This window comes from Haliotis rubra, unplaced genomic scaffold (genome assembly GCF_003918875.1).
Source record: "Haliotis rubra isolate DU_JTF1 unplaced genomic scaffold, ASM391887v1 Scf1369, whole genome shotgun sequence".
NCBI lineage: Eukaryota > Metazoa > Mollusca > Gastropoda > Lepetellida > Haliotidae > Haliotis > Haliotis rubra.
In genome coordinates, this window is record NW_025765302.1 from 133,955 (window position 1) to 203,338 (window position 69,384).

Below are 69,384 nucleotides of genomic sequence, written 5' to 3' on the forward strand. Positions count from 1 at the left end.
GCAAGAGACAAATCCAGAGAAGAATAAGTGCCAGTTGCAGGATGCAGATAGGTGCTTAAATCATCATTAAATATGCATAGGTCATTATTGGAAATGAAATCTTCCAGTATTTTGCCTTTAGTATTAGTGTTAGTACTGCCCCAGAGTGGGTTGTGACCGTTTAGGTCACCCATAATAACACATGGCTTTGGGAGTTGATCATAGAGTGATTGAAGATCAGTCAGCTGAAGGTTCAATGAAGGCGGAATATACAGAGAGCATAACATAAATGCTACACCCAGAGTAAGTCGCACTACAACAGCTTGGAGATTAGTGTTTAGTGTAACAGGGCTGTGAATAACATCCTGTCGTATAAGGATAGTAGACCCCTCAGTGGCTCTATCACCTGGAGGGGAAAAATAATGGTACGTTTCAAACTGACGTAAGTTAAAATTATCTGTCTGTTTCAGATGCGTCTCTTGCAGACAGAACGCTGATGGTGTTAAATCCTGGATTAATAGCTGTATTTCATTAAAATTTGTCCGGAGTCCTCTACAGTTCCACTGCACGATATGGTTAGATAGACCTATCTTTTAGGCGGATTAATTGGGGATCTACCCCGCACCGTTTTCGAGGGCGACAAGCTATGTGCCCTAGAATGGACGTTTTCGGACACGTCCATGTCCTCAAGTGATCCGTATTTGTTAAGTAGTTTGATTTTATCATCTGACCCTTTTGGGGCACTGCCACTTTGATTCTTCAAAGAATCTGGCTTCGGTTTGCCTTTGTTTTTAACAATTTGTTGAACGTTTGACGTTGATTGAGACTTTTGAGTTGACTGGAGAAGATGTGTCACGGTCATAAGATGGTTCAGATTGGATTTGGGGCGTACCAGGAAGTGGTTCTGCAGTTTGTGTAGATATTGCAGGTGACAAAATCTTAGGAGTAGACGTAGCAGGTGACAAAATCTTAGGAGAATCGGTTTTGAGCCAGGTTAAATTCGTCTGACAGATTCGAACGATTTGGCTATTGGAGGAGTTGAATCAGACGATGTTTTGGCTATGGATGCATAGGTTTCCTTAATTTGAGATCGTAAAACAAGCTTTTTGGCATCAGTAAAACTAATGTGTTGGGTGAACTTGATCTTATTGATCTCCATCTGCTGTTTCCAGATCGGACAATCTTTTGAGAATGATGAGTGATTGCCTGCACAGTTGGTACATTTCTTAAAGTCACTGTCACAATCTTCTGTTGTATGTGTCTTCTCACCACAGTGAGCACACACAACAGACAATGTGCAAGTACTAACACCATGACCAAACTTCTGGCATTTAAAACACCTTAAAGGATTTGGTATGTAGGTGTCAACATTAATGTGACAATATCCTGCCTTTACTGATCTGGCAGCATTTGGAGAGGAAAACGAAAACAGGTACGTGTTAGTCTGAATGGTTTCCTGGTTTTTACGTGTTGTAAAACGCTTAACGTATGTGACCCCTTGATCTTTCATTTCTGAAACAATATCAAGTTCAGACATGTCGGCAAACAATCGATCTCTATCTCTGATGATTCCTTTGCTGGTGTTCAGTGTTCTATGAGGAGATACTGATACTGAAATGCCGACGAATGTCCGACTTGCAGCACCAAGGATACCCGGATGATATACTCCAGCAGAACGCTGGAGGTTTTGGTATTGGGACAACAATGGCATTAATGACGCCATGAAGGAGGAAATTTCTCCAGACGTCCATATTTGGTCAAATATATCTAAAAGTGTCATCAGACATGGTTCAGGTAAGTGTTTCAGTAGCTGGTAATGTATATTATCATCACCCGTTGCAGTGTCATGAGCTTGCTCAAAAAGCAGTATGTAGCTCATGTAATGAAAACACTTCGTTATATAATCTTCACCGTTATTTGATTCGAAATTAAGTTTTGTCTTTTCCTGTTGTTTCTGATATCTCTGAAACTCAGGGACATAATTTGCCGATGATGAGTTTTGGAAAGAGTTTCGCCAATTTTATTTGCAATTTTAGACTTGTCAGTAATTAAAAATATCACCATCTTTAAGATGGTGGAACAGCAGATTTTGAACCTTTGCCTTTAATTCTTTTTAACCATGCTCCATACCTTAGACATTGGCGTGCGTGAATTAATTTTTGAGACATAATTTCTCCAAGATCGTCGTTTGTTTTGTATAAAGGTACGACGGGCCTTTTGCATTGAGTATTTTAAATTGATTTTACGTAATGGACAGTTGATGATGGCGGACATAACGCCTGTCTTTTTTCCTCGCTTTTCTGTCTTGTCTACAATCTGTATTAAACCATGGTTTTCGTACATGTGGAGTCGTAGAGGACTTTGGTATGCACTCATCAGCTATTTGCTTTAAAACGTCAGCAAAAGTTTGAATGGGATCAGTTATATCACTGAAACATTCAGGTCGCAGTTTCGATTTACATATAGTTTGATATAATGACCAGTTAACCTTCGAAAAGTTCCATCTTGTATACGTTGGAGAATCAGATGGAGTTATTTCTGAAAGGATAGTTGGGAAGTGGTCACTTCCACAAAGGTCATTATGAACAGACCAATCAAATTCATTCAGGAGGTTAGAATCTGCAAGAGACAAATCCAGAGAAGAATAAGTGCCAGTTGCAGGATGCAGATAGGTGCTTAAATCATCATTAAATATGCATAGGTTATTATTGGAAATGAAATCTTCCAGTATTTTGCCTTTAATATTAGTGTTAGTACTGCCCCAGAGTGGGTTGTGACCGTTTAGGTCACCCATAATAACACATGGCTTTGGGAGTTGATCATAGAGTGATTGAAGATCAGTCAGCTGAAGGTTCAATGAAGGCGGAATATACAGAGAGCATAACATAAATGCTACACCCAGAGTAAGTCGCACTACAACAGCTTGGAGATTAGTGTTTAGTGTAACAGGGCTGTGAATAACATCCTGTCGTATAAGGATAGTAGACCCCTCAGTGGCTCTATCACCTGGAGGGGAAAATAATGGTACGTTTTCAAACTGACGTAAGTTAAAATTATCTGTCTGTTTCAGATGCGTCTCTTGCAGACAGAACGCTGATGGTGTTAAATCCTGGATTAATAGCTGTATTTCATTAAAATTTGTCCGGAGTCCTCTACAGTTCCACTGCACGATATGGTTAGATAGACCTATCTTTTAGGCGGATTAATTGGGGATCTACCCCGCACCGTTTTCGAGGGCGACAAGCTATGTGCCCTAGAATGGACGTTTTCGGACACGTCCATGTCCTCAAGTGATCCGTATTTGTTAAGTAGTTTGATTTTATCATCTGACCCATTTGGGGGCTCCTGCCACTTTGTTTCTTCAAAGAATCTGGCTTCGGTTTGCCTTTTTGTTTTAACAATTTGTTGAACGTTTGACGTTGATTGAGACTTCTTTTGAGTTGACTGGAGAAGATGTGTCACGCGGTCATAAGATGGTTCAGATTGGATTTGAGGCGTACCAGGAAGTGGTTCTGCTGTTTGTGTAGATATTGCAGGTGACAAAATCTTAGGAGTAGACGTAGCAGGTGACAAAATCTTAGGAGAATCGGTTTTGAGCCAGGTTAAATTCGTCTGACAGATTACAGACGATTTGGCTATTGGAGGAGTTGAATCAGACGATGTTTTGGCTATGGATGCATAGGTTTCCTTAATTTGAGATCGTACAACAAGCTTTTGGCATCAGTAAAACTAATGTGTTGGGTGAACTTGATCTTATTGATCTCCATCTGCTGTTTCCAGATCGGACAATCTTTTGAGAATGAAGAGTGATTGCCTGCACAGTTGGTACATTTCTTAAAGTCACTGTCACAGTCTTCTGTTGTATGTGTCTTCTCACCACAGTGAGCACACACAACAGACAATGTGCAAGTACTAACACCATGACCAAACGTCTGGCATTTAAAACACCTTAAAGGATTTGGTATGTAGGTGTCAACATTAATGTGACAATATCCCGCCTTTACTGATCTGGCAGCATTTGGAGAGGAAAACGAAAACAGGTACGTGTTAGTCTGAATGGTTTCCTGGTTTTACGTGTTGTAAAACGCTTAACGTATGTGACCCTTTGATCTTTCATTTCTGGAAACAATATCAAGTTCAGACATGTCGGCAAACAATCGATCTCTATCTCTGATGATTCCTTTGCTGGTGTTCAGTGTTCTATGAGGAGATACTGATACTGGAATGCCGACGAATGTCCGACTTGCAGCACCAAGGATACCCGGATGATATACTCCAGCAGAACGCTGGAGGTTTTGGTATTGGGACAACAATGGCATTAATGACGCCATGAAGGAGGAAATTCTCCAGACGTCCATATTTGGTCAAATATATCTAAAAGTGTCATCAGACATGGTTCAGGTAAGTGTTTCAGTAGCTGGTAATGTATATTATCATCACCCGTTGCAGTGTCATGAGCTTGCTCAAAAGCAGTATGTAGCTCATGTAATGAAAACACTTCGTTATATAATCTTCACCGTTATTTGATTCGAAATTAAGTTTTGTCTTTCCTGTTGTTTCTGATATCTCTGAAACTCAGGGACATAATTTGCCGATGATGAGTTTTTGGCAAGAGTTTCGCCAATTTTATTTGCAATTTTAGACTTGTCAGTAATTAAAATATCACCATCTTTAAGATGGTGGAACAGCAGATTTTGAACCTTTGCCTTTAATTCTTTTAACCATGCTCCATACCTTAGACATTGGCGTGCGTGAATTAATTTTAAGACATAATTTCTCCAAGATCGTCGTTTGTTTTGTATAAAGGTACGACGGGCCTTTGCATTGAGTATTTTAAATTGATTTACGTAATGGACAGTTGGATGATGGCGGACATAACGCTCTGTCTTTTTCCTCGCTTTTCTGTCTTGTCTACAGTCTGTATTAAACCATGGTTTTCGTACATGTGGAGTCGTAGAGGACTTTGGTATGCACTCATCAGCTATTTGCTTTAAAACGTCAGCAAAAGTTTGAATGGGATCAGTTATATCACTGAAACATTCAGGTAGCAGTTTCGATTTACATATCGTTTGATATAATGACCAGTTAACCTTCGAAAAGTTCCATCTTGTATACGTTGGAGAATCAGATGGAGTTATTTCTGAAAGGATAGTTGGGAAGTGGTCACTTCCACAAAGGTCATTATGAACAGACCAATCAAATTCATTCAGGAGGTTAGAATCTGCAAGAGACAAATCCAGAGAAGAATAAGTGCCAGTTGCAGGATGCAGATAGGTGCTTAAATCATCATTAAATATGCATAGGTCATTATTGGAAATGAAATCTTCCAGTATTTTGCCTTTAGTATTAGTGTTAGTACTGCCCCAGAGTGGGTTGTGACCGTTTAGGTCACCCATAATAACACATGGCTTTGGGAGTTGATCATAGAGTGATTGAAGATCAGTCAGCTGAAGGTTCAATGAAGGCGGAATATACAGAGAGCATAACATAAATGCTACACCCAGAGTAAGTCGCACTACAACAGCTTGGAGATTAGTGTTTAGTGTAACAGGGCTGTGAATAACATCCTGTCGTATAAGGATAGTAGACCCTTCAGTGGCTCTATCACCTGGAGGGGAAAAATAATGGTACGTTTCAAACTGACGTAAGTTAAAATTATCTGTCTGTTTCAGATGCGTCTCTTGCAGACAGAACGCTGATGGTGTTAAATCCTGGATTAATAGCTGTATTTCATTAAAATTTGTCCGGAGTCCTCTACAGTTCCACTGCACGATATGGTTAGATAGACCTATCTTTTAGGCGGATTAATTGGGGATCTACCCCGCACCGTTTTCGAGGGCGACAAGCTATGTGCCCTAGAATAGACGTTTTCGGACACGTCCATGTCCTCCGTGATCCGTATTTGTTAAATAGTTTGATTTTATCATCTGACCCATTTGGGGCTCTGCCACTTTGTTTCTTCAAAGAATCTGGCTTCGGTTTGCCTTTGTTTTTAACAATTTGTTGAACGTTTGACGTTGATTGAGACTTTTGAGTTGACTGAGAAGATGTGTCACGGTCATAAGATGGTTCAGATTGGATTTGGGGCGTACCAGGAAGTGGTTCTGCAGTTTGTGTAGATATTGCAGGTGACAAAATCTTAGGAGTAGACGTAGCAGGTGACAAAATCTTAGGAGAATCGGTTTTGAGCCAGGTTAAATTCGTCTGACAGATTCGAACGATTTGGCTATTGGAGGAGTTGAATCAGACGATGTTTTGGCTATGATGCATAGGTTTCCTTAATTTGAGATCGTAAAACAAGCTTTTTGGCATCAGTAAAACTAATGTGTTGGGTGAACTTGATCTTATTGATCTCCATCTGCTGTTTCCAGATCGGACAATCTTTTGAGAATGATGAGTGATTGCCTGCACAGTTGGTACATTTCTTAAAGTCACTGTCACAATCTTCTGTTGTATGTGTCTTCTCACCACAGTGAGCACACACAACAGACAATGTGCAAGTACTAACACCATGACCAAACTTCTGGCATTTAAAACACCTTAAAGGATTTGGTATGTAGGTGTCAACATTAATGTGACAATATCCTGCCTTTACTGATCTGGCAGCATTTGGAGAGGAAAACGAAAACAGGTACGTGTTAGTCTGAATGGTTTCCTGGTTTTTACGTGTTGTAAAACGCTTAACGTATGTGACCCCTTGATCTTTCATTTCTGAAACAATATCAAGTTCAGACATGTCGGCAAACAATCGATCTCTATCTCTGATGATTCCTTTGCTGGTGTTCAGTGTTCTATGAGGAGATACTGATACTGAAATGCCGACGAATGTCCGACTTGCAGCACCAAGGATACCCGGATGATATACTCCAGCAGAAAAATTAAAAGATTAATGATTCCACCAGATTGGCCCATGAGCCACCGCCTTCTGGGCATACGACTCTAGGCAAAAACATACATGAAATTGTGCAGTTGAAATTCAAAAATTCAAAAATAACAAATTTGCCAAGACTTCAAAATATCACCTAATAATTCTCAAATTTTGTGCAACATTTTACAGTTGTAGCACATTTTACAGTTTTTGAAAATATCAATAAAATTCGTTTTAAAACTCGTTCCATCCGCATCCTCCACGATTTCCATTTTCGTTAGGACGTCACTCATGTTGAATGTATGTTATAGTGTTTTGTATATGTGTAAAATGTACATTGCGGAAATCACGAGCGGGGAGCCCGTTCAACTGCTACACGCGGAGCGATAATATGTCGGGACTTCTCGAAGTCACTCTCTGCGATCTCACCTACTCACCGCGTATCAGTAAAGACATAGGGAACAACAGGCTATTCATTGATAGCAAACGCCACAATTTGTCCGACGGTTATTACGGCGTTTGTATGCTGAACGGTGAAATTTTCAAATCCATTGGAGTCCATCTCAAACTCAACGAATCGAATGGCACGCTGACGTTAACGGGGGTGGGGGGTAGGGGGGACCCATTTGACTCGGTAGGCCCTTGGCGAGAACTCTTGGTTGTCATCGAACGACATACGACCTCCAGATACCATCACGGGTTCGAAATTACCAAGCCTCATTGTCTAACGGTGTTCGTTCATCTCGATCAGGTAAGCATGACCGATAATATTCAAGCCGAACGCCCTTCCACACTGCTAAGAGTCGTGCCGGTGAACACGGGAAAGTGCAACGATGGTCGAAACGATTCATTTTCGACATCGCAGTACAAAAAGTTAATGCAGGGCATGATCACAGAATTGAAACTATCCATTTTAGATATAAAACATAAACCGATGAAAGCCCAGAGTCGTGGGTCACTGTGATACAAGATTCTACCCTCATTATTGAGGTCTTTCTTGGAGATGCCCCCGGAGAAGATGTGAGTATTCTGGTGGGGTTAAAAATACGCTGGCATGATCGTCATCAAAATCAACGTTGTCGTATTTATATACAACCAGGAACAGTCCCCTCCTCTAATCTTGAGGGGGTCATGATTTTTCAGGAGCCTAACATTATATCCCATGCCATTAATGTATCCGAGCATATGTACTTCATCAGCTTAAAGTATATTCATCAACGATTGACAGAGGACCAATTAAAGCTTATTTCCTAACTTATATTATACCCGAGGTGGGATTGTATTCGGCAATGGACGAAGTGGCCCAAACACTCGAAAGCATGGATGGTTATCGTTTGAGCCAAATCAGCGAGATCAGATGTCAACTGGAACAAGAACGCGACGTGTGGATTGTATTATGCAAAAAATACCTGGACGGTGTGGACACTGCCCTGATGGCAACCAGCATGGGACTTGGCACGGCTGGCGTCGACTTATTATCGACCATTATAGCTGCCCCGTCGTCCTGGGGTTAAAAATATAGCAGCCAGGGTATCGGGAGTGGTGGGAGTAGCCCTTAAATTCATTTCACGTCAATCAACAGATCATTCAAACCTTCCTTACCAAGAACAAAGATCTCATAAGAGATTAACGTTAAACTGTTTTCTAGATATTAACATGTTTTAGCTCTCTGTGAAGCGTGTAATATTCATAGGTTAACCCGACCCTAAGCAGCCAGGCGACAATTGTGCACAGCTGTTACAATTAACAAGTCCCCGGTGACGTGATATGTGTGTTCCTGATGTCACATGGTCTCGAAACATTCCAGAAAGCCAGACAGTCACCATTTTGCAGTTCTCCTCTCCAGCGTGTAGACCGGGAGGTAGGTGTTTGATTGTTTCCATAAATATGTCCGATATTAGTGAAACAGGTTATATTTGGAATGAAGAACAACAAAAGCTTATGAGATCGTATAGACAATATTACCAAGAAATGATATTATTTAATGACGAGCTTGAACAAGAGGGCCCTGAGGGAAAAACTATGCCGAAAACACAGAAGGGAGATATGCAATCACTCATTGAGAGTCATAAAAAGAAGTAAAAAATCCTAACAGGTCAAGAACTTCATGCGTATTTAGCCGAAGTAACTAAGCTGGCGACCATGTTGTTTGGCTTAGTAAGAGCGCGCTTGCCATGCTCGCCATTGCTAGGTTGGGCAGCCATGTTGTTTAGCTTAGTAACGGCGTGCTTGCCAGGCTCGCCGCTGCATGGTTCGGCGGCCATCTTGTTTAACTTAGCAACACATTCATGTTCAAGTCCCCATCAAAACCAATCCCCTACCTACATGCATACATATATCAAGTATACTCTTCAAATAAAGGACGCAAGCTACGATACTCACACAACCCATCCGCCATTTTTTTTATCCTACCATAGAACCACATTCAGACATCAATCAACCTCTAAGCTGCATGTGCGGCAGAATCCCCCTTTTACAACTACTCGGGATAATGCTTAGAATAGGTGTTCTGCAACCCATGGATTGGGTGATCTAGTGACTTGGTCGAGACATGTCACCATATCTCATATGTGTAGATAGATGTTCATGAAGTCGATCACTGGATTATATGGTACACTCTGCATTAGTCTCAGACGGCTTTCACTCAGCAGTAATATGCGGGGTTAAGGGACAAACACACAAACCATATTGAGGAACCTTCACAAATCAATCCATTTCATGCTTTTCCTATGACATTTGAATTTGTTTACATGGTACAAAATCCGGTCTATGAGTATCTCTATGCTGGACATATTTCGGTCTGTACATGGTTTGACTCGTTAAAAAGACTTCTCTGTATTCACGGATATGTTCATCATCAGCTCTGAGTAATTATTGATTAATTCCATGCTTGCATTTTAATCATATGGGTCGAAACGACATACAGACGAAGCGTAACACAACGCAGATATTTTAGTATGCGTTTGCCTGTTTCAGTCTTGTAATTTACATACCTGCTCATGCTATGACTTCATAATGTGCTGGCAATCTGCCTTGTTTACACTTATGAAGGCTGCATGTGAATATTGACTGTTCAGATTCACTAACCTTGGGGTATTTGTGATACAAAATAATCGAAGAAACAAAGATCAGGTAAATATGATTCTTATAATTTCGTTGTGATGCTGAATGTTATGGAATACGTGTTAAAAGTAACCAGATTTATTTGTTTTATTGTCCGGACCAGACACGATTAATTACAGACCGCTGCCAAATAGCTGGAATATTGCTGAGTGCGGCGTTAATAATAAACTCACTCACTCACTATCTGTTAATTTTACAACAGTCGAATAAGTCGTTAAGGGCGGAAGGTGACATGTGACGTGCACAAATACTGATCTACTGTGTCGAATGCATTCTCAACTTGTGTTATACGTGACTTGAACATAATTTTAGGTCCTTGCATATATTCTTAATCATATTGATAGTTAACTTGTGTAAATCAAATTAGGTCATTCTATTAGGTCTCCAATCCTTCTAAGATCATTTGAAGCAATTTTCATCTCTATATTAGACTTACGGACTGTCGGCTGTGGTACATTGTTTGATGCCAGCCACCAACCCAACGGACATGTTTTATAAGAAACTTTTTTTATGATAATGGCTGAAAGGTATGGTCTGCTCGACAACCGTCTGTTACGTTGACGTAACTGCATTGTGGATAAAGTAAGACCCTTTAACCTTACTGTTGTATTGCCCTTTGTGTTAAAGCATTCACTGGAATATATTCAAACGAACACAGAACAATGTACAAGCCGAAATCAGAATGCATGACATCGTGCATGAACGGCTTGCACGCTAAAACCATTAGCAATTATCTATTTCTCCCTATCAGTGACAAATAGTAATAGATTGAAAAATACGTGTTCATTTCAGCCGCATTCTAAAATCATTTTACGCCATAAATAGTCTGTTCATACATGTTCAACCACACCATTACGTTTCTGTGCTTCTATAGATATAACTATTACTCTGAGGAACCTTTCATTTTCAGCAGAAATGGAGCACGAGAAATGGGGTTCTCCAGTGGATTACATGATGACAATTCTTGGCTACTCAACTGGAGTGGGAAGCATGTGGAGATTCCCGTACATGTGTATGAGAAACGGCGGAGGTAGGTGTGAATGTTACTAATCTAGTTTGCAAGGTAGAAAGGGAATTTTGTCAGGTGTATATGCCATTTAACTGCTTAATAGTACTTGAATCTGTTCCATGATGAGCTATATGAACACCTTTTCATTATGTACAGACAGCGCAAACAGACAAAGCTATGTAGACTGAAGACAACCGTAGATAGCGACGCACAAGGGAGGCCTGTTACGACACGCGCAACTCTTATGCTTGTGATGGGTTCTCCTGAACCCCTTAGCTTACTAAGCACAACGTGTCCCTGGTATTCCTGAGCGATGTGGTGTTCGACCGCAACCTTCGTACAAGCTAAGGGCCATAGGATGCCACTAAGCAACTAGGCCTCGCCTCTCCACGATTTACAAGGTACCCCCGTAATTAAAGTCTTTCGACTAATAACAGGGCCAGTCCACGCTTCGAAACAGCCCTGACAGACACCATCACGTAGATGGTGAGAGGAAAACTGAATTGGAAAGCTCGTAATTTTAACGTTCAGTTCCAGGACATCAAACCGACCCTCTCTCCTTCACACAAGCTTAGTCAAAGAATGCGCCCATTCACTTGAATGTCAAGGCCATCTATGGCCGACAAGTGAGTAGATTGCTGATGGGTTTGGAGAAAATGCCTGCTTACTGTCGAGAAAATGATTTGTAGATGTTTAGACCCGTGGAATGCCACTGCCGATTGAATCTAGCCCTACATAGGTGCTGTCAACGTGGCTGGAATTAATGAACGAATTTAAAAGGTGAGTTTTCGCTGTCTTGGCTGATCCATGATTATGGCTTGGAATTGCGGAGGTAGCTGTTTTCGGTGAGTCGTGGCGTATAACTGTTGAAATGATGATCCGATTGTGACCATTTATAGCTCATGTTGTAGGTAAATCATCGAGCTTTCGATCCGTAGGCATCGACGGGGCCTTAAAAACAGTTTATGTGGTGAAATCTAACTTTGATTGAGGAGGGGGTGCTTCCGTCGTTACATCCCTTTCCTTTTATATGGTACTACGGTAGGGTCTATATACCTATATATCTTTCAGACGCTGTTTCTAAGCGAGACACGACCCTATGGTCCTGGCAACTTTTTTTTCGCTACGAAATCCCAGTGGACTTCCCCAGTAGGAAAGCGGTATTAGGTCACGATCCAACACCTCGCTGGCCACAAGGGGGCGACAAAAAGCAGTAGAATCTAACTGGTTAACAGGTGGATTCTGGATTAACAGAGCTGTAGGGGAAAACATGAATGTTGTGAACCTCCCAAGATATTGCCATCGCGTCGATGTCCCAAGCCGGGGGTCTTGGATTGGTGATACGAACTTCGGAAGTTGGTGGTTGAACCTTGAGGCGAACAGGCCGATTTGGGCCCCGTGGCAATGGGTAAATCATCAAAAAAACCCATCTTCCTCTCTGATGGAGACGGGCGGGTGAAAGGGACAAGGATTTGGCGATCACATTCTTTACTCCGGGAATGTGTCTGACTCTGGCGGCAAAGTCAAGTGAGTTGATGAGATGGAAAAGTAGATTCGCCCCAAAGGCCGTAGGCTAATCTAGAGAAAACAAGTCAGAGTGTCGTGTTTAGATCATGCCACTCCGTGGTGAGGAATTCAGCGTACCACTCACTCCCTGAATACTATCCTTTATGTTGAATGTAGTTAGTAGATCATCTAGGAGGTCGGCAAACCAAGCAGTCATGTGTGTTGAATCAACCAAAACTTTTCCTGCATCTTAAAGGCGGCTGACATGGACCATGATGTGGGTTGAGCGTCTTGGGAGGCAACTGACGAACCAGTAGGCTCGGAAGTAAGCTGTTGTCAGAACGTCTGCGAAAGGTACAGATTCGGCGAACCTCAAGGAGCGTTCTGAAGATGCGCTGTGTTTGAAGTAGCAGGAGATGACAGAGGGGATTCGTTGAGTTCATAGGCAAGGTCTGAGGAACGGATGGTTCGGCAAATGAATGCTGATGGTTCAGTGATCTGGCACGGCCAGGTGAACCGATTCAGTGAGGTGATCCGGTTTGGTCAGGTGAACTGGTTCAGCGATATGATCTGATCGAGATGGTGATCTGATTTAGTGGTGTGATCCGAGTGGTGAAGCAGTTCGGCCTGATGAATCCGTTCAGCGTGGTGAAGCGGTTGAGCCTGGTGGATTGGTTTGGCGTCATGAATCGATTCAGCCTGAACAGGATCGGTGAAGTGATTCAGTTCGTCCTGGTGAAATGGATCGGTGAATTGATTCGAAATTGTGGTCCTGTTCGGCATGGTAAACTAGATTGACGTGATGACCTAGATCGGAGGTGTGAATCAGTTCGTTGAGCTGAACTGGATTGCTCTGGTGATCGGGATCTGTGTTGTGATATGGATCGGCTGGGTGAACTAATCCAGGTTGGTGATCTGGATCGGCCTGGTAATCTGGATTGGAGTAGTGATCCGGAACGTTGATGTGATTGCGATTGTGATCTGGATCGGTTCGGTGAATACGTCAGCTTTGTGATCTGGATCGGAGTAGTGAGCCGGATTGTTGATGTGATCTGGATCGGAGTTGTGATCTGAATCGGCGGGGAGAGTCGTAATTGGAATCCCACAATGACGCTAGTTGAGCCAGCTCCCTTTAGTTCAACGAACTGGCAGGGGAAAGTCGGCACACAGGCGTCACACAGACAGTAGACGGTCAACAGGGAGGGATCGATGATCTAGTTGACGATAATGTCGATTGAAGATCTCTTGAAACTGAGCACCGAGGGACTCTCAATCAGTGCTACTCGAGAGCGTACAAACGAGGCAAAGGAAGCAAAGAATGATGCGCCTGTAAAAGGTGATGAACGTTTCCAGATAAATACGAATCCGACAAAACGCATGTAAAATGTTCTTGGTCCCATGAAGCAACCTTTGCTGCGCCACCCGCATGCGCAATTGATCGTATAGGTATAGATTGATCAACAAAAATGAAATCTTTTAACTCGATAATATTTCCATCTTCATTTTAATTATAACAAATGAAAACAGTTTGAAGTTTAATCATCTGCCAGTGGTAAAAAACGTCAGGACTGAAAAATAACGAAGTCAACGTATGTCTTTATATTTTGTCTTATAATCCTAATTATTTTATTGTCATATTTGTATGCATTTTGAAACTTAATAAAAAGCATACGATCTGCTTATACTTATAGCGTATTTATAACATGACTGTAATATATCGAGACATTTTATAGAATGCCAACATGAATCATATTTCACACACGCCCTAGGTATGACCTAGTGTATGTTGTCTGTCTCATTACGCTACACGGCGAAAACAAATGATTCTGTTGAATGCTACCACAAATGAATAAAAACAAAATGCAAATATTAGAAATAAAACAGACTCAAGTCTGCAACAATGTCAGGTTATTACCTTGTTCGAGGAATGTATCCATCAATATCCACATAGGTTTAGTCCCGATTTTGACAGCCTCAAATTTGACAGTGAAATTTCTCACTTCTGTAATTGATCTAGCCAGTTATCCCAATTTTGACAATGAACTTTGGTACACTTGTCAGCTCTTCTCGTGCCCGTTTTTTACATTACTGGTAAGGATATAGGAACCAATAGAGCTTTGGTCTGGATGTGTATGCTGTTTGTCCCCTCTTCTGACAACAGTCCCATCTGCTGTTGTAGTGACTGAGGCTGTTTTCAGGCACTGACATCTCCATATAATGGTACCATTCCTGTTGGCAGTTCGTCTCAGATACCTATATCCATCCAGCAACAATTCTCCACCTGGTCTCCTACCATCTAACTTTGTACCTTTCTCAGCCATGATGAAATATGATAAGAAAATGTGATGTATATGTAGGCATATATACTTTGCAAGTAATTGTTAAAGCTACTTCTCCCATCCTGCTCATGACGTAACCTTTTTTTAAATATTGCATTCATACATCTCAACGGATAATGCTGCTTCTCGCATCCTTTTCTCTCAGTTGATTGTGGTATTAGTGTTCAAGAATGTTACTTGTTCTGTACTTCTCTCAGGTGATTGCATTTACATAACTACCCTTAATTGGTGCAGCTAGTTATCCCAGGTTTGAGAGCGAAACTTTGCGAATCAGTGACCAAGACGCTGTCAAAAATGGGACACTACCTCCACATAAAGGAACAATATATATGATTTACAACAAAACAGAAGCTATACTTTTCAGTCTTAAGAATAATAATACAATTCTAAATTTAGAATTTGAAACTCAGTGTGTACGTTTGGAAAAATCTCATAAACATCTTGGAGTAACATTTTCTTCTGATTGTAAATTGAACACACATATTGATAACATTGTAAAAACAACGTCCTTGATGGTTTCATCAATGAGAAAATTAAAGTTTATGTTAAACAGAGACACTCTTAATAAGATTTAAATTGTATTCATAAGACCACATCTTGAATATGCTTGTGAATTATGGGATGGTTGTTCGGTAGATTTAACCGATAAAATTGAAAAAGTTCAGTTTGAGGCCGCCAGGATAGTTACTGGTTTACCAAAATATGCCACTAGAGATACTCTGATACTATGAAACAGGTTGGCAAATGTTAAAAGAAAGAAGAAGATGTCGTAAATTGTCTTTATTCTATAATATATACAACAAAAATGCTCCATCCTACCTTTGTGATCTTATGCCGCAAACTGTTGAATCTAGGACAAATTATAATCTTAGAATCATTCGTGATCTTTCCCTGTACTATTCCCGCACAAATCTCTACAGTCAATCATTTTTCCCATCATCTGCACAACTTTGGAATAATCTCCTTTATATGTTGGAGAATCAGTTTCCTTAAAAGTTTTAAATCGCATATAAGCTCGCGTAAGTCAAAAGCACCAGGATATTTCTCATTTGGTAATAGAAAACTCAATGTAATTCATACCCAGCTAAGATATTCAAATAGTAGATTAAATGGTGATCTATATAGGATCGGTCTCATAGAGAACCCCGAATGTAATTGTAAATTTACCTGTGAAAATTCTCAACATTATTTTATGGAATGTTCTTTGTATTCTGTTATCAGACAGGAAATGTTTCAAAATATTAGCAGAATTTGTAACATTAAAGCACCAACAAACCTAGACGTACTATTAAATGGCAGTGCAGATCTTCCGTATAGTGACAATATTCACATTTTTAAAGAAGTTCAAAAATATATATCAAATTCCAAAAGGTTCAGTGATCAGATATAATGTGTATGATCTAAATAATTCATGTATTCATTGTATTGTATATATCATTTTGTATATATCTTTCTATCCCTGTACATATAGTTTGTTTCACTTTTGCATGTAAGCACTGTAAATAGGAGAGGGTTTCACTAAGTTGGCATAACTTGTACCCAATCCATTCTCTTGAATAAATATGTTTAAATCAAATAAAAAATGGGACACTACCTCCACATAAAGAAACAATATATGCCATTGATCTGCAGCTGACAAAAAATCCTGTTCCATGTCAAGTGTCTTTAACAGTCTAATATGCGAAAAAGGGATACATCGATTCAGTTTTTTTCACATTGGTGTATAATCTCATTGGTCATCCAAGATCGCACACATGGCAACTAATTGCAAGATGTCCGCCATTCTTTAAAAAGGTAATTTAATTAGCCAATGATGAGCAATCAATCCACTTGTGTTTTTCTTGGCTTGGTCATCTCCTCCCCCACCAACCCGTACCATTGTCTTGCTAATTAACATGGTCTGGTGATCCTCTTACGCCTTAAATATACAACTTGCCCGACTGGCAAAAGAGGAACACCCCCATCAACTTACTGGCGGTTAATAAATTGAAGGAAAGATGTTGTTTTTACACAGGTACTTTACGACAGGGTGTAATCAGTATAGATTAGTAAATCTACAAAAGAGAAATACATGTTTTATAATGTCATAAGCATATGTGCCACATAAGCATTCTTTAGATTGTAAAGCGAAAGTGCCGACACGGATAAGGTAGGATATGTCATAGAAATAATCTGAATCATAAAGAGCTATTAACCAAAGTTTGTTACCAGCAGCTGGATTGCGTAGGAGAGCCTATCTGTGGAGATTGACTCTGTAGTTAAGTTCAGAGGTAACGACATTTGCTTCAAATTTTTTAGATTTGATCTATTACTAGATTTGACCATTGATTTTTAATAACAAATACAGATGAGTTACGATTAATGTCAACATATTCAGTAAGATCATATTTACAGGTAAGATATAACATATGGTGTAAAGGAGAGGATTTACACTTCAGCATGTTTTGCATACTATCCTTACAATCATGTTGAGCTAATCAATAGTGAAGAACTCGTTTGAAAATGAAACTAATATCAGTGCTAAGCAGTCTTCCCAGGAACAATCATGCTCTGTGATCAATATTCGCACGGAGTGATACAAGTCCAAGACAGTCTCAGGCAATGACCAAGCACGTGCGTTGAGAGAACCCTTGTACTTTTTTACGGAAGTTTTTTTGCACACATTCAAGCATATCGTTTTCTTTAGTTGATAAGTTACACCACATATTACAGGCAAATAGACCACAGGGTAGTACAATACGTCCCCATATGCGTACAGCATGCATAGGGTGAAGACCACCAAAATACAATCCATGACTGTGGTTAACATTGACTAGCTTTCTAAGCTTTTCACATATTAAGACAGTACGACTAAGGGTAGATTTAGCGTGTTTATGTACAGGCCCGCATATACAACATCAGTTTTGCGGTTAATAACATGATCACCCAAAAATAGCTCTGGGCATTCGTGTTTATGATAATCACCAAACAGAAGGAAGGCACTTTTACCAGCATTAAACCTAAGGTGCCATGTTTTGCATAATGTTTTTAAATGTGATGTAGTTTTGGACTTGGCGTGATTTGTATGCTGTGGAATGGTGTCTTGAGAGGACAGAGATGATTTGTCAGAACATGTAGACATTAGTTGACTGGAGGGACGAGACATGAATTGTCGACCTTGTTGGTGTTTGTGCGATAAGGCTTTGGAGGGTGTAGACCTCATGTTGCCTGGTTTTGAAAGAGCATGTGGATGAGAGGGGGCATTTGAGCGTGTAGAGCTCTTGTTGCCTGAGACAGAATGTGCATATGGGCGAGTGGAGGCAGTCGAGGGTGTAGGCCTCATGTTGCCTGCATTGGAATTGGTAGAATGGCGGGTGGAGGCAGTCGAGGGTGTAGACCTCATGTTGCCTGCATTGGAATTGGTAGAATGGCGGGTGGAGGCAGTCGAGGGTGTAGACCTCATGTTGCCTGCATTGAATTCGGTATAATGGCGAGTGGAGGCGGTCGAGGGTGTAGACCTCATGTTGCCTGCATGGGGATTGGTAGAATTGCGAGTGGAAGCAGTCGAGGGTGTAGGCCTCATGATGCCTGCATTGGAATGAGCGAAATGTTGAGAGGAGGCAGTCGAGGGTGTAGACCTCATGATGCCTGCATTAGAATGAGCGTAATGTTGAGAGGAGGCAGTCGAGGTTGTAGACCTCATGTTGCTCTGGGTGTGTGGAAATGACACTTGCTTGATGGGGTTGCTTTACTGGGATGTGGGATGTGAAGTTGGAGTGGGTAAGAGTGGGGATGAAGCAGTGGCAGCTACCTGTGCATATTTGCATGGTGAAGAGATCGGTTTTGTTGAAATGGGTGGGGAAGGTATGTTTTCAGTGTTGGGTTCATGGACCTGTTGTGCATGTGCAATGCGAGATAGGGCATCTGCATTGGTGTTAGATTTGCCTGGTCTGTGTATAATCTCAAAATCATATTCTTGCAGCATCAGGGACCATCTACTAAGCCGACCAGAGTCATGTTTCGTTTTCTTTAGCCAAGTAAGAGCCTTGTGGTCTGTGTAGACAGAAAATGAACCATTGGCAAGATACACCCTGAAATTTTTGATACCTTCTAGGACGGCTAGGCATTCTAAATGTGTGATTCCCCAATTCCTTTCTGTAGCATGGAGAGAGCGACCGCCATAACAGATTACTCGTTCTCTGCCCTGTGAATAAAGTTGGCCTAAAATATACCCTATTGCAGTTTGTGATGCATCAGTTGTGAGTATGAAGGGCGTTGTTTGGTCAGGGTATGCAAGGATAGGTGCAGTTGTAAGAGCTTGTTTCAGCTTTTCAAATGCCTGCTGACAATGGTCAGACCATTCAAATGCCACATCTTTTTCAGAAGGTTAAACAATAGGGAGGCAATACCAGAAAAGTTGGCCACAAATTTGCGATAATATGATGCCAAGCCCAAGAAATGGCGCGCACATCATGGGATGTGGGATCAGAGTGACTGAATCTATTTTTGAAGGATCAACATGGATGCCATCTTTGCTGAAGATATGACCTAAATAGGTGACTTGTTTTGTGGCGAATTTACACTTGCTGGGCTTTAGAGTGAGGCCTGCTTCTCTGATCTTTTGAAATACTGCCTTGAGGTGACTCAGATGATCCGAAAAGGTTCTGGAAAATATTATGATGTCATCAACATATATCAATATGTAACGCCAATTCATTTCTTTTAGTTCCTCTGAAATTGTTTGCTGAAAAGCCATTGGGGCATTTTTGAAACCAAAGGGGAGGCGATTCCATTCAAGAACACCATCACGTGTAATGAATGCTGATTTGTGTTTTGTTTCGGGGGGTGAAGTGGTATTTGCCCAAAAGCCACTAGCAAAGTCAAGGATACTAAACATTTTGGCACGGCTATCGCCTACAGCATCAACGACATCTTCAAAACGTGGTAGAGGAAAAAATATGGGCTTGGTAACTGCATTGAGGCGTCTATAATCTACGGCAAAACGGTAAGAAGAGTCACGTTTTTTAACCATGACAACAGGAGAGTGCCACTCAGAAGAACTAGGCTGAATGATATTAGTTTGTAACATTTCTTGTACTTGTCTAGAGCATTCTTTCCTAATGCCTGCATTTTGTCTGTAAAAAGGGAGTCTAATGGGTCTGGCATCACCTGTATATATTTTGCGATGATGTAAGTGAGTGTGTCCTAAGTCTCACAGATCTGTGGCAAAACTGACCTTTGTGATTGTAGAAATGCATGCAAATGTTTTCTTTGTTCCTGTGTGAGATCAGCATCGCTGAGATCAAACTCAATGTCTTGTGAATGTGTTGTGTTAGCACTTGTAGAAGGAGAGTGAGAATCAGACGTGTCAGGGAGGTCAAGGACAGATGTAGGGTCAATCTCTGAGGCAACAGCAATGACAGTTTTAGAAAACAGTGTGACATGGCTGTCACTTGCATTAAGTAATCTCATGCAAGCTGATTTGGGATGGTTTGTAATGAAACATTTGGCACCTTGGAGCTCCATGTCATTTAGTGTTGGGACGGGTTCAAAGAGAAAAACTTGACCTTGTTGACAATGAGAAATTTTGATGGGAATGTCAGCTTGAGAGTGTGGAGGAACCTCCATTGATTGATGCCAGAGAGATTGACACAAGACCTTCGTCTATGTGTAAGCACTTTGAGGGCAGGTCTGTGGTGACTTTGTTGGACTCAAGGAAGTCAATGCCTAAGATGAGTGAGTGATGTAGGTTATGGAAGATATGAAAGGTTTGAGAGAGATAGATGTGACCTACGTTGATGTCAAGAGAGATAGAACCTAGCACAGAGTGTTTTTCACCTCCTACACCAATGATTCCAGTGAGGTGAGATGGGCCTAAATGAAAGGGTTTGATACCTATCTTGCGTAAGTAACCCATGCTGACACAGCTAACTTAGGCACCTGTGTCAACAAAAGCTATAGTTCTAACTTGTTTCACCTTGACATGAACATTGTTCTTTGTCAAGGGTGCCACAAAAGATACAAAATCTGACTCTTGCCTGACCCCAGAATGCTGAGAATCAGGTGCGAGTCCCTATTGTGACTGCCTACCTTGAGCATAGTATGCACGTAGGCAAACTTTAGCATGGTGACCTGTTAAACCACAGTAACTGCATATTGTGTTTCTGTGAGGGCAATTGTGAGGGAACCGAAAAAACTCACCACATCCGCGACATCTGCCTCGAAGGTGCTGTGTGTTGACAGTCGTCTGTTGCTGGAGCCAGGCTGGTAAGGGAAGGGTTATGGGTGTTGCTGCGCTGTGCTGTATGGCTGTAGAGGGGGAGCTGAAGCTGGATACTGCTGTGGTGCTGGGTGGTACTGCTGTGGTGGCAGTTGGTACTGCTGCTGCGGTGGTGGTGGTGGTTGGTACTGTTGTGGTGGTGGTGGTTTGTACTGTTGCTGAGGTTGTGGTGGTTTGTACTGTGGCAGTGGTGGTGGTTGTTGGTATGGGTGTTGTTGCTGTTGGTGGTGGTCCCGGGGCTCTTGCTGCTGTGGGCTGGTTGAAGTAATTGCTGACTGTACAGCACAGGCCTTGTTTGTTGTAACCAAGTTTGTTAATTGTTCAACTTGTTGGACCAAGCCGACCACTGCTGTGCTGGGGGCCTGCGACTGTACGGCCAGCTGTGCCTGGTGACGAACCTCATCCAGGGTTGCTGGCTCCTTTGTGTACACCCACTGCTTAATCTGTGGGAGTAGCAAGAAAGGAGAGAGCTGTGAGTTCCTGGGTTTATTCAAGCAAGTGTCTCTTGCATGACATTCAAATTACATCAATTCATACATAATATTGACATACAATAATAGAAATAACAATCAATGATATCCTAATACAGTTTATATCTAAGTATGGTAATTCAAGCAATGTGTGGTACAACAGGGTTTGTACGGTAACTGCTTACAGAAACATAATACAAATAATACATTTCCTTGAGTAACTACGGTACTGATAAATGACATAACCTGACGGATAAATTAATCATCAACCACAATTGCAGAGGACAAGTACTGAGTGGAGCGCCCAACGGTTTAATTACAGCATGTAGTGCCTAGTTCTTTAACTGTTGTACGGATTTATGACTTTTACGTTATGTCGCGCCTAATGCATTAACTATGGGACCCATTTATGACAATTACGGTATGTAGTGCCTATTGCGTTAACTACGGTAGGAACTTATGATTATTACGGTATGTTGCGTGTAATGTATTGACTACGGTAGGAATTTACGACTATTACGGTATGTTGCGTGTAATGCATTAACTACGGTAACGATTTGTGACTAGTGTAAGTAAATTTCCGTTATCAACATACATGCTTTGAGCAAATATGGTAAACGACCCGCAGTGCTCAGATTTGACATATACCAGTTAACTCCAATATTGACTGTACGCGTTTTAACTGTAATGTTAACATATATTTTCTCAATACAATAATTTCAGTAGATACGGTAAGTGATATTAGAGAGACATAAAAGTGTTGTAAATACGGGGACAGAAGGCCTAGTTTTAGTTAGAGTACTACTACTTAAGCGTGTTTTATCATGAATTATTTGGGTGACTACGGTAAGTGTATTTCGACGGTGGCGTTGCTATTGGCAACGTGAAATTTCGACATATACAGAGTTAAGCCATGGCCTAGAATATATGTAATGCTGTAGTGCCACATTTTTTTTTCTTTACAAAACAAGACAGAAACTTAGTTAAATGAATATATAATAATGTACTAGGACGGCGCTGTTGTCATTGGCTATGCGTATTTCTTAAATTACGGAGCTAAATCAATACGGAACGAAGACTGTAATTGCAAACTACACGGATTTGAATGTATATTTTCTGGTAATATGAAGAGTAGACAATACCATTTTCTACTGATTACGGTAATGTCATTCGCGTATAAACCGTTCTGTACGGTATACAACTGCATGCGGAACGGAACGTTTAATATATCATTCTTCAAATACTTATAGTTTTGGTGAAATATCAAAACACAAATGTTGGCTGTTATACCTATCATGTGAGCGCGTATCTGAGGTAAATCTACACGAATATCATTTGATTGGCGGACTATCGTAAAATACATACAACTTCGTCTTTGCTGGAAATGATTGTATAAACTCTCGGAACTGCTTTTGTGACTAGGCTACTAGAATCTAGGCTACTGAACGAGAATCTAACCTGCATATACAGATCTAACATGCAAATGAATAAAACAAGACAAGGACTGGGGATCTTCACATGTGTGTCGAAACATAGAAACGAAATATTTGTTTGTACACGAAAGACATAAAACTTGAGGAGCCCACGACGCAATGTGCATAAAACAATCCCTGGATATATCTAGAACTAGCATTTACAATGGTAGGCAGGTGCTTCAATATCGTAGGAATGTTTCAAACCTGACTCTAACATTTTCTAGACAATAATTACAAAGAAATAACAAGTTAGACATAATCAAGAATAAAGTTTATATGTTTCTTACCTTGAAACAAGAAAGGAGAGAGCTGTGAGTTCCTGGGTTTATTCAAGCAAGTGTGCCTGAGACGGAAGAACCCAGGATTTTATAACCCACAGCTCTACTCGTTTGTCATTATCAAGTTTCCCTAAAGTTGGAGTTTCCATATGCGTTATCTACTCTATGCTGACAAGGTTTACTACACGAGGTAGGTGGTAAGAAGATGATTACCTCACACGGTTTGATTTTCTTTATGGTGTAGCCACGGTCACCTTGCGCCAGCTGCTTAACAAAATATCTGTCAGTGCTTGACCATGGCATTTAGGACAAAGAGGATAGCATGATGGTAATCTCGATCTTGTTCAACAAAAGTTGATTTTCGATTACGACTTGGTTGGTGGTAGACATGCTCCTGCTGGGATGGGACTACTTATCTGCACTTGATCAAGGGGTGTACCCGAGAAGAAAGGCCGGGGCCGAAACAGCTGGCTAGCTTCATCTTTGATTAATTAGTTTAAGGTTGGCGTGGATGCGTTTGCTAATTGCCTACTACTGCGCTTGACAGGCGTGGCTATAAACAAGATACACTATGCACCCGCGACTTGCACGTATACGGATTTTCTTTGTTATGAATTATTTGTGAAAATATAAAAATGTATGAAGAAATATGCACTGTAATACATATATAATCTTAGATTAAAGTAATACTGCTACATTGCACTTAATAAATACGCACCAACTCCAGCAGTATAGCAAACAGAAACTACATTCTGTTTGTGTTAAAATGATACCAATGAATCACAATTTAACTCCAAATCGGTTCATGATGAAACATTCATTTCAACGTAGAATGTAATTGAAACATCAGACCAACTCTGGAAACTCTGAATTCATAACGTTTGTCTCCAAAATAGAAAAGTTACTTAACAAACTCTCATGATTTTGTTTTGATTTTCCGTGGGAGGTTTAAGAGGGTACACCTCTAATGCATGATGTACATGATCGTTGTCTTGTAGGAGCATTCCTGATACCGTTCGTGGTATTCATGATCATCGGCGCAGTTCCCTGTGTGTTCCTTGAAATGGCGATCGGTCAGTTCTCACAGAGTGGAGCAGTTAAAGTCTGGAACCTGTGTCCACCGTTTAAAGGTATGTACATGCCTTTATCTCATCATTAATCTTTCTAATAAAATGCAGTTGCAAATGAAAACTACTCTGTATATTCTATTCTTAAAGGTCATACAAAGTTTGTTCGATCAAAATACGAACGATGGAAGGTTTAACAGTAGGTAAGGTCAGGGTCCACGTCAGGCATTCAAACGCCTCCAAAAACTGAATGAAATGTGCACGCTATGCTGGTATCAGGCATATATGAACTGACATGTTGTTTATACTCTTACACTTCTTAAACGATAATATATGTTACATTATACTATCTTACACAACGATACATATATATGCATACACAGATCGAAAACATATATTATCCATAAACATAGTACACATATACGCGAGGTTACTGTAGTGGTATTGCAGAGTGGTGTTTCAAAATACATGCCATGGTTAATGAGCGCAAATAATAATTTCTTCCAGGTATGGGCATAGGGAACGTCCTTATCAGCATATTCTTCAGCAACTACTATTCTGCTCTGTTTGCCTGGTTAATCTACTACTTCTACCACTCCTTCTCTCCCAACATCCCCTGGAGTAACTGTGACAACCCATGGAACACACCCTCGTGTATATCGTTCGACAACGTCCGCGATGACGCACCTGCCAACTCTACAAATGTTTCTACTGCCGTTTCCAGAACAGTGAATGTCCTTCACAACTCTTCCGCCTTATCTAATTATTCTGCCTTGGCTAATGGGACCAAGCATTTAATTGCAATCACACCGGCAGAAGAGTTCTGGACGTAAGATCGACGGCCAATGTGTTTATATATTTGAAGTATGTTTTATAAAGATTTCATAAAAGTAAATGAAATCGGAATAGTCTCCGTCAATATTGTTTTCACCCATGATGTGCTCTATTGATCTTCTAAAACGGTAACTTCTCGTTTTTATAAAAATGTTTTTCTAGCGGACATATGCCAACACGTTCGTTACATATTTTGTTTGATGTCAGTACATGTGAAATTACAGTTTCTTTCAAAACGCAGCAACTTTCATTGCGCAAAGTCATTGCAAAATTAACGTTATGACATCGCTTCAAGTGTTGAATGGATATGCTTTATTGTTCAGTTCAAATTATAATTTCCATGCCCGGTTATCCTCTGTCCGAGTCACTTCTCGAATATCGCCTTGTATCTCAAACTGTTTTCATTATTTTTTGTACCCTTACTTTACCTCTATTTTGAACAGGCTAAAGGTCTTACAGATTAGCGACGGTCTGGAACATCTCGGTAGTATGAGGTGGCCTCTGGTTGGTTGTCTCGCTATCACCTACATCGTAGTGTTCTTTTGTCTCCTTTGGGGGATCAAGGTGTCAGGAAAGGTAAAGCCAATCATAGAAAGGGCGTTATTTATAGAGCTTTGAGCTGTCAACACCTTTGGGGCAACTGTAGTGACCATGGTCTTGCGGTCTGTATGAGCCTTGCATTGTCTCTACATACATATGCTACTAGTATCAACTTGAGTTTCATTATGTGTTTCCATGGCAACAGGTGGTGTACTTCACAGTTTGTGCTCCTTACATCCTCATCACTATTTTCCTGATCCGGGGCTGTCTACTTCCGGGTTCGGCTGACGGAATATATTACTACATGTACCCGAATTTTGAGAAGCTGGTGGATCCCAAGGTGAAGAAAATCAGAGATGAAAGACTTCATTGATAGCGGAATGACTGTCGTCTATTTTCTATCATTTATATAGCCATATTATCATTGGTTTGAACATGGAAGGGAGTTAACGGTTGACGATTATGCGGCTTCACCCTTTTATATGATCTCAATATCAAATGTTAGGAAGACCTTGTCCTTTAACTGATCGCAGTTCCGTTGAAATGATGCTTTTTATTATCCCATAATGCCCTCACTGAAAAAAATTGTTTCACAAAAAAATGCATGTTTATGATCATGGAGAATTTCCTGGATTTCATCTTCTTTTTATTCTTTGATACAACGTTTTGGGGTTGATGATGTTTTACCTGCTGATGGGGCCGGAACAGGCCCCGAAACGTTGCATCAAAGAATAATGAGAAGACGAAATCCAGGAAATTCTTTATGTTCATCAAATACCATCTTCTAAAATGCAATCAAGGATGTGATGCATGCTTATGTCAGATATTCTTTTCTACTTGATTTTAATTGCTGTTTTCCAGTTTTTCTATACTTAAATGCAGTTGTTATAATTCAGTTTCGAGTCAATTTGCAGATTTGGATTGAAGCTTGTAATTATGCATTGTCCGCACCAGGAATTGCGTTTGGATGTCTTCCAACAATGGCAGGACACAACAAACTTAACAACAATTGCTTAAGGTGAGAAACCCATGTTAGAAAACTGGTATCAAACATGCGTGTGAGATCTATATTCAAGTCAGTGGCTACTCTTTGGTGATGATATAAGGTTTGATTATGGCGGACTTCTTTCCTGATTAGACCGCCTCCATGGTGTAGTGGTTAGAGCGTCCGCCCGGAGAGCGGAAGGTCGCGGGTTCGATCCCCGACAGCGTCATACCAAAAGAAGTTAAAATATGGTACTTGTTGGTCCCTGCCTGGCGCTCGGCATTAATGGGTACAAGGACTGGTCGGCTCGGAGTCAGTTTAATGTGTCTGAGTGGGGTATTCATGCTCAGTGGGCTAGCACTATAAAACCAGCTTCAGTCTTGGCTAGTACAAGCAGCCGCACATACACATACACACGCATGCACGTCGGCATATGAGCGAAATATTCTCGAGCACGACGTAAAACCCAATTTTACCTCACCTCTTTCCTGATTAAGATTGGTTGATACGTCATCCGTTCCAAACACATGTATACCTACCCCATATTTTCGCGGCTGTAACGCAAAGACACCTAGAATAAATGTTGATATCAGCCACTGTGCAGTAACGTTAACTGAATTCAGTTGATAGGATTTCAATTTCCAGCACTATTCCCCGTAATGGGACAAATGTGAAAGATGTTTATTTGTAAGGTAATTAAAATTGTTCAAGTTGAAGAAAAAAAGAAGTCCGTTAAAGCTTTGTTTATAAATGTTAAATGTTGTTAAATGTGAAATTGATATCGCTCCGTGCTTTCTTTACCGGTTAACCCTGCAGAATCTCTGTTCTCACTGAATGACAGGGAAGAATGTGGACACTTTCGTTCATGTAAAGATGGCCAGAACGGGTTGCGTTATTATACGGTTATTGGTTGTGAATATGAGCATTTGAAGAGGATGAACTTATGAAACAACGTCATGAGGTTAAACTGTATCGGGTTGTCAGTATTCTTCAGAAAGTCATACTTTCCTTTTTGAATACATTGTGTCTCATATCGTGACAAGTAAGCCTCGTTAGATTCAAATTCGTTATCAAGTATTAAAACTGTTAGTGACAGATCAAACTCTTGACGTAATGAAGGAAATTAACCCCGCACCTTTGCTCCACTCCTGCCATCGACTGTCAACAATGACAATGTCAGATAGCACCAAGATGCAAAACAAAGAAACAGGGGTGTTTTACTCCAGCAGATATGACATGAATTGCCATCTACAAAGTGACCAAAAATTGAAGGCGTCATTACAATATCTTGAGACAAGGAGATATAAACAAGTTGGCCCATGAGTCAGTGCTTCGTGGGGGATCGTTTGATCCCTGAAGTAAGATTGACAAATCAAAAAGTGCACCCGGCCTGCTGATTGGCCAAAATCGACGCATTTTTGGCGCATGGGTCATTTTTGATTGACAGACTGGATCGGTCTATTGGCCCGTGAGTCACGAACTTCAGTTTAAATAATAATGGCACATTAAGAGGGAAACTTCCTCCTCCGGACCCCCCCAAAACAATAATGTAGTGAGGGTGTTCATGCTTCATCCACTGTATAAGATTTGGTTTGACTAAGAGGGTAAAATGTTGTAATGTAACGTTTTTCTTGTAGGGACGCGTTGGTCCTAGTTACCGCTGTTGCATTGACAACTATGTACATGGGGTTTGCCTTCTTTGCCATCATGGGTCACGTTGCTCACCTGCGTGGTGTGACTGTAGATTCGTTCCAATATTCAGGTATTTCCTTCATTTATGCACGCCAGTCATATTATTCATTAATGTTTGCTAAATATGTTCTGATCAATACCACTGTGTCAACATGTATATACCAGTTACACTTAAAACATTTAAATTTAGATCGCTCCTCCTCCTTGTTTTCTTCCTGATAAACTGTACGATCAGCTACTTAAGTTGTGCCCGAAAATCTCTTCGTTTGTTAAGTTTTTGCTGAAAAATTCACCCCAGAGAGTGAAAGTAGGGAAATTTGTTTTATGTGTAAACACCAGCACTAATTAAACGGATGTAACAGTTTCAAATATTTGGCTTTACAAATCAGTCTTGAGCGGACAATCACACCGAAGATAATTAATAAGCCATCACGCACCTGGTTCGTATATGTCTATCAGTATCAGTACAAGCCACACAGGATTATTGTATGAATATCAACGTTTTCTATTTGATGAATATGTTGTTTTATTTGTCCAGGATACAACCTTGGGTTCATCACATATCCAGAAGCTGTGGCTTCACTCCCCTTGCCTCAGTTGTGGTCTGTCTTGACCTTCTTGAATTTGCTAACACTGGGACTCGACTCTCTGGTAAGGTATAACTTCCGAATTACGATAAAACCGCTTTTTGACCAACAGGCTAAGCTCATAAAATCAGCCAAATGCATCAGAAAAAGAGTTCTCCTGTAATCTCATATTCATTACCCAAGTTGAACCAGCACATGGCGACAACGTGGTAAAAAACGGGCAATCGATAAGACCCTGTCCGATGCAAATTATGTTAAATTGACAAAACAATCCTGTTTCGCTCATTTGTGCCACGTCCATTTTTATTTTCACTAATGCCGATATGACTTCATCAGAAAACACACTGATGTTGGTAATAACTGTTAATTCGGATTGAAAAACACGTTAACAAAACGGTACAATCATAATACAAACACCACATGAACAAAATTTTCATTTAGTTTTGAAAGGTGGCGTTTCTTTTGCGGTTCAGTATATATTGAGTTGACAAAACAATCCTGTTTCGCTCAGTTTTTGCCATTCTTGTATAGTTGGGTATGAAATGGACAGTAGTCCAAACCTGTTCGGATAATAATATAGCGTGATAGTTGTCAGAAATTTCATCAAGGCCGACAATGTTTTATTCCAAACGCGTCCATAACATTCAAAGCACACAAGTGTAGGAGTTTGAAAAGGTTCCCATTTTGATCTTTCTTTAAACAATAAATCTCAAAGGCCTTAGACGGATGTATGTATGATATTTACATTCCTCATAAGACATTGATATAAAGCGACAACTGCATATATCAATACATAAAAGTTGTTGTAGTAAGAATATTATATATGAGAAATATTACATATATGTATCAGACTGAAACGCGGTTTATATATTGCAGTACCGTTTCTTTACAGTTACCATGCTTTGAGATCGCGGTAACGGCATTGTCAGATCAGTTTCCAAGCCTGTCTCGCCGACGTTGGGTGATCATCCTCATGGTCCTGGTACCATGCTTTCTCCTTGGTCTACTCTACATGGCACAGGTGAATGAACTGTACCCAGATACTTACAGCTTTCCCTATCCCCAACATATTCGACATTATGACAAACATTGGAAGTTTAATAATATGACAGAACAAGCATTGTCACTAGGGTGAGATAATCTCCCGCCGCATATTATCAAACCAAACTCAAAAAGTAATGACAGTGAAGGTTGTAGTTTAAGATGAAGTTAAATGTCAACAAAAACATGACCAGTCAACCTATCTTGATATCTTGCTCCGTAGTTGTTCAAACACACAAATATTGTCAAGAATCACTTTGACTTTGACATGAATGTCATGGTGTATGAAAAATGCAAAAATATTAATAAAGAAATTGCTTATCATAAACACTGAAGAGAAGTCTTGAAAGTCTGTGAAGAAAATCCAGTGAACCGTTCTTGAGATATCTTGCTGACAATCCTAACATGCAGGTTAACATGCTGACGTTTTCAAAATGTCACCGTGACCTTGAGAATTAAGTGAAGGACACCACAATCGACTGGGCCTTGCACCTTCCCTAGATGAAGCTTGGTGTCGAATATGAAGAATATGCGGTGACCAGATCTTCAGGTATCTCGCTGACATGCTTAACATGCAGGTGAACATGCTGAAATCTTCAAAGTGTCGCAGTGACCTTGACAGTGACGGGAAGGTCACCAAATCAACTGGGCCCTGTGCCTTCCCGAGATGAGTGAGTGAGTGAGTTAATATTTAACGTCACATCGGCAATATATCAGCCATATCGTGACGAAAACAATTTATACAATAAAAAGTGAACTTCCCAAGATGAAGCTTGGTGATGAATAGGAAGAAAACCCAGTCACCGGTTCTTCAGGTATCTTGCTGACAAATTTAACATTGAGCTGAACATGCTGAAATCTTCAAAGTGTTGCTGTGACCTTGAAAATTATGTGAAGGTCACCTAAATCGACCGGGCCCTGCGTCTGCCCTAGGTAAAGCTTGGTGTCGCATATGAAGGGAATCCAGTGAACGGTGTTTGAGATATCTTGCTGATTAGGGTAAAATGTTAGTCCCCTTGTGACCTTGAAATGAAGGTCAAGGTCACCAAACATAACTGGGACCTTTCTCATACTGTGGTGGATCTAGGTACTTAAATCTGAAAAAGAATCTAGTCTACGCCTCTTAAGATATTCCAATTCGTATGGACGGACGGAGCCTAATATTATATCCCCCTCTTCGCGCGGCATAACTAAGAGGCTAGTGGCTTCCGAGTGACATACATGAAAGTGCAGACACATGCAATAATTCATGATATCTAACTTTCCTAATAATAAAAGCGAAAACCCCATGACCATAAAAATTTCTTATAAAATCAGAATCAATTGTACAACACACTCATCAATGCTACAGTTGTATGATGGTCATATATAAAAAATGGAATCTGGGACACCTACCCTGTCTGTTCCAGTCATAATACTGAGGTCTGAATGCTGTAACTTGTAACTTCTGAGCAAGAGTTGCGAACTGTAAATACAAAAGGCGGCAGCCTGGTTAAATAAGGATAAGGATGAGCGTGGTTCTGGTGACGTATACCTTGCAATAGTCTCGATGAAGGTGCTATGAAACCAGGCTGCAAAGGCTGTAGCTGTTGGAATATTGCTCAACAAAAAGGAGGGCTGATAGTTGATAAGTTGAATTCATGCTTTTGGCCAAACAGCCTTGTGTCGAATAACGATGAAGGTGCTATGAAAAAATTCTAACCACCCGTTCTCGGAGTTTTCTATAGCAGATATGTGGCGTGTCACCTAGCAGTGATGGCCGCCATTCGGTAGTGATTGCTGCAGTCAGAGTCGAAGCGTTAGCGCCGCAGATCCCGGGAACCAGGCTGCAAAGGCTGCAGCTGTTGGAATGTTGCTCAACAGAAAGGAAGGCTGATAGTTGAAATGTTTAAATCATGCTTTTGGCCAAACAGCCTTGTGGAGAGTTTGTTGTCACTCCGAATAACGACCTTTGCAAAGAATAGAGAAGTGCATGTGTTTTTGTCTCTTTCCAATAGCATGTGTTACTGAAGGCCAATTCTAACCCGGACCTTCCCAGGTCGACAAATGCAGAACGGACAGAAGCGACAAGCTGTAAAACGTAAAATCAAGAATGTTGAAACTCTTTTTTGACAGGGTGGAATGTACATGCTTACACTGGTGGACTGGTATGCGTTCTTCCCCTCCATAGCAGTTTTTGCCATGTTGGAATGCTTTGTTGTCAGCTGGATCTATGGTAACTAGAAACGAACATCAATTAAAATGAAAACATACGTAAAAATAACTTTAAACGATAGTATTGTCCAAGGCGCCAAATGAATAAAGAGCGTGGCCCTGACTTTTTGAGCTACCTGTTACAAACGGGATTTGGCTTTGAGCAAATTCTTTTTGACGATTGACAGTATGTGTTGTGGTTCTCTATATATATCGTAAGAAGTCTACTTTATGTACACTGCTGGTATGGTAGTACCGTGAGATAACCACAAGGAGTCGACTATTTGTTTTAGGCACACACAGACTGCAGAGGGTCATTAGATTAATGTGCGGGAAGACTGTCCCGAGGGTCATGACCTTCAGCCTGAAATTCATCTGCCCCGGACTCCTCCTGGTAAGTGGCAGTGGTCCATGTTGGTGCGTCCATGTCCATGTCGGTGGGTTCGTATATTGCATTCATGCAACATGTCCATAAGAAAGAGAGTTTTATGGATGTCAACTTCTTTATTAATAGGAACACAATGTTTCGGAGTATATCCTTACTCCTTCATCAGGTGAATGAATGGTATGGGAGAGTGAATAAGTGAGTTAAAAATTTAAGTCACATCGGCAATATTTCAGCCATATCGTGACTAAATAAAGTTATAGATTTATAATTATTAAAAGTAAATTAGAAACACCTTTCAACGAAGGACAGTAAAACAACTAGACTATCACAGATAAACATTTAAACTAGTAATTAATTCTAAAACAGTTTCACCACAGAAGACGATACAAAAATACAAACAGGCTGTAAGATCGCCAACAACTGAAGGTAGATCACCACACTAGGGAGCATGTGGACTTACATTACCTTTGCTACCTGCATGGACCCTAGTTGCGTTTACACCATCCCTTCAGTTGCCGTACTTTAAAATTTAAAAAGTATAAAAAGTCTGGTAAATATAAATTTACTTGGAAAGTTTTGGGACTTACGTACACCCACAGGAGGGCAATAATTTTACGAGACTTCAACCCTCTGTGAGGGTACAGCCACCAACAATGTAAGTTGATAATAATGCCAATAATGAAATATATATCTATATACAAAACATATCAATCACAATATATTAATTAGTTCAATTTCCTTTAAGAAGTCAATAATTAAAAGGTAATTAACAATATAACAGATCCTTTTTCAACGATTAAATGATAATTTACATTAAAAAGATCCTTCACTGTTTAACATTGAAATATTTGTCCTTTGTGAAGGAAAAATCAATACAGTGAAGCAGGACATGCTTGTCCGTGATCCTCACATCACAAGGGATGCAAAATGGAGGATCCTCACCTTTTAATAAATATTCGTGTGTATATCTAGTACGGCCAATGAGACATCGTCGCATAATGACCTCGTCAAATCTGGACTGACAAACCAAGTAGGTATAAGCAATATAGGGCATTATTTCATGCAATTTACTAATACCTACATGTACCTGGGTGTCCCACTTCTACATCACATAACGAATGTACGATCTAATGCTAGCTTTGTAATCAGAGTATTGTCACAGATGTGTTGAGTACTGCCTTGGCAGCAAGATGGCTCATTGTGTTCCCATCAATGCCAACGTGGCTGGGTAACCAAATCCAATTTATCTGTTGGTTTAAGATATGTCTCTTGGGGACACAGTGCTGATAGTTGAAATTCTTGTACTAATAACTGTATTTCATTTAAATTCCCGCTGATTCCTCTGCAATTCCACTGGATCAGAGTTTTGGAGCCATTCATGGAGGCTCAACTAAGGTTCTAGAATGTGTGGAATAGCCACTCTCATTTACAGGATGTTATGGAGTGACGTCCATATCAAGCGGTTCGAATGGATTGTGAACCGATACAGGGGCTTCCAAAGAATGGAGGGCCTCTAAATGCTTTAGCGTTTTTCCAGTTGAACGGTCTCACTTTCCTGGTCTGATGTAGGCACAGATCGTAGTTCTGATAGATCCTCAGTCTGAGAAGCAAGCTGATGAGGTTTTTTGGACAGTTTGGTATGAGACATACTTATCAAGTGTGACCTGTATATCTGTCACCCAGGATATTGCTGTCAGACATGAAACATATTGCTGTGAAACTTCAGAAGGACAAGATGAAGAAACTGCTGCAGAATAAGAAGCGGTTGTTTGTGTCTGTATTGGAATTATTGTTTTGTCTTCTGCAAAAGAGATATTGTTAGTATACTTTAGTTTGAGTATTTTCGACTGATGTTCAAAATTGGGTCAGGATTTGGATGATGCTAAATGTCTATTCACAGTTGGCACACTTGATTTTATTAGTGCACTCTGAGCTCTCGTGAGCCCCACTGCAACGGACACAGATAGAGACATGATTGCAAGACTTGGGACCATGACCAAATTTTTGGGCAATTAAAACACCGAAGTAGGTTTTAAATAGAAACGTCCATACCGATGTTAAAGTAACCAGCCTTAATTTATTTTGGAAGAATGGAGAGGGCAAAGGTGAAAAGGTAGGTATTTGTTTTGATAATATTGTTCTCCTGATTTCTGATGAAGCGTTTCACAGAGGTAACACCTTGACTTGTTACAGAAGCAGAAATGCCATCTTCTGTCATGTCAGACAGACATTTAGCTACATAAATTCAATGATTTGTGCACCGAGACAACAGCCTTGGTATTAACAAACTGCTTTAGACCCAGCAAGTTAACAGACTGCTGTCTTCGTGCATATTCAACAAGCAATGAACCACATCGAAGATGAGTTACATTCTACACTTCTCCGCAGACACTTTGTATGCCCTTGGAGACAGCAAAAGGATTGCGTTTCAATGGATTACCATCAGCAGAAGATATAACAAAAAACGTTGGCCAAGATTTAGCAACATCTGGAGAAACATCTTCATCAGAAGGTCAAAGCTTCTACATGCGTTTTTTAGTTTTCCAAGAACCAGAGTTTTGGTTTTGAGACATGGCGTCCGAATAGTATTCAACACCCTCGTTCCCCACCCGCCATCGAGTGTCAACATGGACGATGTTGCATAGGTAACCAACTACAACACCAGGTTTACAGAGGTGTTATACTCCGGCAAATACAACATGAATTGCCATAATTGTCTACCAAAAAAGAACTGCCAAGCTGGTTTGCCCATAACAGGTATGTAGAGACATACGGAATTCAGATGTTGGCATTACCAGATTGGGTGGGTGAAGAGCTATTAGCGTTACCCAGCACCCACCACGAGGACTTTGCTCTTCAAGGGTGCCGAATGAATGGTATGCGGCACAGAGCATATATATGTGCATGTAAGAATAACAAAGGTAAAAAAAGAACGAAGATGCCTTCTAAACAATGGACGTGTGGTTTGCAAAGGACAAATGGAAGCCAAAACCTAACAGTTAATTACGGTGAAGTGTTTGTATTTTGGTTACAGCCATACAAAATTTCTGTATCGGTATGACGAAAGTAGCAGTGCAGCATGACCTTGCTGGAATATATGTGTCAGCAGTTTGACGTGTGCATGGAGGTATATGATTGCAATGGTATAGCTATGTATGTATAGATGATTAAGATGCCAATGATATATAATTGACAACAGTGTAACATGCCATTGTCTTGGATGTTTACGATTTTAGGTTTAGTGATAGACAAGGATGTAGTGTTATCAAAATATGAAATAAGATCGGGGCAACACATCATTCAAACCCATCCTAGGTTTCTGGCGTACCCAAGGGAGGCAACTACACAGCCACTGGTGGCATCATCCACGTTATGTATCTCACTTCCAGATCACCTGACTCTCCCCTCCCCCCTCATGACATTCACACATACACAGAAACATGCAATTGTCAACTACATTGGTTGAGTTGCATATAGTCCCTTTAGTCATCATGACAATGTACACAATACACGGTGTGCCCACAATTGTTCTTTCATCCCGGAATCATCATTCTTACAGATCATCTTCTGCTTCTCCCTGTACTCTTACCGACCCCCTAACTATGGTGACTACATCTACCCTACCTGGGCCACGGGACTTGGATGGATGATATCCTTTGGTTCAATCTTTCCTTTGCCTGTTGTCTTCATCTGGACGGTGTACAAAACAGAGGGAAATTCAATCAGAGAGGTAACGTCATTGGGCGCTGTGCATATGCAAGAACGTGTTTCCCACTGTTACATGACTAGCTTATCTTTACTTCATGTGAAAGGGATTCACATCAAACGGGGTCTCTGCCAATTTCCCCATCCTCCTGGCAAATATCTACGGTCAATTCTCCTGGCAAATTGCAATCCCATTTCCGCAATTTGAACATTCGTGTGATAGTATAAAAGAGATAATTATATAATCAGCTATAGGTATGATTCCGTCGTATTTTGTTTTTTACTTATTATCATATGCTGCTTTTGGAAAATCATAGAACAAAATGTTAGTATAATTCTAATCATGTAATCAGTGGGTAGATATAATAGACGAATAATGAAATTCTAATTCGAATCTTGGATATAAATGTACAAAATGTATGTTCTGTTAAATCCAGCTGTATGAATGTTATATTATCTACTGTCGTAATGGAAAAAAATATATTGCCATTCTTTTCTTTTTGTTTGTAGAAATTAAAGAAGTCGCTGGAACCTAACATTCACTGGGGATTATCTTCGTCGCCTGAAAACACCATGCAATTAATGTTCTAGATTCAACACATTTATACTCCTTTCATATTACACGGGGAATATCATAGTTTGGTGGTTTCATGTGAACACTTGCTGAAAACGATGGATTTACGTAGTTGCCACATCATGAAAGGACTCAAACACCATCTCCTCATCTTCACATTTTGTTTATATTTATAAGTCCCCCTCTTTAATCTAACGTATATGTTTAGTAACCAGTAACAACACTCAACAACTCAATTTGCACTGCTAATGGAACCTTTACTTTAAATAGTGATAGCTTATTTAGTGGTCAAACAGCATCATGTAGACTCTGTATATTGTACGACGGCAAGAGCACGGGAGGTACATGTATGAAAGGCCCAGTCGTTCAAGCTGCTGCTACAGAGTTCAGTCCACAGGCGTTGCATGATCTGATTATTGGGTTATCTGCACCATGGGTGTGATGCTTTGTCTCACCAAATGGAGGAACGTCTGTGACATGCATCAATTCTTGTTGCCCCTCGTATGATATTGGATCAGTGCAACCAATATTCCAACATGGACATGTTACATCAGAGCAATCAATCTTCCAACATGGACATGTTACATCAGTGCAACAAATATTCCAACATGGATATGTTGCACCAGAGCAATCAATATACCAACTTGGACATGTTACATCAGAGCAATCAATATTCCAACTTGGACATGTTTCATCAGAGCAACCAATATTCCAACATGGATATGTTACATCAGAGCAATCAATATTCTAACTTGGACATGTTTCATCAGAGGGACCAATATTCCAACTTGGACATGTTACATGAGAGCAACCAATATTCCAACTTGGACATGTTACATCAGAGGGACCAATATTCCAACTTGGACATGTTACATCAGAGCAACAAATATTCCAACATGGACATGTTACATCAGTGCAAGCGATATTCCAACACGGATTTGTTGCATCAGTGCATGGATTATTCCAACATGGACATGTTGCATCAAGGAAACCCCTATTTTTGGTTTTGTGAAGCAGACATGAACAACGACACTCGCGCAAAATACAGACTTGTGTACTGAGGCCTAATGGTACCAACTCGCTACTTTAAATCATTTTAAACTGACATTATAATTATTTGTATATTGCTCCAAATCCCGATGTTTTTTCATTCGCTTCGAGGAGTTTGTTTCTTGTGTGTTACCACCATACACTCTACTAAAGGCACGTCCTTTTAAGATTTTATGTGTTAAATTCTTATTAATTCTTCAGCGTTTAAACATTCACACACTTTAATTGTAAATATGACTACTAAGTCATTATCGGTAAGTTTTAAGGGGATACGAAGGTGATTTTACCTTATTCCTGACCCTGAAAGCAAGACGTCCTGTGTCAAGAAGATCATGTGAACACTCAAAGGATATCTTTAAAGTTTGGAAACACTATGACTCATATTTAAGACACATTTAATATTCGGCTTATCACTAACTCTCGTTTTCTATCAAATACTTCAGAATATTTATAGAATGTTTGTAATATTATATTTTCACGGGTTAGAGTTGATCTTCAGTAACTTAAGTGCTTGTCGGAAGACGCGACTAACGGGATCGATGCTCATGCTGTTAATCGCTGGTTTGACTGGTCCAGATTCGATTAATTTTAGACCGCCGGAATATTGTTGAATGCAGCGTAAAAAAAACCTCTTTCGCTCACTTTATTTCGAACATCCTCGGGTACATCGAAAACTGTGCCCAATGGTGACATGAAGGGCTGTCTTTCTCTCCCTAACAGCAGATGCATAATACTGGTTATGTGATAATACGTTGTCATCAGCACCATAGTCATGTTGCTTTGTTTCACGAAAGGGGTGAGTAAGTGAGTCATGCATATCAATTCTTTATGCGTTATGTCTTTAGTTTCGTTGATCTTCGGGGCAAGCAGTCGTTGGTCAGAAAGACTACGTTTCTATGAAGCTTATACACTGAGCATATACCCGTGGTAGACAAATTTAAAATTCGACTGATCAGACAAAATATATGGTTGCTGTTAAGGGACATGCGACTATTTTATGAATGCTTCTACTGTTCAAATTGGTTGTTATGACCATCGTAAGCTAATGTTTTAATAGTCCATCACTGTATGGACGATTTAACTTCAACTTTGTTTTTCAGATGCAGCATGCTTTAATACTGTGTTATTTTTTAGTATTTTTTTTCACTTGTATTGAATACAGAAGCAAATAACTAAATGTGTAATGGCTATATTTTGCTCTTTCAATAGTTGACATATATCCAGTTCAGCAAGACAGCGGCATCATTAGCTACAGCAGCTGTATAAGAGTCGGAAGGGGCATTGATTTTGTACGTGACATGCAGGGGGTCACTTACTTTGTACATAATCAATGTCCAGTATTAATTTGCTTATTTTTGTAATGTGAGGTAAATAAAATCAGGAATAGGGACCGTCCCTAAGACACATGACACCCCTTACCCCCGATGATTCATGATCCATGATCCGAATCTCTACTAATCATTGCTGTCTGTCTGCGCTACCACAAAGACGGTATGTAAAACCATGTCATTGAAAGTATGTTTATTCGTACCGTGTTTTTAATCGTAGAAATTGTGTTCTTTTAATTCATGTCGGAATTTGTCAAAAATCATCACCATCTGAAGGGATGATGTAAACATAGGTATTGCAACATCTTCATCTCTTCCCAAACACGAAGAAAACACAATCTGGCAGACAATACTGCAGATTTAATGACGACGTCCAATGCGACATGCACAGCCTTCAATGTGTGCATAAGAGGGCACAGATGCTGTGATTGGTCATTGATGCAACGAAGTAAACTGCTGTTCAGAAGGGTGATCACTGCAATTATAGTTCCAGACTCAGTCATGTAAATATTCTCAGACATATAACCAAGAACGGCGTTACACAAATCCGGCTGTATAACGAATAACGAATATGTATGTGCCTGTTTAACGCCGCACACAGCTATGTTACCTCTGTATGACGGTGGTCTGTAGATAAGCCGGACCAGACAATCCTGTGATTGATGTCATGCGATACGATGTTAGTGTACGTGAATCACTATCAATTAAAGATACACGAGAAGGTGCAAATACGCATTATACACGAAAAGGTTAGCGTACTTGCCCCACCGGTGGCACCCATCAGAAACATGCAAACAACTTCGGAGCAAGAATAATTGAAATTCTCGTTACAACAGCATGTTTGATTGTATCTCAAAGATTGTGAAGTTTAGCAGATATTTTTACGGTTGTGGAAATTATTTTGTCGTTTCTATTTTCATTTCTGAAAATTACAAGAAAAAGTTTTCATTGCACAGTTTCCTTTGATATCTTCAAAGGTATTCTCCACGAAGGGGGGTTATTTTAAAGTACTGTAAGATGATTGTCCTTCCGAGAGGGTGCGTAAATCCAAAACTAGAATTAATGCTTTAGTTCCAACTCGCTTCATACTCATTTCGTACGTAGAACAAATATTTTGGTGGTTTCATGTTTTGTGCAGTGAGAAAGCAATGGAGTTACGTAGCTGCCATAATCTGAAACGATGCCCAAAGACACCATCCTTATGTAAACATGTTGATTATAAGATCTATTCATTATTTCAATGTATTTATTTAATAACTAGTAACAACAAAGAAAACAAAACGCTTCTGAGTATGTTTTGATTCGAAACTATAATCCGTATTCAGTAGTGTTAAGTCGTAACATTGAGTATTTCCTAATTAAATTCTTCTTATTTAATGCTAATTAAATAACAAACAAGTGACATCTTCAACTCAATTAGCCCTAATTAGTTTACGCTTCCGCATCCCTTTGATTCATGCCGCACCGTGTGTAAACGTGTGGAAAAGAAACTCACTTCAGAGGGATACAAGCCCATGAAAGGTAGGTAAAATCTCTCTCGTTTTCTATCAAATACTTCAGAATATTTATAGAATGTTTGTAATATTATATTTTCACGGGTTAGAGTTGATCTTCAGTAACTTAAGTGCTTGTCGGAAGACGCGACTAACGGGATCGATGCTCATGCTGTTAATCGCTGGTTTGACTGGTCCAGATTCGATTAATTTTAGACCGCCGGAATATTGTTGAATGCAGCGTAAAAAAAACCTCTTTCGCTCACTTTATTTCGAACATCCTCGGGTACATCGAAAACTGTGCCCAATGGTGACATGAAGGGCTGTCTTTCTCTCCCTAACAGCAGATGCATAATACTGGTTATGTGATAATACGTTGTCATCAGCACCATAGTCATGTTGCTTTGTTTCACGAAAGGGGTGAGTAAGTGAGTCATGCATATCAATTCTTTATGCGTTATGTCTTTAGTTTCGTTGATCTTCGGGGCAAGCAGTCGTTGGTCAGAAAGACTACGTTTCTATGAAGCTTATACACTGAGCATATACCCGTGGTAGACAAATTTAAAATTCGACTGATCAGACAAAATATATGGTTGCTGTTAAGGGACATGCGACTATTTTATGAATGCTTCTACTGTTCAAATTGGTTGTTATGACCATCGTATGCTAATGTTTCAATAGTCCATCACTGTATGGACGATTTAACTTCAACTTTGTTTTTCAGATGCAGCATGCTTTAATACTGTGTTATTTTTTAGTATTTTTTTTCACTTGTATTGAATACAGAAGCAAATAACTAAATGTGTAATGGCTATATTTTGCTCTTTCAATAGTTGACATATATCCAGTTCAGCAAGACAGCGGCATCATTAGCTACAGCAGCTGTATAAGAGTCGGAAGGGGCATTGATTTTGTACGTGACATGCAGGGGGTCACTTACTTTGTACATAATCAATGTCCAGTATTAATTTGCTTATTTTTGTAATGTGAGGTAAATAAAAAAATCAGGAATAGGGACCGTCCCTAAGATACATGACACCCCCTACCCCCGATGATTCATGATCCATGATCCGAATCTCTACTAATCATTGCTGTCTGTCTGCGCTACCACAAAGACGGTATGTAAAACCATGTCATTGAAAGTATGTTTATTCGTATCGTGTTTTTAATCGTAGAAATTGTGTTCTTTTAATTCATGGCGGAATTTGTCAAAAATCATCACCATCTGAAGGGATGATGTAAACATAGGTATTGCAACATCTTCATCTCTTCCCAAACACGAAGAAAACACAATCTGGCAGACAATACTGCAGATTTAATGACGACGTCCAATGCGACATGCACAGCCTTCAATGTGTGCATAAGAGGGCACAGATGCTGTGATTGGTCATTGATGCAACGAAGTAAACTGCTGTTCAGAAGGGTGATCACTGCAATTATAGTTCCAGACTCAGTCATGTAAATATTCTCAGACATATAACCAAGAACGGCGTTACACAAATCCGGCTGTATAACGAATAACGAATATGTATGTGCCTGTTTAACGCCGCACACAGCTATGTTACCTCTGTATGACGGTGGTCTGTAGATAAGCCGGACCAGACAATCCTGTGATTGATGTCATGCGATACGATGTTAGTGTACGTGAATCACTATCAATTAAAGATACACGAGAAGGTGCAAATACGCATTATACACGAAAAGGTTAGCGTACTTGCCCCACCGGTGGCACTCCATCAGAGACATGCAAACAACTTCGAGCAAGAATAATTGAAATTCTCGTTACAACAGCATGTTTGATTGTATCTCAAAGATTGTGAAGTTTAGCAGATATTTCTTACGGTTGTGGAAATTATTTTGTCGTTTCTATTTTCATTTCTGAAAATTACAAGAAAAAGTTTTCATTGCACAGTTTCCTTTGATATCTTCAAAGGTATTCTCCACAAAGGGGGTTATTTTAAAGTACTGTAAGATGATTGTCCTTCCGAGAGGGTGCGTAAATCCAAAAACTAGAATTAATGCTTTAGTTCCAACTCGCTTCATACTCATTTCGTACGTAGAACAAATATTTTGGTGGTTTCATGTTTTTGTGCAGTGAGAAAGCAATGGAGTTACGTAGCTGCCATAATCTGAAACGATGCCCAAAGACACCATCCTTATGTAAACATGTTGATTATAAGATCTATTCATTATTTCAATGTATTTATTTAATAACTAGTAACAACAAAGAAAACAAAACGCTTCTGAGTATGTTTTGATTCGAAACTATAATCCGTATTCAGTAGTGTTAAGTCGTAACATTGAGTATTTCCTAATTAAATTCTTCTTATTTAATGCTAATTAAATAACAAACAAGTGACATCTTCAACTCAATTAGCCCTAATTAGTTTACGCTTCCGCATCCCTTTGATTCATGCCGCACCGTGTGTAAACGTGTGGAAAAGAAACTCACTTCAGAGGGATACAAGCCCATGAAAGGTAGGTAAATATCTCTCTCGTTTTCTATCAAATACTTCAGAATATTTATAGAATGTTTGTAATATTATATTTTCACGGGTTAGAGTTGATCTTCAGTAACTTAAGTGCTTGTCGGAAGACGCGACTAACGGGATCGATGCTCATGCTGTTAATCGCTGGTTTGACTGGTCCAGATTCGATTAATTTTAGACCGCCGGAATATTGTTGAATGCAGCATAAAAAAAACCTCTTTCGCTCACTTTATTTCGAACATCCTCGGGTACATCGAAAACTGTGCCCAATGGTGACATGAAGGGCTGTCTTTCTCTCCCTAACAGCAGATGCATAATACTGGTTATGTGATAATACGTTGTCATCAGCACCATAGTCATGTTGCTTTGTTTCACGAAAGGGGTGAGTAAGTGAGTCATGCATATCAATTCTTTATGCGTTATGTCTTTAGTTTCGTTGATCTTCGGGGCAAGCAGTCGTTGGTCAGAAAGACTACGTTTCTATGAAGCTTATACACTGAGCATATACCCGTGGTAGACAAATTTAAAATTCGACTGATCAGACAAAATATATGGTTGCTGTTAAGGGACATGCGACTATTTTATGAATGCTTCTACTGTTCAAATTGGTTGTTATGACCATCGTATGCTAATGTTTTAATAGTCCATCACTGTATGGACGATTTAACTTCAACTTTGTTTTTCAGATGCAGCATGCTTTAATACTGTGTTATTTTTAGTATTTTTTTTCACTTGTATTGAATACAGAAGCAAATAACTAAATGTGTAATGGCTATATTTTGCTCTTTCAATAGTTGACATATATCCAGTTCAGCAAGACAGCGGCATCATTAGCTACAGCAGCTGTATAAGAGTCGGAAGGGGCATTGATTTTGTACGTGACATGCAGGGGGTCACTTACTTTTGTACATAATCAATGTCCAGTATTAATTTGCTTATTTTTGTAATGTGAGGTAAATAAAAATCAGGAATAGGGACCGTCCCTAAGATACATGACACCCCTACCCCCGATGATTCATGATCCATGATCCGAATCTCTACTAATCATTGCTGTCTGTCTGCGCTACCACAAAGACGGTATGTAAAACCATGTCATTGAAAGTATGTTTATTCGTATCGTGTTTTTAATCGTAGAAATTGTGTTCTTTAATTCATGGCGGAATTTGTCAAAAATCATCACCATCTGAAGGGATGATGTAAACATAGGTATTGCAACATCTTCATCTCTTCCCAAACACGAAGAAAACACAATCTGGCAGACAATACTGCAGATTTAATGACGACGTCCAATGCGACATGCACAGCCTTCAATGTGTGCATAAGAGGGCACAGATGCTGTGATTGGTCATTGATGCAACGAAGTAAACTGCTGTTCAGAAGGGTGATCACTGCAATTATAGTTCCAGACTCAGTCATGTAAATATTCTCAGACATATAACCAAGAACGGCGTTACACAAATCCGGCTGTATAACGAATAACGAATATGTATGTGCCTGTTTAACGCCGCACACAGCTATGTTACCTCTGTATGACGGTGGTCTGTAGATAAGCCGGACCAGACAATCCTGTGATTGATGTCATGCGATACGATGTTAGTGTACGTGAATCACTATCAATTAAAGATACACGAGAAGGTGCAAATACGCATTATACACGAAAAGGTTAGCGTACTTGCCCCACCGGTGGCACCCATCAGAGACATGCAAACAACTTCGGAGCAAGAATAATTGAAATTCTCGTTACAACAGCATGTTTGATTGTATCTCAAAGATTGTGAAGTTTAGCAGATATTTCTTACGGTTGTGGAAATTATTTTGTCGTTTCTATTTTCATTTCTGAAAATTACAAGAAAAAGTTTTCATTGCACAGTTTCCTTTGATATCTTCAAAGGTATTCTCCACAAAGGGGGGTTATTTTAAAGTACTGTAAGATGATTGTCCTTCCGAGAGGGTGCGTAAATCCAAAAACTAGAATTAATGCTTTAGTTCCAACTCGCTTCATACTCATTTCGTACGTAGAACAAATATTTTGGTGGTTTCATGTTTTTGTGCAGTGAGAAAGCAATGGAGTTACGTAGCTGCCATAATCTGAAACGATGCCCAAAGACACCATCCTTATGTAAACATGTTGATTATAAGATCTATTCATTATTTCAATGTATTTATTTAATAACTAGTAACAACAAAGAAAACAAAACGCTTCTGAGTATGTTTTGATTCGAAACTATAATCCGTATTCAGTAGTGTTAAGTCGTAACATTGAGTATTTCCTAATTAAATTCTTCTTATTTAATGCTAATTAAATAACAAACAAGTGACATCTTCAACTCAATTAGCCCTAATTAGTTTACGCTTCCGCATCCCTTTGATTCATGCCGCACCGTGTGTAAACGTGTGGAAAAGAAACTCACTTCAGAGGGATACAAGCCCATGAAAGGTAGGTAAATATCCCTCGTTTTCTATCAAATACTTCAGAATATTTATAGAATGTTTGTAATATTATATTTTCACGGGTTAGAGTTGATCTTCAGTAACTTAAGTGCTTGTCGGAAGACGCGACTAACGGGATCGATGCTCATGCTGTTAATCGCTGGTTTGACTGGTCCAGATTCGATTAATTTTAGACCGCCGGAATATTGTTGAATGCAGCATAAAAACCTCTTTCGCTCACTTTATTTCGAACATCCTCGGGTACATCGAAAACTGTGCCCAATGGTGACATGAAGGGCTGTCTTTCTCTCCCTAACAGCAGATGCATAATACTGGTTATGTGATAATATTGTTGTCATCAGCACCATAGTCATGTTGCTTTGTTTCACGAAAGGGGTGAGTAAGTGAGTCATGCATATCAATTCTTTATGCGTTATGTCTTTAGTTTCGTTGATCTTCGGGGCAAGCAGTCGTTGGTCAGAAAGACTACGTTTCTATGAAGCTTATACACTGAGCATATACCCGTGGTAGACAAATTTAAAATTCGACTGATCAGACAAAATATATGGTTGCTGTTAAGGGACATGCGACTATTTTATGAATGCTTCTACTGTTCAAATTGGTTGTTATGACCATCGTATGCTAATGTTTTAATAGTCCATCACTGTATGGACGATTTAACTTCAACTTTGTTTTTCAGATGCAGCATGCTTTAATACTGTGTTATTTTTTAGTATTTTTTTTCACTTGTATTGAATACAGAAGCAAATAACTAAATGTGTAATGGCTATATTTTGCTCTTTCAATAGTTGACATATATCCAGTTCAGCAAGACAGCGGCATCATTAGCTACAGCAGCTGTATAAGAGTCGGAAGGGGCATTGATTTTGTACGTGACATGCAGGGGGTCACTTACTTTGTACATAATCAATGTCCAGTATTAATTTGCTTATTTTTGTAATGTGAGGTAAATAAAAAATCAGGAATAGGGACCGTCCCTAAGATACATGACACCCCCTACCCCCGATGATTCATGATCCATGATCCGAATCTCTACTAATCATTGCTGTCTGTCTGCGCTACCACAAAGACGGTATGTAAAACCATGTCATTGAAAGTATGTTTATTCGTATCGTGTTTTTAATCGTAGAAATTGTGTTCTTTTAATTCATGGCGGAATTTGTCAAAAATCATCACCATCTGAAGGGATTATGTAAACATAGGTATTGCAACATCTTCATCTCTTCCCAAACACGAAGAAAACACAATCTGGCAGACAATACTGCAGATTTAATGACGACGTCCAATGCGACATGCACAGCCTTCAATGTGTGCATAAGAGGGCACAGATGCTGTGATTGGTCATTGATGCAACGAAGTAAACTGCTGTTCAGAAGGGTGATCACTGCAATTATAGTTCCAGACTCAGTCATGTAAATATTCTCAGACATATAACCAAGAACGGCGTTACACAAATCCGGCTGTATAACGAATAACGAATATGTATGTGCCTGTTTAACGCCGCACACAGCTATGTTACCTCTGTATGACGGTGGTCTGTAGATAAGCCGGACCAGACAATCCTGGATTGATGTCATGCGATACGATGTTAGTGTACGTGAATCACTATCAATTAAAGATACACGAGAAGGTGCAAATACGCATTATACACGAAAAGGTTAGCGTACTTGCCCCACCGGTGGCACCCATCAGAAACATGCAAACAACTTCGGAGCAAGAATAATTGAAATTCTCGTTACAACAGCATGTTTGATTGTATCTCAAAGATTGTGAAGTTTAGCAGATATTTCTTACGGTTGTGGAAATTATTTTGTCGTTTCTATTTTCATTTCTGAAAATTACAAGAAAAAGTTTTCATTGCACAGTTTCCTTTGATATCTTCAAAGGTATTCTCCACAAAGGGGGGTTATTTTAAAGTACTGTAAGATGATTGTCCTTCCGAGAGGGTGCGTAAATCCAAAAACTAGAATTAATGCTTTAGTTCCAACTCGCTTCATACTCATTTCGTACGTAGAACAAATATTTTGGTGGTTTCATGTTTTTGTGCAGTGAGAAAGCAATGGAGTTACGTAGCTGCCATAATCTGAAACGATGCCCAAAGACACCATCCTTATGTAAACATGTTGATTATAAGATCTATTCATTATTTCAATGTATTTATTTAATAACTAGTAACAACAAAGAAAACAAAACGCTTCTGAGTATGTTTTGATTCGAAACTATAATCCGTATTCAGTAGTGTTAAGTCGTAACATTGAGTATTTCCTAATTAAATTCTTCTTCTTTAATGCTAATTAAATAACAAACAAGTGACATCTTCAACTCAATTAGCCCTAATTAGTTTACGCTTCCGCATCCCTTTGATTCATGCCGCACCGTGTGTAAACGTGTGGAAAAGAAACTCACTTCAGAGGGATACAAGCCCATGAAAGGTAGGTAAATATCTCTCTCGTTTTCTATCAAATACTTCAGAATATTTATAGAATGTTTGTAATATTATATTTTCACGGGTTAGAGTTGATCTTCAGTAACTTAAGTGCTTGTCGGAAGACGCGACTAACGGGATCGATGCTCATGCTGTTAATCGCTGGTTTGACTGGTCCAGATTCGATTAATTTTAGACCGCCGGAATATTGTTGAATGCAGCATAAAAACCTCTTTCGCTCACTTTATTTCGAACATCCTCGGGTACATCGAAAACTGTGCCCAATGGTGACATGAAGGGCTGTCTTTCTCTCCCTAACAGCAGATGCATAATACTGGTTATGTGGATAATACGTTGTCATCAGCACCATAGTCATGTTGCTTTGTTTCACGAAAGGGGTGAGTAAGTGAGTCATGCATATCAATTCTTTATGCGTTATGTCTTTAGTTTCGTTGATCTTCGGGGCAAGCAGTCGTTGGTCAGAAAGACTACGTTTCTATGAAGCTTATACACTGAGCATATACCCGTGGTAGACAAATTTAAAATTCGACTGATCAGACAAAATATATGGTTGCTGTTAAGGGACATGCGACTATTTTATGAATGCTTCTACTGTTCAAATTGGTTGTTATGACCATCGTATGCTAATGTTTTAATAGTCCATCACTGTATGGACGATTTAACTTCAACTTTGTTTTTCAGATGCAGCATGCTTTAATACTGTGTTATTTTTAGTATTTTTTCACTTGTATTGAATACAGAAGCAAATAACTAAATGTGTAATGGCTATATTTTGCTCTTTCAATAGTTGACATATATCCAGTTCAGCAAGACAGCGGCATCATTAGCTACAGCAGCTGTATAAGAGTCGGAAGGGCATTGATTTTGTACGTGACATGCAGGGGTCACTTACTTTGTACATAATCAATGTCCAGTATTAATTTGCTTATTTTGTAATGTGAGGTAAATAAAAATCAGGAATAGGGACCGTCCCTAAGATACATGACACCCCTACCCCCGATGATTCATGATCCATGATCCGAATCTCTACTAATCATTGCTGTCTGTCTGCGCTACCACAAAGACGGTATGTAAAACCATGTCATTGAAAGTATGTTTATTCGTATCGTGTTTTTAATCGTAGAAATTGTGTTCTTTAATTCATGGCGGAATTTGTCAAAAATCATCACCATCTGAAGGGATGATGTAAACATAGGTATTGCAACATCTTCATCTCTTCCCAAACACGAAGAAAACACAATCTGGCAGACAATACTGCAGATTTAATGACGACGTCCAATGCGACATGCACAGCCTTCAATGTGTGCATAAGAGGGCACAGATGCTGTGATTGGTCATTGATGCAACGAAGTAAACTGCTGTTCAGAAGGGTGATCACTGCAATTATAGTTCCAGACTCAGTCATGTAAATATTCTCAGACATATAACCAAGAACGGCGTTACACAAATCCGGCTGTATAACGAATAACGAATATGTATGTGCTCTGTTTAACGCCGCACACAGCTATGTTACCTCTGTATGACGGTGGTCTGTAGATAAGCCGGACCAGACAATCCTGTGATTGATGTCATGCGATACGATGTTAGTGTACGTGAATCACTATCAATTAAAGATACACGAGAAGGTGCAAATACGCATTATACACGAAAAGGTTAGCGTACTTGCCCCACCGGTGGCACCCATCAGAGACATGCAAACAACTTCGGAGCAAGAATAATTGAAATTCTCGTTACAACAGCATGTTTGATTGTATCTCAAAGATTGTGAAGTTTAGCAGATATTTCTTACGGTTGTGGAAATTATTTTGTCGTTTCTATTTTCATTTCTGAAAATTACAAGAAAAAGTTTTCATTGCACAGTTTCCTTTGATATCTTCAAAGGTATTCTCCACAAAGGGGGTTATTTTAAAGTACTGTAAGATGATTGTCCTTCCGAGAGGGTGCGTAAATCCAAAACTAGAATTAATGCTTTAGTTCCAACTCGCTTCATACTCATTTCGTACGTAGAACAAATATTTTGGTGGTTTCATGTTTTTGTGCAGTGAGAAAGCAATGGAGTTACGTAGCTGCCATAATCTGAAACGATGCCCAAAGACACCATCCTTATGTAAACATGTTGATTATAAGATCTATTCATTATTTCAATGTATTTATTTAATAACTAGTAACAACAAAGAAAACAAAACGCTTCTGAGTATGTTTTGATTCGAAACTATAATCCGTATTCAGTAGTGTTAAGTCGTAACATTGAGTATTTCCTAATTAAATTCTTCTTCTTTAATGCTAATTAAATAACAAACAAGTGACATCTTCAACTCAATTAGCCCTAATTAGTTTACGCTTCCGCATCCCTTTGATTCATGCCGCACCGTGTGTAAACGTGTGGAAAAGAAACTCACTTCAGAGGGATACAAGCCCATGAAAGGTAGGTAAATATCTCTCTCGTTTTCTATCAAATACTTCAGAATATTTATAGAATGTTTGTAATATTATATTTTCACGGGTTAGAGTTGATCTTCAGTAACTTAAGTGCTTGTCGGAAGACGCGACTAACGGGATCGATGCTCATGCTGTTAATCGCTGGTTTGACTGGTCCAGATTCGATTAATTTTAGACCGCCGGAATATTGTTGAATGCAGCATAAAAACCTCTTTCGCTCACTTTATTTCGAACATCCTCGGGTACATCGAAAACTGTGCCCAATGGTGACATGAAGGGCTGTCTTTCTCTCCCTAACAGCAGATGCATAATACTGGTTATGTGATAATACGTTGTCATCAGCACCATAGTCATGTTGCTTTGTTTCACGAAAGGGGTGAGTAAGTGAGTCATGCATATCAATTCTTTATGCGTTATGTCTTTAGTTTCGTTGATCTTCGGGGCAAGCAGTCGTTGGTCAGAAAGACTACGTTTCTATGAAGCTTATACACTGAGCATATACCCGTGGTAGACAAATTTAAAATTCGACTGATCAGACAAAATATATGGTTGCTGTTAAGGGACATGCGACTATTTTATGAATGCTTCTACTGTTCAAATTGGTTGTTATGACCATCGTATGCTAATGTTTTAATAGTCCATCACTGTATGGACGATTTAACTTCAACTTTGTTTTTCAGATGCAGCATGCTTTAATACTGTGTTATTTTTTAGTATTTTTTTTCACTTGTATTGAATACAGAAGCAAATAACTAAATGTGTAATGGCTATATTTTGCTCTTTCAATAGTTGACATATATCCAGTTCAGCAAGACAGCGGCATCATTAGCTACAGCAGCTGTATAAGAGTCGGAAGGGGCATTGATTTTGTACGTGACATGCAGGGGGTCACTTACTTTGTACATAATCAATGTCCAGTATTAATTTGCTTATTTTTGTAATGTGAGGTAAATAAAAAATCAGGAATAGGGACCGTCCCTAAGATACATGACACCCCTACCCCCGATGATTCATGATCCATGATCCGAATCTCTACTAATCATTGCTGTCTGTCTGCGCTACCACAAAGACGGTATGTAAAACCATGTCATTGAAAGTATGTTTATTCGTATCGTGTTTTTAATCGTAGAAATTGTGTTCTTTTAATTCATGGCGGAATTTGTCAAAAATCATCACCATCTGAAGGGATGATGTAAACATAGGTATTGCAACATCTTCATCTCTTCCCAAACACGAAGAAAACACAATCTGGCAGACAATACTGCAGATTTAATGACGACGTCCAATGCGACATGCACAGCCTTCAATGTGTGCATAAGAGGGCACAGATGCTGTGATTGGTCATTGATGCAACGAAGTAAACTGCTGTTCAGAAGGGTGATCACTGCAATTATAGTTCCAGACTCAGTCATGTAAATATTCTCAGACATATAACCAAGAACGGCGTTACACAAATCCGGCTGTATAACGAATAACGAATATGTATGTGCCTGTTTAACGCCGCACACAGCTATGTTACCTCTGTATGACGGTGGTCTGTAGATAAGCCGGACCAGACAATCCTGTGATTGATGTCATGCGATACGATGTTAGTGTACGTGAATCACTATCAATTAAAGATACACGAGAAGGTGCAAATACGCATTATACACGAAAAGGTTAGCGTACTTGCCCCACCGGTGGCACTCCATCAGAGACATGCAAACAACTTCGGAGCAAGAATAATTGAAATTCTCGTTACAACAGCATGTTTGATTGTATCTCAAAGATTGTGAAGTTTAGCAGATATTTCTTACGGTTGTGGAAATTATTTTGTCGTTTCTATTTTCATTTCTGAAAATTACAAGAAAAGTTTTCATTGCACAGTTTCCTTTGATATCTTCAAAGGTATTCTCCACAAAGGGGTTATTTTAAAGTACTGTAAGATGATTGTCCTTCCGAGAGGGTGCGTAAATCCAAAACTAGAATTAATGCTTTAGTTCCAACTCGCTTCATACTCATTTCGTACGTAGAACAAATATTTTGGTGGTTTCATGTTTTGTGCAGTGAGAAAGCAATGGAGTTACGTAGCTGCCATAATCTGAAACGATGCCCAAAGACACCATCCTTATGTAAACATGTTGATTATAAGATCTATTCATTATTTCAATGTATTTATTTAATAACTAGTAACAACAAAGAAAACAAAACGCTTCTGAGTATGTTTTGATTCGAAACTATAATCCGTATTCAGTAGTGTTAAGTCGTAACATTGAGTATTTCCTAATTAAATTCTTCTTCTTTAATGCTAATTAAATAACAAACAAGTGACATCTTCAACTCAATTAGCCCTAATTAGTTTACGCTTCCGCATCCCTTTGATTCATGCCGCACCGTGTGTAAACGTGTGGAAAAGAAACTCACTTCAGAGGGATACAAGCCCATGAAAGGTAGGTAAATATCTCTCTCGTTTTCTATCAAATACTTCAGAATATTTATAGAATGTTTGTAATATTATATTTTCACGGGTTAGAGTTGATCTTCAGTAACTTAAGTGCTTGTCGGAAGACGCGACTAACGGGATCGATGCTCATGCTGTTAATCGCTGGTTTGACTGGTCCAGATTCGATTAATTTTAGACCGCCGGAATATTGTTGAATGCAGCATAAAACCTCTTTCGCTCACTTTATTTCGAACATCCTCGGGTACATCGAAAACTGTGCCCAATGGTGACATGAAGGGCTGTCTTTCTCTCCCTAACAGCAGATGCATAATACTGGTTATGTGATAATACGTTGTCATCAGCACCATAGTCATGTTGCTTTGTTTCACGAAAGGGGTGAGTAAGTGAGTCATGCATATCAATTCTTTATGCGTTATGTCTTTAGTTTCGTTGATCTTCGGGGCAAGCAGTCGTTGGTCAGAAAGACTACGTTTCTATGAAGCTTATACACTGAGCATATACCCGTGGTAGACAAATTTAAAATTCGACTGATCAGACAAAAATATATGGTTGCTGTTAAGGACATGCGACTATTTTATGAATGCTTCTACTGTTCAAATTGGTTGTTATGACCATCGTATGCTAATGTTTCAATAGTCCATCACTGTATGGACGATTTAACTTCAACTTTGTTTTCAGATGCAGCATGCTTTAATACTGTGTTATTTTTAGTATTTTTTTTCACTTGTATTGAATACAGAAGCAAATAACTAAATGTGTAATGGCTATATTTTGCTCTTTCAATAGTTGACATATATCCAGTTCAGCAAGACAGCGGCATCATTAGCTACAGCAGCTGTATAAGAGTCGGAAGGGGCATTGATTTTGTACGTGACATGCAGGGGGTCACTTACTTTGTACATAATCAATGTCCAGTATTAATTTGCTTATTTTTGTAATGTGAGGTAAATAAAATCAGGAATAGGGACCGTCCCTAAGATACATGACACCCCCTACCCCCGATGATTCATGATCCATGATCCGAATCTCTACTAATCATTGCTGTCTGTCTGCGCTACCACAAAGACGGTATGTAAAACCATGTCATTGAAAGTATGTTTATTCATATCGTGTTTTTAATCGTAGAAATTGTGTTCTTTTAATTCATGGCGGAATTTGTCAAAAATCATCACCATCTGAAGGGATGATGTAAACATAGGTATTGCAACATCTTCATCTCTTCCCAAACACGAAGAAAACACAATCTGGCAGACAATACTGCAGATTTAATGACGACGTCCAATGCGACATGCACAGCCTTCAATGTGTGCATAAGAGGGCACAGATGCTGTGATTGGTCATTGATGCAACGAAGTAAACTGCTGTTCAGAAGGGTGATCACTGCAATTATAGTTCCAGACTCAGTCATGTAAATATTCTCAGACATATAACCAAGAACGGCGTTACACAAATCCGGCTGTATAACGAATAACGAATATGTATGTGCCTGTTTAACGCCGCACACAGCTATGTTACCTCTGTATGACGGTGGTCTGTAGATAAGCCGGACCAGACAATCCTGTGATTGATGTCATGCGATACGATGTTAGTGTACGTGAATCACTATCAATTAAAGATACACGAGAAGGTGCAAATACGCATTCTACCATGACTTCAGTAAACACTGGATTGTGATTGGTTAATTAAAGTCATTCAGAGGTATATAATCACGTTATACAGGTCTCTGTTTTCCGTGCGCAATCATACATGGTTTACGGTAATGCACTATTTTTGTCTGCCCACTAACATGGCGGACACCAAACAACCTACCGATGCATCGATAAATTACGGCGATTTTACTGTCGGAAATTACACATATGTCTTTAAAGATGGATTTAGCGATGACGGGCTCGACTCACTACTTGCGTAAATCACAGCAATAGGTGTTTATACATACAAAAGTACTTCGAAAGCATGGAAACAAATATTCAGTCGAACAAGATCAAAACATCGTCTGCTTTCCGAATAAAAATTCAGCAAAAAACAAATTTGTTTACGTTGATTCTATGTTATGTCAGAATAGATCCAGCAATAGACTGCTACAAAATTTCCGTGTTAAATTAATTATCCGCTTTCGTCAACGATATCGCCACTGATCTTGATCCGGTAACGGAGGATGCATTAACATCGAACGCCGAAGAAATTTTAATGCCTTCCGTCCACATAAATAAACAGTTGGGTTATCAATCAAACAAAATGATATTTTGAAATTTGTACTGTTTCAAATTTAGCGGTAGTAAAACACAATTAGATCTACATAATCTGCAAACCGTTCTGTTTAACCCAACATATTTTTTTTCTAAATGTATAATATCGATGAAAAAGTTATTTAGCTTAGTCATGATCCCTCTTATCCATTACACTGCTTGATCTAATGTAGTCTATTAAAGTATAATTAATTACCTTACCGTGTTTATGCCAGAGGCACACCCTCGTGTCCTGATCCATCCTTTCGGAAATATCACCACAAATCTGGCTCTTTGTCAACAGACTCGCGAACATGCCAGCGAATCCGATTCAATTTGAATTCACTACACTTTGAAGCCACTAGGTCACAAAACACTTTCCAAAATGTAGAAAATAATATCCGTAGAATCGAATTTGAGCACAAAGTACACACATGAGTGTGTAAGAGTCACCACAGCTGTCGCACGCAGACGTAGAGGTGCGTGAAATCGTCAAGTTGACAGGGCGCAAAATTCAACAGTATCTAAATTCGGTACAACACGGACTTCTCGTTACAGCAAAAAGCGCCCCTACTCTTAAATTTTGTACCAGTACCAGTAATTAGATATCAAACACTATCTCAGTCATACAATCAGGTTAACCTTGCGCAAACTGTCAGAGGCTCTCCTGTCGCATCTTTCCAAATTTGCACGTAAATGTAAACAATGACTTCGAGAAAAGGTCAAGGCCATGAGGTTGCTACCACTTTTCTGGTGGGGAAAGGGTCTACGGTGGAATTTTCAAATGTGAACCAAGCTTTTTTAAACTTATTTGATATATGTTTTCCAACTTATCAGTTAATGATTGATGCATTGAAAAAAACAAAACGTGATTTGTTATTACTGAATCTGTAGTTTGTTAGTCATTGACGGTTTGCCACCAAACACCCCGTTTCGGGCGATACCACTTGAGAATGGAATGCGTGGCCGCTTCACGTATTGACTCGTTACCAAAGAAAGAGCTCCACCTGAAATTGTTCATAAAATTGTCATGGTAGAATGGAGATAAACCTACTGTGTTGGAAAATCAGAGGTATATAACGGAATTATAATAGCTCTAAATTGTTCATTTAAAACCTCACGCTACGCGTTCGGTTTTAAATTAAATTTAGAGCTATTATAATTCCGTTATATACCTCTGATTTTCCCACACAGTAGGTTTATCTCCTAATTATACACGAAAAGGTTAGCGTACTTGCCCCACCGGTGGCACCCATCAGAGACATGCAAACAACTTCGGAGCAAGAATAATTGAAATTCTCGTTACAACAGCATGTTTGATTGTATCTCAAAGATTGTGAAGTTTAGCAGATATTTCTTACGGTTGTGGAAATTATTTTGTCGTTTCTATTTTCATTTCTGAAAATTACAAGAAAAAGTTTTCATTGCACAGTTTCCTTTGATATCTTCAAAGGTATTCTCCACAAAGGGGGTTATTTTAAAGTACTGTAAGATGATTGTCCTTCCGAGAGGGTGCGTAAATCCAAAACTAGAATTAATGCTTTAGTTCCAACTCGCTTCATACTCATTTCTGTAACGTAGAACAAATATTTTGGTGGTTTCATGTTTTGTGCAGTGAGAAAGCAATGGAGTTACGTAGCTGCCATAATCTGAAACGATGCCCAAAGACACCATCCTTATGTAAACATGTTGATTATAAGATCTATTCATTATTTCAATGTATTTATTTAATAACTAGTAACAACAAAGAAAACAAAACGCTTCTGAGTATGTTTTGATTCGAAACTATAATCCGTATTCAGTAGTGTTAAGTCGTAACATTGAGTATTTCCTAATTAAATTCTTCTTCTTTAATGCTAATTAAATAACAAACAAGTGACATCTTCAACTCAATTAGCCCTAATTAGTTTACGCTTCCGCATCCCTTTGATTCATGCCGCACCGTGTAAACGTGTGGAAAAGAAACTCACTTCAGAGGGATACAAGCCCATGAAAGGTAGGTAAATATCTCTCTCGTTTCTATCAAATATTTCAGAATATTTATAGAATGTTTGTAATATTATATTTTCACGGGTTAGAGTTGATCTTCAGTAACTTAAGTGCTTGTCGGAAGACGCGACTAACGGGATCGATGCTCATGCTGTTAATCGCTGGTTTGACTGGTCCAGATTCGATTAATTTTAGACCGCCGGAATATTGTTGAATGCAGCATAAAAACCTCTTTCGCTCACTTTATTTCGAACATCCTCGGTACATCGAAAACTGTGCCCAATGGTGACATGAAGGGCTGTCTTTCTCTCCCTAACAGCAGATGCATAATACTGGTTATGTGATAATATTGTTGTCATCAGCACCATAGTCATGTTGCTTTGTTTCACGAAAGGTGAGTAAGTGAGTCATGCATATCAATTCTTTATGCGTTATGTCTTTAGTTTCGTTGATCTTCGGGGCAAGCAGTCGTTGGTCAGAAAGACTACGTTTCTATGAAGCTTATACACTGAGCATATACCCGTGGTAGACAAATTTAAAATTCTGACTGATCAGACAAAATATATGGTTGCTGTTAAGGGACATGCGACTATTTTATGAATGCTTCTACTGTTCAAATTGGTTGTTATGACCATCGTATGCTAATGTTTCAATAGTCCATCACTGTATGGACGATTTAACTTCAACTTTGTTTTTCAGATGCAGCATGCTTTAATACTGTGTTATTTTTAGTATTTTTTTCACTTGTATTGAATACAGAAGCAAATAACTAAATGTGTAATGGCTATATTTTGCTCTTCAATAGTTGACATATATCCAGTTCAGCAAGACAGCGGCATCATTAGCTACAGCAGCTGTATAAGAGTCGGAAGGGGCATTGATTTTGTACGTGACATGCAGGGGGTCACTTACTTTTGTACATAATCAATGTCCAGTATTAATTTGCTTATTTTGTAATGTGAGGTAAATAAAAATCAGGAATAGGGACCGTCCCTAAGATACATGACACCCCTACCCCCGATGATTCATGATCCATGATCCGAATCTCTACTAATCATTGCTGTCTGTCTGCGCTACCACAAAGACGGTATGTAAAACCATGTCATTGAAAGTATGTTTATTCGTATATCGTTTTTAATCGTAGAAATTGTGTTCTTTAATTCATGGCGGAATTTGTCAAAAATCATCACCATCTGAAGGGATGATGTAAACATAGGTATTGCAACATCTTCATCTCTTCCCAAACACGAAGAAAACACAATCTGGCAGACAATACTGCAGATTTAATGACGACGTCCAATGCGACATGCACAGCCTTCAATGTGTGCATAAGAGGGCACAGATGCTGTGGATTGGTCATTGATGCAACGAAGTAAACTGCTGTTCAGAAGGGTGATCACTGCAATTATAGTTCCAGACTCAGTCATGTAAATATTCTCAGACATATAACCAAGAACGGCGTTACACAAATCCGGCTGTATAACGAATAACGAATATGTATGTGCCTGTTTAACGCCGCACACAGCTATGTTACCTCTGTATGACGGTGGTCTGTAGATAAGCCGGACCAGACAATCCTGTGATTGATGTCATGCGATACGATGTTAGTGTACGTGAATCACTATCAATTAAAGATACACGAGAAGGTGCAAATACGCATTATACACGAAAAGGTTAGCGTACTTGCCCCACCGGTGGCACTCCATCAGAGACATGCAAACAACTTCGGAGCAAGAATAATTGAAATTCTCGTTACAACAGCATGTTTGATTGTATCTCAAAGATTGTGAAGTTTAGCAGATATTTCTTACGGTTGTGGAAATTATTTTGTCGTTTCTATTTTCATTTCTGAAAATTACAAGAAAAAAGTTTTCATTGCACAGTTTCCTTTGATATCTTCAAAGGTATTCTCCACAAAGGGGTTATTTTAAAGTACTGTAAGATGATTGTCCTTCCGAGAGGGTGCGTAAATCCAAAACTAGAATTAATGCTTTAGTTCCAACTCGCTTCATACTCATTTCGTAATGTAGAACAAATATTTTGGTGGTTTCATGTTTTTGTGCAGTGAGAAAGCAATGGAGTTACGTAGCTGCCATAATCTGAAACGATGCCCAAAGACACCATCCTTATGTAAACATGTTGATTATAAGATCTATTCATTATTTCAATGTATTTATTTAATAACTAGTAACAACAAAGAAAACAAAACGCTTCTGAGTATGTTTTGATTCGAAACTATAATCCGTATTCAGTAGTGTTAAGTCGTAACATTGAGTATTTCCTAATTAAATTCTTCTTCTTTAATGCTAATTAAATAACAAACAAGTGACATCTTCAACTCAATTAGCCCTAATTAGTTTACGCTTCCGCATCCCTTTGATTCATGCCGCACCGTGTGTAAACGTGTGGAAAAGAAACTCACTTCAGAGGGATACAAGCCCATGAAAGGTAGGTAAATATCTCTCTCGTTTTCTATCAAATACTTCAGAATATTTATAGAATGTTTGTAATATTATATTTTCACGGGTTAGAGTTGATCTTCAGTAACTTAAGTGCTTGTCGGAAGACGCGACTAACGGGATCGATGCTCATGCTGTTAATCGCTGGTTTGACTGGTCCAGATTCGATTAATTTTAGACCGCCGGAATATTGTTGAATGCAGCATAAAAAACCTCTTTCGCTCACTTTATTTCGAACATCCTCGGGTACATCGAAAACTCAGCCCAATGGTGACATGAAGGGCTGTCTTTCTCTCCCCTAACAGCAGATGCATAATACTGGTTATGTGGATAATATTGTTGTCATCAGCACCATAGTCATGTTGCTTTGTTTCACGAAAGGTGAGTAAGTGAGTCATGCATATCAATTCTTTTATGCGTTATGTCTTTAGTTTTCGTTGATCTCGGGGCAAGCAGTCGTTGGTCAGAAAGACTACGTTTCTATGAAGCTTATACACTGAGCATATACCCGTGGTAGACAAATTTAAAATTCGACTGATCAGACAAAATATATGGTTGCTGTTAAGGGACATGCGACTATTTTATGAATGCTTCTACTGTTCAAATTGGTTGTTATGACCATCGTATGCTAATGTTTTAATAGTCCATCACTGTATGGACGATTTAACTTCAACTTTGTTTTTCAGATGCAGCATGCTTTAATACTGTGTTATTTTTAGTATTTTTTTTCACTTGTATTGAATACAGAAGCAAATAACTAAATGTGTAATGGCTATATTTTGCTCTTTCAATAGTTGACATATATCCAGTTCAGCAAGACAGCGGCATCATTAGCTACAGCAGCTGTATAAGAGTCGGAAGGCATTGATTTTGTACGTGACATGCAGGGGGTCACTTACTTTGTACATAATCAATGTCCAGTATTAATTTGCTTATTTTGTAATGTGAGGTAAATAAAAATCAGGAATAGGGACCGTCCCTAAGATACATGACACCCCTACCCCCGATGATTCATGATCCATGATCCGAATCTCTACTAATCATTGCTGTCTGTCTGCGCTACCACAAAGACGGTATGTAAAACCATGTCATTGAAAGTATGTTTATTCATATCGTGTTTTTAATCGTAGAAATTGTGTTCTTTAATTCATGGCGGAATTTAGTCAAAATCATCACCATCTGAAGGGATGATGTAAACAGGTATTGCAACATCTTCATCTCTTCCCAAACACGAAGAAAACACAATCTGGCAGACAATACTGCAGATTTAATGACGACGTCCAATGCGACATGCACAGCCTTCAATGTGTGCATAAGAGGGCACAGATGCTGTGATTGGTCATTGATGCAACGAAGTAAACTGCTGTTCAGAAGGGTGATCACTGCAATTATAGTTCCAGACTCAGTCATGTAAATATTCTCAGACATATAACCAAGAACGGCGTTACACAAATCCGGCTGTATAACGAATAACGAATATGTATGTGCCTGTTTAACGCCGCACACAGCTATGTTAATTCTGTATGACGGTGGTCTGTAGATAAGCCGGACCAGACAATCCTGCGGATTGATGTCATGCGATACGATGTTAGTGTACGTGAATCACTATCAATTAAAGATACACGAGAAGGTGCAAATACGCATTATACACGAAAAAGGTTAGCGTACTTGCCCCACCGGTGGCACCCATCAGAGACATGCAAACAACTTCGGAGCAAGAATAATTGAAATTCTCGTTACAACAGCATGTTTGATTTTGTATCTCAAAGATTGTGAAGTTTAGTAGATATTTTTCTTACGGTTGTGGAAATTATTTTTGTCGTTTCTATTTTCATTTCTGAAAATTACAAGAAAAGTTTTCATTGCACAGTTTCCTTTGATATCTTCAAAGGTATTCTCCACAAAGGGTTATTTTAAAGTACTGTAAGATGATTGTCCTTCCGAGAGGGTGCGTAAATCCAAAACTAGAATTAATGCTTTAGTTCCAACTCGCTTCATACTCATTTCGTACGTAGAACAAATATTTTGGTGGTTTCATGTTTTTGTGCAGTGAGAAAGCAATGGAGTTACGTAGCTGCCATAATCTGAAACGATGCCCAAAAGACACCATCCTTATGTAAACATGTTGATTATAAGATCTATTCATTATTTCAATGTATTTATTTAATAACTAGTAACAACAAAGAAAACAAAACGCTTCTGGAGTATGTTTTGATTCGAAACTATAATCCGTATTCAGTAGTGTTAAGTCGTAACATTGAGTATTTCCTAATTAAATTCTTTCTTCTTTAATGCTAATTAAATAACAAACAAGTGACATCTTCAACTCAATTAGCCCTAATTAGTTTACGCTTCCGCATCCCTTTGATTCATGCCGCACCGTGTGTAAACGTGTGGAAAAGAAACTCACTTCCAGAGGGATACAAGCCCATGAAAGGTAGGTAAATATCTCTCTGCTTTCTATCAAATACTTCAGAATATTTATAGAATGTTTGTAATATTATATTTTCACGGGTTAGAGTTGATCTTCAGTAACTTAAGTGCGTTTGTCGGAAGACGCGACTAACGGGGATCGATGCTCATGCTGTTAATCGCTGGTTTGACTGGTCCAGATCTTGATTAATTTTAGACCGCCGGAATATTGTTGAATGCAGCATAAAAAACCTCTTTCGCTCACTTTATTTCGAACATCCTCGGGTACATCGAAAACTGTGCCCAATGGTGACATGAAGGGCTGTCTTTCTCTCCCTAACAGCAGATGCATAATACTGGTTATGTGATAATACGTTGTCATCAGCACCATAGTCATGTTGCTTTGTTTCACGAAAGGGGTGAGTAAGTGAGTCATGCATATCAATTCTTTATGCGTTATGTCTCTTAGTTTCGTTGATCTTCGGGGCAAGCAGTCGTTGGTCAGAAAGACTACGTTTCTATGAAGCTTATACACTGAGCATATACCCGTGGTAGACAAATTTAAAATTCGACTGATCAGACAAAATATATGGTTGCTGTTAAGGGACATGCGACTATTTTATGAATGCGTTTCTACTGTTCAAATTGGTTGTTATGACCATCGTATGCTATCGTTTCAATAGTCCATCACTGTATGGACGATTTAACTTCAACTTTGTTTTTCAGATGCAGCATGCTTTTTAATACTGTGTTATTTTTAGTATTTTTTCACTTGTATTGAATACAGAAGCAAATAACTAAATGTGTAATGGCTATATTTTGCTCTTTCAATAGCTGACATATATCCAGTTCAGCAAGACAGCGGCATCATTAGCTACAGCAGCCGTATTAAGAGTCGGAAGGGCATTGATTTTGTACGTGACATGCAGGGGGTCACTTATTTTGTACATAATCAATGTCCAGTATTAATTTGCTTATTTTGTAATGTGAGGTAAATAAAAATCAGGAATAGGGAATCGTCCCTAAGATACATGACACCCCCTACCCCCGATGATTCATGATCCATGATCCGAATCTCTACTAATCATTGCTGTCTGTCTGCGCTACCACAAAGACGGTATGTAAAACCATGTCATTGAAAGTATGTTTATTCATATCGTGTTTTTAATCGTAGAAATTGTGTTCTTTAATTCATGGCGGAATTTGTCCAAAAATCATCACCATCTGAAGGGATGATGTAAACATAGGTATTGGGTAACATCTTCATCTCTTCCCAAACACGAAGTTAAGAAAACACAATCTGGCAGACAATACTGCAGATTTAATGACGACGTCCAATGCGACATGCACAGCCTTCAAGTGGTGTGCATAAGAGGGCACAGATGCTGTGGGATTGGTCATTGATGCAACGAAGTAAACTGCTGTTCTAGAAGGGTGATCACTGCAATTATAGTTCCAGACTCAGTCATGTAAAATATTCTCAGACATATAACCAAGAACGGCGTTACACAAATCCGGCTGTATAACGAATAACGAATATGTATGTGCCTGTTTAACGCCGCACACAGCTATGTTACCTCTGTATGACGGTGGTCTGTAGATAAGCCGGACCAGACAATCCTGGATTGATGTCATGCGATACGATGTTAGTGTACGTGAATCACTATCAATTCAAAGATACACGAGAAGGTGCAAATACGCATTATACACGAAAAGGTTAGCGTACTTTGCCCCCACCGGTGGCACCCATCAGAGACATGCAAACAACTTCGGAGCAAGAATAATTTGAAATTCTCGTTACAACAGCATGTTTGATTGTATCTCAAAAGATTGTGAAGTTTAGCAGATATTTCTTACGGTTGTGGAAATTATTTTGTCGTTTCTATTTTCATTTCTGAAAATTACAAGAAAAAGTTTTCATTGCACAGTTTCCTTTGATATCTTCAAAGGTATTCTCCACAAAGGGGTTATTTTTAAAGTACTGTAAGATGATTGTCCTTCCGAGAGGGTGCGTAAATCAAAAACTAGAATTAATGCTTTCAGTTCCAACTCGCTTCATACTCATTTCAATACGTAGAACAAATATTTTGGTGGTTTCATGTTTTGTGCAGTGAGAAAGCAATGGAGTTACGTAGCTGCCATAATCTGAAACGATGCCCAAAGACACCATCCTTATGTAAACATGTTGATTATAAGATCTATTCATTATTTCAATGTATTTATTTAATAACTAGTAACAACAAAGAAAACAAAACGCTTCTGAGTATGTTTTGATTCGAAACTATAATCCGTATTCAGTAGTGTTAAGTCGTAACATTGAGTATTTCCTAATTAAATTCTTCTTCTTTAATGCTAATTAAATAACAAACAAGTGACATCTTCAACCCAATTAGCCCTAATTAGTTTACGCTTCCGCATCCCTTTGATTCATGCCGCACCGTGTGTAAACGTGTGGAAAAGAAACTCACTTCAGAGGGATACAAGCCCATGAAAGGTAGGTAAATATCCCTCGTTTTCTATCAAATACTTCAGAATATTTATAGAATGTTTGTAATATTATATTTTCACGGGTTAGAGTTGATCTTCAGTAACTTAAGTGCTTGTCGGAAGACGCGACTAACGGGATCGATGCTCATGCTGTTAATCGCTGGTTTGACTGGTCCAGATTCGATTAATTTTAGACCGCCGGAATATTGTTGAATGCAGCATAAAAACCTCTTTCGCTCACTTTATTTCGAACATCCCCGGGTACATCGAAAACTCGTGCCCAATGGTGACATGAAGGGCTGTCTTTCTCTCCCTAACAGCAGATGCATAATACTGGTTATGTGATAATATTGTTGTCATCAGCACCATAGTCATGTTGCTTTGTTTCACGAAAGGGGTGAGTAAGTGAGTCATGCATATCAATTCTTTATGCGTTATGTCTTTAGTTTCGCTGATCTTCGGGGCAAGCAGTCGTTGGTCAGAAAGACTACGTTTCTATGAAGCTTATACACTGAGCATATACCCGTGGTAGACAAATTTAAAAATCTGGACTGATCAGACAAAATATATGGTTGCTGTTAAGGGACATGCGACTCATTTTATGAAAGCTTCTACCTGTTCAAATTGGTTGTTATGACCATCGTATGCTGTTAATGTTTCAATAGTCCATCACTGTATGGACGATTTAACTTCAACTTTGTTTTCAGATGCAGCATGCTTTAACCACTGTGTTATTTTTTTAGTATTTTTCACTTGTATTGAATACAGAAGCAAATAACTAAATGTAATGGCTATATTTTGCTCTTTCAATAGTTGACATATATCCAGTTCAGCAAGACAGCGGCATCATTAGCTACAGCAGCTGTATAAGAGTCGGAAGGGCATTGATTTTGTACGTGACATGCAGGGGGTCACTTACTTTGTACATAATCAATGTCCAGTATTAATTTGCTTATTTTTGTAATGTGAGGTAAATAAAAATCAGGAATAGGGACCGTCCCTAAGATACATGACACCCCTACCCCGATGATTCATGATCCATGATCCGAATCTCTACTAATCATTGCTGTCTGTCTGCGCTACCACAAAGACGGTATGTAAAACCATGTCATTGAAAGTATGTTTATTCGTATCGTGTTTTTAATCGTAGAAATTGTGTTCTTTAATTCATGGCGGAATTTGTCAAAAATCATCACCATCTGAAGGGATGATGTAAACATAGGTATTGCAACATCTTCATCTCTTCCCAAACACGAAGAAAACACAATCTGGCAGACAATACTGCAGATTTAATGACGACGTCCAATGCGACATGCACTTCGCCTTCAATGTGTGCATAAGAGGGCACAGATGCTGTGATTGGTCATTGATGCAACGAAGTAAACTGTTGTTCAGAAGGGTGATCACTGCAATTATAGTTCCAGACTCAGTCATGTAAATATTCTCAGACATATAACCAAGAACGGCGTTACACAAACCGGCTGTATAACGAATAACGAATATGTATGTGCCTGTTTAACGCCGCACACAGCTATGTTACCTCTGTATGACGGTGGTCTGTAGATAAGCCGGACCAGACAATCCTGGGATTGATGTCATGCGATACGATGTTAGTGTACGTGAATCACTATCAATTAAAGATACACGAGAAGGTGCAAATACGCATTATACACGAAAAGGTTAGCGTACTTGCCCCACCGGTCGCACCCATCAGAGACATGCAAAACAACTTCTGAGCAAGAATAATTGAAATTCTCGTTACCAACAATGCATGTTTGATTGTATCCTCAAAGATTGTGAAGTTTAGCAGATATTTCTTACGGTTGTGGAAATTATTTTGTCGTTTCTATTTTCATTTCTGAAAATTACAAGAAAAAGTTTTCATTGCACAGTTTCCTTTGATATCTTCAAAGGTATTCTCCACAAAGGGGGTTATTTTAAAGCACTGTAAGATGATTGTCCTTCCGAGAGGGTGCGTAAATCCAAAAACTAGAATTAATGCTTTAGTTCCAACTCGCTTCATACTCATTTCTGTAACGTAGAACAAATATTTTGGTGGTTTCATGTTTTGTGCAGTGAGAAAGCAATGGAGTTACGTAGCTGCCATAATCTGGAAACGATGCCCAAAGACACCATCCTTATGTAAACATGTTGATTATAAGATCTATTCATTATTTCAATGTATTTATTTAATAACTAGTAACAACAAAGAAAACAAAACGCTTCTGAGTATGTTTTGATTCGAAACTATAATCCGTATTCAGTAGTGTTAAGTCGTAACATTAGGTATTTCCTAATTAAATTCTTCTTCTTTAATGCTAATTAAATAACAAACAAGTGACATCTTCAACTCAATTAGCCCTAATTAGTTTACGCTTCCCGCATCCCTTTGATTCATGCCGCACCGTGTGTAAACGTGTGGAAAAGAAACTCACTTCAGAGGGATACAAGCCCATGAAAGGTAGGTAAATATCTCTCTCGTTTTCTATCAAATACTTCAGAATATTTATAGAATGTTTGTAATATTATATTTTTCACGGGTTAGAGTTGATCTTCAGTAAGCTTAAGTGCTTGTCGGAAGACGCGACTAACGGGATCGATGCTCATGCTGTTAATCGCTGGTTTGACTGGTCCAGATCTTCGATTAATCTTTAGACCGCCGGAATATTGTTGAATGCAGCATAAAAAACCCTTTTCGCTCACTTTATTTCGAACATCCCTCAGGTACATCGAAAAGCTGTGCCCAATGGTGACATGAAGGGCTGTCTTCTCTCCCCTAACAGCAGATGCATTAATACTGGTTATGTGATAATACGTTGTCATCAGCACCATAGTCATGTTGCTTTGTTTCACGAAAGGGGTGAGTAAGTGGAGTCATGCATATCAATTCCTCTTTATGCAAGTTATGTCTTTAGCTTTCGTTGATTCGGGGCAAGCAGTCGTTGGTCAGAAAGACTACGTTTCTATGAAGCTTATACACTGAGCATATACCCGTGGTAGACAAATTTAAAATTGACTGATCAGACAAAATATATGGTTGCTGTTAAGGGACATGCGACTATTTTATGAATGCTTCTACTGTTCAAATTGGTTGTTATGACCATCGTATGCTAATGTTTCAATAGTCCATCACTGTATGGACGATTTAACTTCAACTTTGTTTTTCAGATGCAGCATGCTTTACTTCTACTGTAATGTTATTTTTAGTATTTTTTTTCACTTGTAGATTGAATACAGAAGCAAAATAACTAAATGTGTAATGGCTATATTTTGCTCTTTCAATAGTTGGACATATATCCAGTTCAGCAAGACAGCGGCATCAATAGCTACAGCAGCTGTATAAGAGTCGGAAAGGGCATTGATTTTGTACGTGACATGCAGGGGGTCACTTACTTTTGGTACATAATCAATGTCCAGTATTAATTTTGTTTATTTTGTAATGTGAGGTAAATAAAAATCAGGAATAGGGACCGTCCCTAAGATACATGACAACCCCTGCCCCCGATGATACATGATCCATGATCCGAATCTCTACCAATCATTGCTGTCTGTCTGCGCTACCACAAAGACGGTATGTAAAACCATGTCATTGAAAGTATGTTTATTCGTATCGTGATTTTTAATCGTAGAAATTGTGTTCTTTTTAATTCATGGCGGAATTTGTCAAAAATCATCACCATCTGAAGGGATTATGTAAACATAGGTATTGCAACATCTTCATCTCTTCCCAAACACGAAGAAAACACAATCTGGCAGACAATACTGCAGATTTAATGACGACGTCCAATGCGACATGCACAGCCTTCAATGTGTGCATAAGAGGGCACAGATGCTGTGGGATTGGTCATTGATGCAACGAAGTAAACTGCTGTTCAGAAGGGTGATCACTGCAATTATAGTTCCAGACTCCAGTCATGTAAATATTCTCAGACATATAACCAAGAACGGCGTTACACAAATCCGGCTGTATAACGAATAACGAATATGTATGTGCCTGTTTAACGCCGCACACAGCTATGTTACCTCTGTATGACGGTGGTCTGTAGATAAGCGGACCAGATAATCCTGTGATTGATGTCATGCGATACGATGTTAGTGTACGTGAATCACTATCAATTAAAGATACACGAGAAGGTGCAAATACGTATTATAGCACACGAAAAGGTTAGCTAGCGTAATTCTTGCCCCACCGGTCGCACCCATCAGAGACACATGCAAACAACTTCTGGAGCAAGAATAATTGAAATTCTCGTTACAACAGCATGTTTGATTGTATCTCAAAGATTGTGAAGTTTAGCAGATACTTCTTACGGTTGTGGAAATTATTTTGTCGTTTCTATTTTCATTTCTGAAAATTACAAGAAAAAGTTTTCATTGCACAGTTTCCCTTTGATCTTCAAAGGTATTCTCCACAAAGGGGGTTGGCCTTTTAAAGTACTGTAAGATGATTGTCCTCCGAGAGGGTGCGTAAATCAAAAAACTAGAATTAATGCCTTTAGTTCCAACTCGCTTCATACTCATTTCGTACGTAGAACAAATATTTTGGTGGTTTCATGTTTTGTGCAGTGAGAAAGCAATGGAGTTACGTAGCTGCCATAATCTGAAACGATGCCCAAAGACACCATCCCTATGTAAACATGTTGATTATAAGATCTATTCATTATTTCAATGTATTTATTTAATAACTAGTAAACAACAAAGAAAACAAAACGCTTCTGAGTATGCTCTTTGATTCGAAACTATAATCCGTATTCAGTAGTG

At 39.2% G+C, this 69,384-nt stretch overlaps 2 protein-coding genes across 2 annotated transcripts; both read left to right on the top strand.

The window, feature by feature from the left end:
- Positions 1-8,166: 8,166 nt before the first annotated feature.
- Positions 8,167-25,206, top strand: LOC124268180 (sodium-dependent noradrenaline transporter-like). The gene is made up of 5 exons (XM_046703202.1): positions 8,167-8,356; positions 8,655-8,708; positions 10,881-11,000; positions 24,305-24,436; positions 24,881-25,206. The coding sequence occupies exons 1-5, from the start codon at positions 8,167-8,169 to the stop codon at positions 25,204-25,206; spliced, it is 822 nt and encodes a 273-aa protein (XP_046559158.1).
- Positions 25,207-25,631: 425 nt separating this feature from the next.
- On the top strand, positions 25,632-38,129 carry LOC124268177 (sodium- and chloride-dependent betaine transporter-like). The gene is made up of 10 exons (XM_046703201.1): positions 25,632-25,783; positions 25,953-26,087; positions 26,662-26,765; positions 28,370-28,494; positions 28,963-29,075; positions 29,904-30,032; positions 32,168-32,267; positions 32,539-32,639; positions 36,193-36,363; positions 36,849-38,129. Exons 1-10 carry the CDS (start codon positions 25,697-25,699, stop codon positions 36,927-36,929), a joined length of 1,146 nt encoding a protein of 381 aa, XP_046559157.1. The 5' UTR covers positions 25,632-25,696; the 3' UTR covers positions 36,930-38,129.
- Positions 38,130-69,384: the final 31,255 nt, after the last annotated feature.

Coding starts and splice junctions, on each gene's coding strand:
- LOC124268177 (XM_046703201.1), top strand. CDS start 25,697: ATGAGGTGGCCTCTGGTTGGTTGTCTCGCTATCACCTACATCGTAGTG. Junction 32,268..32,538: donor TGTTGTCAGCTGGATCTATG/GTAACTAGAAAC, acceptor TATTTGTTTTAG/GCACACACAGACTGCAGAGG. Junction 36,364..36,848: donor AGGGAAATTCAATCAGAGAG/GTAACGTCATTG, acceptor TTTTGTTTGTAG/AAATTAAAGAAGTCGCTGGA.
- LOC124268180 (XM_046703202.1), top strand. CDS start 8,167: ATGGATGGTTATCGTTTGAGCCAAATCAGCGAGATCAGATGTCAACTG. Junction 8,709..10,880: donor TCCAGCGTGTAGACCGGGAG/GTAGGTGTTTGA, acceptor TTTCATTTTCAG/CAGAAATGGAGCACGAGAAA. Junction 11,001..24,304: donor GTGTATGAGAAACGGCGGAG/GTAGGTGTGAAT, acceptor GTTGTCTTGTAG/GAGCATTCCTGATACCGTTC.